At 36.4% G+C, this 68,639-nt stretch overlaps 5 protein-coding genes and 1 pseudogene across 5 annotated transcripts; 2 read left to right on the top strand and 4 right to left on the bottom strand.

The window, feature by feature from the left end:
- Positions 1 to 2,470: 2,470 nt before the first annotated feature.
- LOC125131707 (olfactory receptor 6C75-like) lies at positions 2,471 to 3,468 on the bottom strand. The gene has a single exon (XM_047788475.1). It carries the CDS (start codon positions 3,466 to 3,468, stop codon positions 2,530 to 2,532), a length of 939 nt encoding a protein of 312 aa, XP_047644431.1. The 3' UTR covers positions 2,471 to 2,529.
- Positions 3,469 to 13,994: 10,526 nt separating this feature from the next.
- On the top strand, positions 13,995 to 18,699 carry LOC125130358 (olfactory receptor 6C1-like; annotated as a pseudogene).
- A 5,901-nt stretch (positions 18,700 to 24,600) lies between these two features.
- Positions 24,601 to 25,539, top strand: LOC125131706 (olfactory receptor 6C3-like). The gene has a single exon (XM_047788474.1). It carries the CDS (start codon positions 24,601 to 24,603, stop codon positions 25,537 to 25,539), a length of 939 nt encoding a protein of 312 aa, XP_047644430.1.
- A 3,512-nt stretch (positions 25,540 to 29,051) lies between these two features.
- On the bottom strand, positions 29,052 to 30,181 carry LOC125130357 (olfactory receptor 6C1-like). The gene has a single exon (XM_047785729.1). The coding sequence runs from the start codon at positions 29,982 to 29,984 to the stop codon at positions 29,052 to 29,054; it is 933 nt and encodes a 310-aa protein (XP_047641685.1). The 5' UTR covers positions 29,985 to 30,181.
- Positions 30,182 to 52,223: 22,042 nt separating this feature from the next.
- LOC125131705 (olfactory receptor 6C6-like) lies at positions 52,224 to 53,167 on the bottom strand. Its single transcript, XM_047788473.1, has one exon. It carries the CDS (start codon positions 53,157 to 53,159, stop codon positions 52,224 to 52,226), a length of 936 nt encoding a protein of 311 aa, XP_047644429.1. The 5' UTR covers positions 53,160 to 53,167.
- An 11,868-nt stretch (positions 53,168 to 65,035) lies between these two features.
- LOC125131704 (olfactory receptor 6C6-like) lies at positions 65,036 to 66,213 on the bottom strand. Its single transcript, XM_047788472.1, has one exon. The coding sequence runs from the start codon at positions 66,211 to 66,213 to the stop codon at positions 65,254 to 65,256; it is 960 nt and encodes a 319-aa protein (XP_047644428.1). The 3' UTR covers positions 65,036 to 65,253.
- Between the last annotated feature and the right edge of the window lie 2,426 nt (positions 66,214 to 68,639).

The following is a 68,639-nucleotide window of genomic DNA, read 5'->3' as shown; positions in this document are numbered from 1 at the left end:
CCATTGTCAATATGCTCCATATTATCGATATGTACCAGAGGAGTACATTTGTCACAACTGATGAACCTGCAACAGCATGTAAACTGCCTAAAGTCCTTATTGTTCATTTGCGGTGTTACAGAGGCTGTGGTTTAGACAAATGTAAAATGACATGTATCCATCATTATATATCACACAGGATATTTTTAATATCTTAAACATATTCTGTACTTGACCTATTCATCCCTCTCCCCAACCTCAAACCCTGGCAACCACTGATCTTCTTACCATCCCCATAGTTTTACTATCTCTAGAATGTCATGCAGTTGGAATCATAAAGTATGTGGCATTTTCAGGTTGGCTCCTTTCACTAAAGAATGTGCACTTAATGTTCCTCCATGTTATTTAATATTTTGATAGCTCATCTCTTTTAGCACTATGTAATATTCCATTGTCTGGAAGTACCACAGTCCATTTATCCATTCACCTACTGAAGAATATCTTGGTGGCTTTCCAAATGTCAATTAGGAATAAAATTGTTATAAACATTTGTCTGGACGTTTTCTTTGTGTGTAGATATAAGTTTTCAGCTCCTTTGGGTAAATGCCAAGGACATGATTACTGGACCATATATAAGAAACTAGCGTCCATGATTACACTGATTATGATATGCTTGTGTAAGACTTTTTCATTGTGTAAGAGATTAATTTTTTGATCAGTGTTTTATTTTATCTTATTTTCTTTGTGGTATATGGAAGTTCCCAGGCCAGGAACTGAACCTGCACTGCAGCAGCAACCTAAAAGGCCTCAGTAGCAATACTGGACCCTATAGACCCGCAGTGCCACAAGAGACCTCCTTTGTACTTTAAAGAAATCAGAATCAATGACATAAGAAATCAAGCACTTCTAGAGAAAGGTCTTTGCTCCCTAATAACCTCTTCTCTCTGCTTCCCATTTCCCCCCATTAATTTTGAGATGCATATGCCATTTTATACCAAGTAATTAATATTAATTTAAAGTACTCTTTTTTTTTAGGGCAGCTCAAAAGTTGAATATAATTAATTTATTAAATGTGCAGAGAGGCTGCATGAGATTCCATCTTTACAGAATAATAACTTCAACCCAAGTATGACTAAGAGCTAGGTTTCAAAGAGAGAAATTGATGTATCTCAATTCATTCCACAACATTCCTCACCTGATGTCATAATGTCATTCAAGATGCTTGCACGCAATTTTATTTTTTGTAACTGCCTCATTAACTGTAGGAACTAGGTTTGGGCACATTGTTTCCAGTAATCAAATACTACTTCCCAGTGTCATTTTCTTGGATATGAGTGAAGGAGGTAGACCCTTCTGTGAAAGAGATAGTGGAAAGATAAAGTATTGTAGGAGTTCCCGTCGTGGCGCAGTGGTTAACGAATCCAACTAGGAACCATGAGGTTGAGGGTTCGATCCCTGCCCTTGCTCAGTGGGTTAAGGATCCAGCGTTGCCACGAGCTGTGGTGTAGGTTGCAGACGCTGCTCGGATCCCACGTTGCTGTGGCTCTGGCATAGGCCGGAGGCTACAGCTCCGATTTGACCCCTAGCCTGGGAACCTCCATATGCCACGGGAGCGGCCCAAGAAATGTTTAGCAAAAAGACAAAAAGACAAAAAAAAAAAGAAAGTATTGTAGATTTGCTAAGAAAGGAAAACGAATGCATAAATACTTTCTGTAGCATCATTTCCAAGATACTCTCTAGAGTCTCATTGTCTCACACCGTTTTGGATTCTGTTTGTCATTTTGTCCATGTCTTTTGAAACGCCATTTTTGTATTATTTGAAAGAGTATGGATATAAATATGATTTTTATCAGAAGCTTGATTTGCCTTCATAGACCACGGTTTTCCTTTTCAAATATGACCGGCAGAAAGAGGAAACCTTTAGTCAAATAATTTATCCTTTTACAAAGAAAATATTATCAAAGAAAAAGAGATAAATTAAACCTCCTCTGTTGCATAAAAACTGCTCTTATTTTCTTGGAAAACTAATATAAAAATCTATACAGTCTCATTTCAAATAATAATTCTGACACCACATTTATCTTAAATTTCTTTTAAATTTTTCAACCCCTTTTAATTATATTTTATTGATAAATTAAGGAAATAGTTTAATAATGCTTTAAATTTGTGACATGTTTTCTTGGTGCCACAGGAGAAATTTGAGATGTTAATTAAGATACATATTTTTATTTCCTATGAAATAAATTTTATTTTTGTATGTGGTTGTAGTAAGCTTCTTACAACATACTCTATTTTTGCACGAACCTATAATTTACCTTGCTTTGAAATGAGAAACAGTGGAGATTGCTGACATCTACACTGCTGTTACAAAGTAAACATTGATCTTCTCTATATAACTTTAAATGGTTAAGACCTTGTTTTAGGCTAGTAAGAGTCATTGATGATTCATAACTACATCTAACTGAAAGAGCGAAATGAAGTGTTGAAAGAATTTATGCAGAGAAAGAGTTTTTCATTTCGCTTTGTTTCCAGAGGTGCTTTAACAAAAATTCATTGGTTTGAAGAAAAGGCCCTTCTCTGGACCATGTTCCTGAAGGCTTGCTTCACTTGCTGATTTCGTAGAGTGTATATAAAAGGATTCAAAAGAGGGGCCACTGAGGTATTGAGCACAGCCACTCCTTTGCTTAAAGTCACCCTTTCCCTTGCCGAAGGCTTAATGTACATGAAGATGCAGCTGCCATAAGAGAGGGAGACAACGATCATGTGGGAGGAGCATGTGGAAAAGGCTTTTTTCCTTTGACTTGTGGAAGGAAGTCTCAGAATCGTCCGGACGATATATGTGTAGGAGAGAATAACTAGTGTTAGCGTGACCATGAGTGTGACCACAGCTAAGAAAAATGCCATGAGTTCTAGAAGGCGAGTGCTGGAGCAGGACAGCTGCAGAATTGGAGAAGAATCACAGATGAAATGATCAATTATATTGGAGGCACAGAACTCCAACTGCAGCAGCAGGATGATTGGTGGAAAGATGATCAGGAATCCTGCAAGCCATGAGCTGAAGACAAGAAGTGCACAGACTCTGCTGCTCATGATGATGGTGTAATGGAGAGGTTTGCAGATGGCCATGTAGCGGTCATAGGACATGGCGGCCAGGAGGTAAAATTCTGTCACCCCCAAGAAGATAAGGAAAAACAGCTGAGCCACACAACCATCATAAGAAATGGTTCTGTCCCCCGTCACGAGAGTGACAAGGAATCTGGGCATGCAGGCAGACGTGAAGGATATTTCTAGGAATGCGAAGTTTCGAAGGAAGAAGTACATTGGCGTCTGCAGATGGGGATCTGAAAGGGTGAGGGCGATGATGGTCAGGTTCCCGGTCACACTCAGCATGTAGGTAACAAGCAGGAATGTGAAGAGTACAGCCTGCCACTGTGGATCATCCGTCAATCCAAGAAGAATAAACTCTGTTAGTTCAGTGTAATTTCTCATTATTTTCCTTCTTTGTTTTAGCTGTAAAACAGATGAAGGTGTAAGAAAGTATAACACCGGCAAAGACACACGTACACACATACACACATGATCATGCACACATGAATACACACTGAAAAATATTGCTGCCTGGGCTTTTAGAGAAAAATGATTTTGTAGTACCTAGAAACAAAATACTTAAACTTTGTAATTCTTATGCCATATGTTACTTCACTATCCTACATTTCCTTCATTGCATTCTCACACGTTTCAGTGTAAATCTGTCTGCTTAATATTTCAATATAGTCGAGGAAGAAAAGAGGTTGAAATCTCTGAGATTAAAACCTCAAATAAGACTCTGAGTGCTTACCTCCAGCACACCACAATACTCTTGAAGATTTTTTGTTGTTGTTGCTTTCTTCTTCATATACATTTTTAATTTGTTGATTTTGTGTAAGCATTTCTTTCTCTTTACTCATTTGAACTCTTAAAATCTGTGGAGACAACTCAGTTGTCTGGTAGATTAATGTGTCCCTGATAATAGTATACAGAGGGAGGTATTTAGTGAGTGGAGGGGGGTGAGTTCCCATCTAACTCCAATGTCTGTATTGCAAGACATTCTAGTTTTAGATAGCAGTCTGCTATAAAGATGTATTGCAGGTTGTAAATATATCACTTAATATATTTAATTTACTTCTTATCTACCATGAATCTATGATATATATATATACATATGTATATTACATAACATATGTAAAGAAGTACTTTTACTTAAGTCCTAATTTTATTTTTAGAACTGTCAAGTATTCCTACTTGCTTCCAAAAATCATTTTGGCACTTCTCCACAATATTGCATATTCTTTTCTCTACGGATGATAAAAGGCAATAGTTAACTTTCGAAATAAGTTTTGGAAAGGCAAAGACCATTCCTTCCTTCTTTGCTTTCTTTTTTCTTTCTGCTTTCTTTCTTTTTTCTTTCTTTCTTCTTTTCTTTTTCTTTGTTTTCCTCTAATGTAACTCTTGATATTCTGCAGGATATGTTTGTTTGCTCTACTAATCATCATTAATGGGAAGTTATAATAAAGTTCTCTAAATGCATTTTACTAAGTGGAAGAAACCAATATGAAAAGAGTACATATGTATGATGTCTGCAATATGATATTTGCTGAAGACGTAGTGTAAGACAGTAAAATTTTTGATGAATGTCAGGTGTTTGCAAAGGAGGGGCTGTGAGTACCTTCAATCTAGGGAATTTTCAGGACAATGAAAATAATCTGTGGAAAAGTATAATGGTGGACGCATGACATTTTATGATCATACAAAATCATAAATTTCTCACTCCTAAAAGCAAACTAAGTTAAAATATGGACTTTAAATATTTGTGTCAATGTAGATTCATAACTAGTAACAAATGTAGTACTCTGATGGTGGATGATAATGAGGGAGGCTATGACTCTGTGGGAGGAAGAGGTATATGGGACATTTCTGTATCTTACTCTCAAGTTTGCCCTGAATCTAAACCTTCTATTAAAAAAAAAATCTTTAAAACTTTTTTTAATATATTGGTATTAGTGTATGCATAATTGATATTTCCAAAATTTAGTGGTTCAAATAATATTTGAAAATGGGAAAAAGTTATTATTTTCCCTTAAAGTGTTGGATGTGCTATAATCTAATTTTTTAAATACTTAATGTCTAGAAAGACTGTCTAAGTCTGTAATGCCTCATTTGTTTTCTTATATTTTTTAGAGGTTTCAGAGCTTTTAAAAGAATACTATTTTCTCAGTATCAGCCATTATATTTAATATGTTAATGAACTTACTCAAAATTTTTACCTACAAAATTGCTGGTAGGGACATATTTCCACTTTCAATCATCTGTTTTCTTTGTGGTAATAAAATATGCTTTTTTGGGGTCTTTTGCCACTATATGATGAATGCTAATCTTCATGAATAAAATTCACATTATGCAAAGCTAAAACATAAAGTATATCTGCTCAGTGTTAAAACACATCAAAAAATAGTTTAGAATCTTGTACAAAGTTGATTACATGGTATTATGATATTGCTTATACGAACAATGATAATGAAAAGCCATGTAGGCAAAAACACAAAAAATCATGGAAGTCCTATAAAATTACAAAATATTTATATTATAATAAAATATTGCTTGTAATTGCTGTTTTAGTAGCTTGAAAATTTTCTTTATATCTTTCATATAAATGAAGTGGTTTAATTTTATCTAAACAATGTGTGAATAATTGAGATTAATTGTATAAACATAACTATACACTATTAAAGCAAAAATATATTTCTGAAAGAAACTATGAAAGAAGTACTTACTTTTAGGGTAAATATGACTGGTTTAATCAATATCATTTCTAAAGGCACCTTTAATTTGTTTAAACTAATGATTTGGGAGTTTTCAAAAAGCTTTGCAATCTGTTTCTCCTCTGTCATCGTACATTTGTAATCAAATATCCAAAATACCAATAATAAAGAATAATTCTAAGAGCTCCTCTGCAATGTTTACAAATAGGGTAAATTACAATCCATTGCTAAATACCAGTGCAAATTTCTCCAGGAATCTAAGTTCCCAGGATATCCTACCTATTGTCACTTAGAGAAGTATTATCTTGGTATTTGAAATAAGTTAGAGTTGAAATGAAGTCTGATGGAATGTCATTCCAAGCTTGGTGGGCAAGATGGTACAATCTTTTGTGCAGAAGTAATGTTATGCAGGCCAGTCATAATTTTATCTGCTCTATTACAGGGGACTCAGGGGAACTAGTTGATAAGTAAACAAAAGGCAACCATGGAGATTGGTGTTCTCAAGACACCACACAATAAACAATGGCCTGGATTAGTGTATAATTTAAAATAAAATATTTAGGTGATAGTGGCCTGAAGTCAGGGCACAAAAGATATGTAGAAAGATTTGCGTTTTCATCACAATCCACAACTTCACAAGTAGAAACAATAACCAAGTAGTAGAGATTAGTTTCTGAATGGCAGCAGACTAAGTCGTGAACAAGTGAGTCTTTCTCTAATCTTAAGAAAAATGTGAAGAATTCATTATGATGTTTTAGACTGGGCCTGAGGTCTCCATTACTCAGCAGCATAGGAGATGTCAGGCTTGTCTTTAAGGTTTTCTATCTTTCCACTGAATGATGGCAGAAAATCTGATCATAATTAGAATCACTACCATTTATTCACTCAATAAGTATTTTTGACAGTATGTATTGGGATCAGGTTAGGTTCTGAGAATAGAGATGTCAAAGGCAGCTTTTTGCATAATTTTCACTTCTTACAAGAAAGTGTGAGATTTCTACATTGTTTTTGAAATCTCAGATTCCCTTTTTCTTGTTCAATACAAGCAATATTCTCTCCCAGCATTATCATATTACTTACTGCTTTGGTCTGAAAAGGCATTTATAATACTCACAATAATTATTTGAGACATACTTAGTTGCTATTTAATTCAGGAGTTCCATAAACATATAAATAGTTCAAATTAAATGGAAATTGGTATTATCTAAAGATCTTAAAATAATAGCAACTTTCTGAGGAAAGATTTTAAAATTACTTTTACTGTTGCTTTGGAAGACAAATGAATTTATTTATGGTATATGATGCAGCAATTCTCAAAACATATTGCAGAAAGTGACTATTAAAAAAGAATTTGACTAATGTGCCATAAACATGCTCATCTTTAATTATAAATGTTGCATTTGTATTTATATGGTGTTAATCTGTAAGTGAAAATTTTATTTAAAATAATAAATCATGGACAACCTGTTATTAAATAAGGCTACATGGAAAGTTAATGTACAGGACCTCATCTTAACTTGATTACATCTGCGTAGACCCTATTTCCAAATAAGGTCATATTTACAGATTTCAAGTGGGCGTGAACTTTTTGAAGAGCATGATGCAGACGAGTATAGTACTGAAAACAAATACTTTAAGAACAATTTAAAAAAATAACTTAAATCTCCATTGACCATAGGAATTAATGTACTCTCAGAAATTTTAGTAGAATCTGCTTTTATATCTATTTTCAATAATGGGTTATAGGAGTATACATGCTCTTAAGAAATTAGTGCTTTAGTACTAGGCTTTGAGCACTGTTTAAGCCATAAAGTCACCAATAAAATAACACAAAAATGTAAAAAAATATTGCATTATATAGGCCATGAAAAGGACATTTGTTTAAGGCACAAGGGTTGAAAAAAGAAAGTGGAGAATCACTCTATTTAACCTCAGCTGGGAATGTGTGTAGAAGTTTGTGGGTACAAAGGTCTCATGATTCTAAAACTTAAGGAAGACCTTCGCAGTGATGCTTAGTGGATGCTTCAATAGAAGCATCTTCTACTTTAATCATCCACCCTGCCTTCCCTTTTTCTTAGGTGAAAAAAAAAAAAAAGAAGACATTGCAAAGACATTGTACACATTTCAACCTTGGACATCTTACAGAATAGTTTGCTCTTCAGTTAATGAATAGCTTTGAACATGTTGAATGCATTCCAATCTATATACCTCTTCAATCTACTGATTTAAAACCCTGTTTTTTTATGGTATTTAGCTTTTTATGCTTTTTAAGGAATGTGTGGTATTTCAACTTCTGTTATAGGTTAACTTAAAATTGTCAATTTAATAGCCACCTGAGAACCCTGTGGAACCTCTCCCATATATTCAAGTTGTCATGGCACATCCATGAATTTCTGATAAATACTCTCATTTCAATAAATTCAGCATAATGTCAAATTATGTTTATTTTTCTCTGGATATGTGCCATGAGAATTGATCCAAACATAAGTTTCCCTCGTGATGGTAGAATAAACCAGCAAATTAGTTAAAATAAATTAGCATCATGCAAAGCATGGTGACTATAGCTAATGATTCTGTGTTGCGTATTTGAAAGTTGCTAAAATAGTGGACCTTAAAAGTTCTCATCACAAGAAGGAAATAATTATAACTGTGTGGGATGTAACTAGACTTACTGAAGTGATCATTTTGTGACATAGACAAGTATCGAATCATTATGTTGTACACCTGAAACTAATAGCATATGGTATGTCAAATTTATATATATATATATTATATATATAAATATATATATGTCTTTTTTGCCTTTTCTAGGGCCGCTCCTGCAGCATATGGAGGTTCCCAGGCTAGGGGTCTAATCGGAGCTGTAGCCGCTGGCCTATGCCAGAGCCACAGCAACACCAGATCTGAGCCGCGTCTGCGACCTACACCACAGTTCACGGCAACGCCAGATCCTTAATCCACTGAGCAAGGACAGGAACCGAACCCACAACCTCATGGTTCCTAGTTGGATTCGTTAACCACTGAGCCACGACAGGAACTCCTGTGTGTCAAATATATTTTAAAAAATAAAAATAATTTTAAAAAGAAAACATAAAACAATGAAGATCCTACCCCTCAACTTTTTTACAGCTGTGGAAAAGAAAGCCACTCTATTACTCTGATGCTTAAAAATATGGCCAAAATCCACAGTGGGTTTCCCCAAAGCTCACAGACTTCTGCTGGTTCTCAGCTTGGCTGGCAACGTCCTGAGTCCTTGTTTGCCTGGACCCTTGGCCACCTGCAGCCACAGGAGCAGGCCCCTTAGTGCTGCCTCTAGGAGGAGAACTGAAGGACAAGAGCTCCCCCGTATTACTGTTCTACTCTGTTCCTTCCTGTGACTTTACCCTTTCCCCTGCCAGGGAGAAGCAGGCTTTGTAATGCTTTCCACAGTTTCCTGTCCCTCCCTGCTCCCCGAATACTCCCCAAACTGGTCCATGGGTTCCCCACGTATCTGTTTAGCCCAGGCAGTGAGGCTTTGAAGCTGGACTTGTTTGTAGTGGGAAGAACTTTGAATCCCAGCGCTTCAAGAGGCCAAAGATAATCTTTATGTTTCTTTCTAGTTGCTTTTTATTTGACTTGGTTTGGTTTCATCATCATCATTAAATTAAAAGGAAATTAGCAAAATTTGTAACACTTTACATATAAGGTTTTTTCCTTAGTTTTTCCATGCTTTGTACTTTGGGAAATGTTGTGCATATTTTCAAGTTAAATATTGATCAGGATATTGTATATTATGTAAAGAATTTCTATGTTCTCTGTCATTTTTAGAAAAGGTCTATGAAACTGTTCAAGATACATGCAATAAAGCTATAATACTGCCACTTTTCCTGAACTCAATGATCATATTTATGGCAAATACTTTGAATTCTTTGCCCGGTATATATACATACCTCCATTTCTTTAGGGTTTATTTTTGGAGATTTGTTTATTTGACTGGGCCATTTCCTTGTTCCTCATGTCCCCTGTAACTTGGTGTTGCTTGCTCTACACATTTGAAAACCATCACCTTTCCTAGTCTTTTTACACTGGCCTTGTTCAGGGGAGACTATCACCATTCAGCCCACCTAGAGATTCTGAGGGCCTCTCAAATATTTTCGGAGAATGCGTCTTCTCAGATTGTGTTTAGAGATTCCTAACTAGAAATTTTTGTCCATTTTATTACATAGAGCTCATAATCTCTTGCTCCCTCTGTTTCTGTCTGCTGTCACTCAGCTCCTCGAGGCAAAGGCACACCACCCAGCTCTTCTTTGTTCTCAACAGCCTTTGGGCATCTAGAGTACGTCAGGTCCCAGAGGGGCCCCAAGAGGAGCAAGACAGACCCCGGTCTTCCAACAGACCCTGAAAGGCTCAGGTGTGGGATACATGCTCCCCACCACACACAGCTCTTTCTCCCCTGGGGAAGATCACTGGGTGGAACTGACCTCAGTCTGCTGTAAATGGGTCCTTGGGAGCATAACGTTTCCCAAAGAATCCCCTTATAGTGTCATAAACCATACTTTCTTTAACTTACATCTTTCTAAATTAGTTTGATTTCGCTTAATGGCTTAGAATGTAATCAGAGTTTTCTAAGCATTTCTCGTACACTTGAAAATTATATGTAATGGTAGCTGAGTGCAGGGTTCTATTTGAGTCAGCTAGTCTATTCAAATTCATTAACCACATGATTCAAATCTATAATTTTACTGTTGGTACCATTACTGAATTATTTATATCTCCCCAAACAACTATGGAGCTCTTTCCTTCTGTTTGTAGTTATGTCATATTTTCACTTGTAAAAATATTAACACTGTGTTTTTATACAGACACATATTTGGAATTGTTATATATTCTTGGAAAAAACATTTTATTATTATGAAAAACATCAGTTCCTCTCCAGATAAAGTGCACTTTTTTCTGGAATGTCAGCATTGATTAATATTTGTAACACTATATCAGCATTTAAAAATTATATATATATTGTTTACATGGCATGTATTTTATTAACAATCATTTACTTTTGAGTGGATCCTAGGATATTGTGCAGAATGCCTGTAATCAGCTACCTATTTTTTATATCTTGGTCAGCTAGTTACTAGTTACTCCCAATCGAGGCCAATACATATGGAGAGAGGAAGAGGATGTAATGCAGTAGAAATTTGCTTTGAAGAAGTCTCAGTTCAGAAGCTTTACTGTGCCTTCTGGACCTGCTCAAGCCTGACATCCCAAGCACTATCTCCCTTTGATGAGAGTTTGCTGCCGTAAATGACCAGGTTTATGCATCAGAAGGGCCAGTAACACCCAGTTCATTATGGGAGCTCAAACCACATGGTGAATTGACGCCTTATGATTTGGCCTTTGGTCTCTATTGGGAGCCAGTAGCAAGCAAGGAAGTGTTCAAAGGGAGAGTGTTTATCTGCAAAAGGCTGTTCCATAATCACATTTGCATTATGAATCTCCACTGTGGCAAAGCCTTATAGCATCCCATTTGTCACTGACACTTCATTTCTTGGTGATTTGATCCAAGTGGAAGGGCACTAGTAGTAAAAGCAATTCTAAATTTAACGTGGAAAAACAAGTATACAGTTATAATTAAGAAATCTTGAGAAACAAGAGCAATGTGAGAGGACGAACAATACAAATATTCAAATATAATGTAAGGCTAACATAATGAAAACATACTGACAGGAAAAGAAAGATCATGGAATTTAAATGTAAGTAACACAAATCTGAATATACCTAATTCCATAGTTTTAACTTTTTAAATATTCTTATTTACATATTCCAAAGATAAAATTCAGTGATCAAAAATGGAGTGAGATCTTAAAACCAAATATATGCAAGTGAACATAGCTATAAAACAAATTGTTAACGAAATAGGGAAAAGAACAAAGAATGGATACAAGTAATTTTTTGAAACAGTATTTTGACAATTGGACATCAGTAGGATGGGGACTGCAAAGAAAAATTAAGTTTATATAGTCAGTTTGTTTTTATAATAATTGAGGTGTAACATTCAGAAACTATTTTGTATGTGTTGTAGAATTGAGTAATTGATAGGTTAATGGATTTTTTGTTGGAGCCATCTTTCTCACTGTAGAGAAGGAGAGATACATGTAGTATAAAAGAACTTGAAAAACTCTGTGCTGTTGGACTGGAGTAAGGCATGTCAGTGTGATGCAATATTTTTTGTCTTTTCTAGGGCCACACCCAAGGCATATGGAGGTTCCTAGGCTAGAGGTCTAATCAGAGCTGTAGCCACTGGCCTACGCCAGAGCCACAGCAGCATGGGATCTGAGCCATGTCTGCCACTTACACCACAGCTCAGGACAACACCAGATCTTTAACCCACTGAGCAAGGCCAGGAATTGAACCCGCAACCTCATAGTTCCTAGTCGGATTTGTTAACCACCGAGCCACGACAGGAACTCCTCTGATGCAATGTTTTTCATGTATTTCCTTTCTCCATCATGAAATTTCCAAGGAAAAATGATAACTCAATAACAAGAACTACACAAACCATCCAAATCTTGGACTCTAAGTACTTTAGTATTTCTTACTAAAATAACCTCTGAAAACTGGGGAAATGGGGGACTAAATATTTTAAGGACAAGAAGACCTGGAATATCTTACTGGTCTCTCCCAAAAAAATGCTCAGAAAGTGTAGCAACATGACAAATGATAAAGTGTTCACGTAGAAAGAATTCTAACTGACAATAGGGCAATTGGGATACTGAAATAATTATAAAAATAGATAATAACATGTTAAGGAGAAAAACACTTCAAAATAAATTAGTAAAGTGGTAATAGGATTAGAGAAGATAATGCCATTCTTTATGATAAAATTCCAACTAATAAATGTAGAAGGAATAGTAGATTTAGAAAAATAATCATCAAGTTAATGTTATACTATTATATATTGCCATAATAATTAGATTAGATAATAAATAATAAAGAATGATTATAATAGATAAACATTTGTTAGGGAACATAATATTTATGCGGTCAGAATATCCCTGCACTGCACAAAATATCGCTGTAAAGTAATTTTTAATTAGGAAAGTGAAATACCTTTACAGTAGAGAACTTTATGGTGGAGAACCACATTAACAAGTTTAATAAATATCCATATTATTGACAATATAAAGCTGACATGAAACAGCTCTTAATATGCGGCATCGAGATGTTTCAGTCCTCTTGATTCTTAAAACTAATACAGTCTTAGTTACAGTGTCTTTATCTGCAGTACAGTTACTCAGGTTTCTTCCTCGTCTTCCTATTCAGGATCACCTTGACAGTACTGTCTTTCAATTTTTATTGAAGTTATGTGCATCAATAAAGTACGTAAAATAACTAACAAATTTAATTATGAAAAAAATGTGCACACATTTAACCAACCAACAGAAAGAACAAGAATAGATTATCAGACACATGGAAGCCCTAATCATACTGCCTATACTCACTTGGAATATTTAATGTGAACTCCTTTTTTTAGAACTATTAATATATACTAGTATTAGGACTGATATTGGTTTTTAACTAAATACTTCAGATTTTTTTTTCAATTCTTAGAAATTCTTTAAAATTTTTGATGCTTAGTTTATTTTGAACCAGTTTATGACCCAGAATATGGTTAGCTTTGGAAAATATTACTAGAAAACAAAATAATGTAGGGAAGAGTAGCATCGGCAAGATGGCAGAATAAGGAGGCTTCAGCCTTGGAGTTCCCATTGTGGCACAGTGGTTAACGAATCCAACTAGGAACCATGAGGTTGCGGGTTTGATCCCTGGCCTCGCTCAGTGAGTTAAGGATCCAGCATTGCCGTGAGCTGTGGTGTAGGTGGCAGACATGGCTCAGATCCCTTGTTGCTGTGGCTCTGGTGAAGGTCAGCAACTACAGCTCCAAATTAGACCCTAGCCTGGGAACCTCCTTATGCCGCGGGAGCAGCCCTAGAAAAGGCAAAAGGACAAGAAAAAAAAAAAAAAAAAAGGAGGCTTCAGCCTTATATCCCAATAGAAACATCAACTTAACAACCATCCATAGGAGAAAGTACCTTCAGGAGAGCACTAGCATCCAAGAGAGAGGATATACAACACTGGTGGGGCACAGAAATGAGAAAAGAGACATAACAAAGGTCAGAAGACCATTTTCACATGTTGTGAAGACCTGTTTTTAACTCCCTTGAGTAAATAGCAGGGAGCATGACTGGTGGATTGAAGGGAGAGTATGGTGACTTTGGGAAGAAACTGTCAAAGTGCCTTCCAAAGTGGCTGTCCCATTTTGCATCCCCATTAGTAATAAATGAGAGTTCCTATTGCTCCACATCCTCACCAGCATTTGATATTGTCAGTGTTCCAGATTTGGCCATTCTAATAGGTGTACAGGAAAGTCTTGTTTTAATTTGCATTTCTCTGATGACCTATGATGTGAACATGTTTTCATGCTTATTTACCATCTGTGTATCTTCTTTGGGGAGTGTCTGTTAAGGTCTTTTGCCTGTTTGTTCATTAGGTTGTTTGTTTTCTTATTGCTGAGTTTTAAGGATTCTTTGGCTATTTTGTGTAACACTTGTTTGTCAGGTGTTTCTTTTGCAGATATTTCTTCCAGTCATTGCCTTTTACAGAGACCTTGTATTATTCCTGTATTTTAAATTTTTTGGTGTATTTGATGACCCAAAATGTGGTCTGTCTTGGTAAATGTTCCGTGTGAGCTTGAGAAGAACATGGATTTTCCTGTTATTGGATAAAGTACTTTAGAGATGTCAATTTTAATCAGTTGATTGATGACATTCCTGAGTTCTATGTCCCTATTGATTTTCTGTCTGATGGGCATGTTCATTTCGGATCGATGGGTGTTGATGTCTTCAAATGTGATAGTGTATTCATCTATACATTTGTAATTCTATTAGTTTATGGCTTCCCATAGTTTATCTGTTGTTGGGTGCATAGTCTTTGAGAATTTTTATGTCTTCTTGGAGAACTCGCCCCTTATCAAATGTAACGTTGCCACATAAGAAGTCATCCCAGTATTTTAATCAGCAAAGGGGGGAAAAAAAGGCTTATTCAGAGAAATTTTTATTCAGGAAATTCAGGAAACCTTTTCCAAAACCGTTGCGCATTTAGATATTCTCTCATTTAGAGAGTATGCAAAATATTCCATATGCTGCTGGCCTACTTCTCACACTATTTTGTCTATTTGTATATTATCCTCAAGTTTCCTATTTCAATATTGGTACAAATGTTGATAACATGTTTATAAACTGTAGTGTATTTTCTTCATGTCCCCTGTTGGCACATTTGACTCACTGGGGTATCTCCCATGAGCCCTGGGCATAAATGTAGATAATACGTGTGGCTTATGCAGGTTAAAATCCATATAGATAATGACATCCAGAAAGACCCAAAATAAATCCACATCTTGCTTTGCTTCAATATTTTTGCTCTCATGACTACAAAGGAAAATGTATCAAAAAACTTAGCTACAGAAATGAAGTAATTACAAATGTGTTGAGATAGACTGATTTTTAGAAATGTTGGATTTCTTAACTTAAACCCAAAATAGTTGCCAATATTTTTTATCATTATTTTTACCAACTAATGTGATGCATTTGTATGACAAATAGAGGTAAGATTGTAAAGTTGAAGCCAGTGAAAACTTTCCTTTTCTTAGCACCAATTTATTAATTCTTAGTTCAACTTTTCATCAGGTTCAGTGGAATAATTTGGGGTTGCCGTTTCTTTATATATCAAGGGTTATGAACAATGAGCATAGTTACGTTTCCTGTTCGTCATACTAATTTATTTCTTTAGTGATTTTCAGAAAATCACTCTCTGAGTTTGGGCTTACTCATTGGATATGGGTTTGATAAGTACTACCTGCTTCAGGTTCAGGCAAGAAAAACTTTAGAATTCTAGTTTTATCATTAACCAACTGTATGACCTTGTTTATATTAAACTCTCAATGTCAACTTCTCCACACTCAGCATAGGGTTATTGTAATGAGTGAATGGCAAAGATTGAGCATTGTCCTTCAAATGAGTTTCCTCAAAAATTCTTATTACTATTTTATTGTGAGACTATCTTAATATGATAATTGATCTTACTTTTAGGAATAAAAAGATAGCAATATTTACTGTGTGGCAGTACATGCTATAAAATTTTTAAATAATATAATTTTACTTTTAAATTAGCTCTCACAATAATTCCATGAACTATTATTATTTTCACAGTGGAAAAAAAAAAAACCCTAAAACTCAGAAAGAGTTGTTTTTATAATCCGTTCCTTTTGGAATGGAAAGCCTAGAGGTTGCTCCCAAAACCCCACACGTTATAAGTTAAAATTAAATCCTGATGCCATATTTTTATAAGAACTTCTCCTTTTTAAGTTGAAAATTGTCTTCAAATGTAGATACTAGTTAAACTGAGACAATCAGGAAATAGAACTTCTCAATGAAAACCCACAGATTTTGCAAATGATTTAGATGATTTCAGGCTTTCCTTCATTATTCCTCTTTATACTGCTTTGATCTGACTGATTTGATCTGACTCCCCTTTTCCATGAGGAAAAAGGAAGGCCTTTTTTTTTTTTTTTCAGAGGACTCAGAGAAATGGAATTCTGAACTAATTGTAGGACTATTCAAGGCAGTCTTGAGGTAATAATCTGCAAAGAACCTGAATTAAACCAATAATCTGTTCTCTTTTGTGGCAAATTAACGTAGCATAAAAACCTAACACCAAGAAAAAGAACGTCAAGTCAGAGAGAAAGACAGAGACTCGGAAAACCATGAGGTAATATTGAGGGTGCAAACTGCCTTGAGGATATACATGTTCACAACATTTCTTATGACTTCTTAGGGTCTTAATATAAGAAAAGGGAGTTCAGTACACATAGAAAATGTGGGAAGATAATTTATGTTTCCAATTATGCCATGGAATTTAGGGAGCCTTCCACCCAGCTTCTCATAATTTAAATAAAATTAGGAAAAACAATCTCTTAATCTTTAGTAAACATTTAAATAATGTTGTTTCTTTAAATTAGGCAATGTGGGGGATACCATTGTTCTTTTCTCTAAGAGGACATCCTTACAATTGACTATGGGATGGAGGAAATGTCCTGAAAATCATTTCCAGTTGTTTTATTTTACAAAATGGCAAGCATTTGTTTATTGAATAGGTTATTTCTCACTTTCAATGAATTCAACTGATTCAACAATGACATATTCGAGACATTAGAATGCTTTAAAAGGAAAGATACAGGAAGGAACATAAAGCTTGTTATCATAAGTTCCATAGACGAAGAAAATAATCTGGATGAGTATTTAGGAAGGAAAATATGAAATGATGCCTTAGAGACTTGGATGTATTCTTCATTAATTCACCAAAAACATCCCAGGAATGTCTGACAGATCATATCCCAGAAATGGGATCTTACAGGAGTAGAAGTGTTATCTGTCGACTTAAAAAGCCTCCCCTTTGTCTTTTCTTCAACCCCAGTGAAGGCATCTCATTTCCTGGATTGTGTCACCTAATTTCTTGTATTATTTGCTAGTATAATATAGAAAAGTAAAATATGCCAAGAAAACAGTCACTCAGAAAGATATCCTTCAGGGGAGGCTTTTTAAGTCAACAGGTAGCCCTTCTCCTCCAGTATTTCAAATACTTGGAAAGGCTCCATTAAAATCCCTCCTCTTCCCATTTGAGATATGGGATTTAGATAAGCTTCTTAAACATCTTTTTAGTCTGGTTCCAATCTGTAAAATGGGGGTTTTATTAAAAAAAAAAATTCCATGTGAAACAGAGCCTGTCATATAGTAAAAACTATTTTAAAACGAGTTATCTATTTCCATTAAATTGTTTTTTAAATCTCTTAACTTAGCTTGGCATAATAAGTTTGCTTATGAAGACAACCTCCTTTTCTTTAAGTCTTTTCTTTGTGCCTCCTCTAATAGGTCATACAAGAGAAGAGCAAAAATGGAAAGTACACAGTAATAACTGAGTTTATCCTCCTGGGACTGTCAGATGACCCACAGCTTCAGGTTGTGGTCTCTGTCTTTCTGCTCATCACCTACCTGCTCAGCGTCACTGGGAAACTGACCATCATCACCCTGACCCTGCTGGATCCCCACCTCCAGACCCCCATGTATTTCTGCCTCAGAAACTTCTCCTTACTAGAGGTGTCATTCACAACTGTCACTATACCCAAGTTTCTGGGCACCATTATTTCAGGAGATAAAACTATTTCTTTTAATGACTGCATGGCTCAGTTATTTTTTTTCATTCTTTTAGGAGTCGCTGAATTTTACCTTTTGGCCGCCATGTCCTATGACCGTTATGTCGCCATCTGCAAACCTCTGCATTACTTGGCCATCATGAATCAAAGAGTCTGTGTGCTCCTTGTCTTCTCTTCATGGCTCGTTTCATTCTTAATCATATTCCCATCACTCATGTTGTTCTTAAACCTCGATTACTGCAAGTCTAATATTATTGACCATTTTACCTGTGATTATTTTCCCCTCTTGCACCTTTCCTGTTCAGACACCACATTCCTAGAGATGGTGGGTTTTTCCTTTGCTGTGTTTATTCTGTTGTTCACATTGGCATTAATAATTCTGTCCTACATATATATCATCAGAACGATTGTGAGAATTCCTTCTACTAGTCAGAGGACAAAGGCCTTTTCCACGTGTTCTTCCCACATGATTGTCATCTCCATCTCTTATGGCAGCTGCATGTTCGTGTACATTAATCCATCAGCTAAAGACAGATGCCTCTGAGCAAGGGAGTGGCCGTGCTAAACACCTCTGTAGCCCCCATGCTGAACCCCTTTATTTACAGCCTAAGGAATCAGCAGGTCAAGAGAGCCTTCATGGACTTGGCAAGGAAGGTTGCATTTTTCTCTAGGAAATGAAAAGATAAAAGTACTGTTTCATATTTTAGAGGCATAATGAAGAGCAGTTAAATGAAAATATGGGCTTTCAAAATATATTACTTTCCACACAGCCTCCCTAGAGTTATTTTTCATTGCTTATACTTTATTGCCAGCAGGTTCCCAAGGATATTTGCATATATCTTTTTTTCCCTTTTAAATTCTAATTCTTCTCGTGTAAGTTATTTTTCATTTTTTTTCCATTCAAATTCCCTTCCTTCTCTCATGCACTTTCCTTCCTTCATGCTGTTCTTTCTAGTCTGTAACTATGAGACTGCCCTCATTTCCTTCTTTGAATTTTTTTTTTATGGCAGCACCCAGGGCATATAGAAATTCCTTGGCAAGAGATTAAATTTGAGCCACAGCTGTAGCACCACTGGATCCTTTAACCCATTGCACTAGGACAGGAATCAAACCTGCACCTTCACAGCAACCTGAGCCGCTGCAGTGGGATTCTTAATTCACTCTTCCACAGTGGGAGCTCTAAAATATTTTTTAATTTCATTTTTTTCCACAGAAATTCTTAGAAAATTAAAGAAAGGCAGAAAAAAAATCAGAACAGGAATACACAAGAAAGAACTGTGTTTTATGTTCTCACGGGAATCATTCTTTTGAGAAATTTCAGAAATACTAGGTTATGTTTATCTTTACTACGCAAAGACTGTAAACATTGTCTGACAGTCTTACTACGTTATTACAGATACTGTCTTCTCCACAGTGTGGTCACTTAGTTACTATGTGAAAATCAGTACAACTAAAAGATAATATAACTATATTTTCTTATATGTTTTTCATTACCCATTTTAAAATTTTCTCTGCCACATTATTTATCAATTCAAAAATATATTCTGAATACATAGATGCCTATGGAAAACTATCAAGTAGCACCCCCTCCTTTTCTTCAGAATTCCATAATTAACATATACACTATAACAATTCTTTAAAAACCACGAAGAAATAAATATATTGGATATCAAATATGACTATAATTGTTGTGACTCAGTTGTATTTTAAATAAATGCTTAATGTTAAGTTGGTCTTTTTGATAATCAATAGCTAAGGGTTTTTATAACTTTCTCATTCTTATGGCTATTTTGAGATAATTTACCCATGCAATTCATTTAATCACTTACCTAAAAACAAGCCTGACTAATAGGAATAAAGCAGTTAACAATGGCAAAGTTTTAAGGTATGTACAATTGAGATTCTTTTGTTAGAAAAATCTTGTGTTCACTCTGTTTTAACCCTAAGAGTATGACACTGTATTGTAAAATGTGCTGAGTATTACAATTTATATAATGATCATACAACATCCTGCATTTCTGGCCCTGAACTGTTATTTTTCTGTTTTCCCTGAAGTCAGAAACTGAAATAATGAAGATTACTCGAAAATATACTCAATTTAAAAAATCAGTTTTCTTAAAAAGAAAGACTGTAATCGCGATTAGTTGAGTCAAATTCTTCATAATATTCATGTACTATACTGAAGCGAGAGACTCATTTATAATTTGCTGAAAAGCAAAGATAAGAACTTACAATAAAATGCTGAAGAGATTTCCAGTTTTCAAGAATGTCAGGGAATTACTTCCTTTATGACGAAACTGTAATTTCTAAGCTTAGCTGGAAACATTTGAAAATACTGACGTTTAGCATTAATAATTCTGGTTCTTAATCACTCAATAAAATAGACCAGAAAGTGCAGATAGGTGTAGACCTGGGAATGAAAATAATTGTAAAATTATCACAAAAGCTAATGTGGGAATTTACGCTAATATTATCATATGATTCAGCTCTCTGTGTAATTGTATATACAAACTCCTTAGCGGTTATTGTATGTTCGGAATCTGTGTAAGCATTTTGATTATCAGTATCAGAGGTCCACCAACTTTCTGTAAAGGGCAATATATTAATAATATAGACTTTGCAGACTGTAGTGTTCCTGATGCAATTACTCCTTTCCCTCTGTAGTGTGAATGCAGCTCTAATGTGTAAATGAACGGGCTTAGGTGTATTCAAATAAAGCTTTTAATAAAAATAGGTGGTGAGCCAAATTTGGCCCATGGATCACAGTTCGCCCCCAGACCCCCATCCTAGACTTTTCCGTAAACATTGACCATATGTTCTTTCTCATTTAATATAGGGTAATTTCACTAAAATTTGAAAATTCTACAATAGAGGTAAGATTTTAAAATTTAAGTCCAACTTAAATATTTTTTTATTAGGAATGTGAGTGGGAGCAATCTTATAAAATAGTTCCAGGGAAAAAGTGAGGTAAATATTTCTAACTCATTTTTGGATTTCTATGTTGTCCTTGATATCAAAAGATAACGTGAGAAGTGTAAAAATTCAGCAATTCGATCCATAAATTAGAAGATAATTAGCAAAGAAATTAGAAAAATGACCATTTCTTTTTACATATGATTTTATCTCAAAGGTAATTTATCTTTAGGAAATCTATTTGTGGAATTAAGCACATTTAAATATTACAGAGGAAAAATAAAAAAGGTTATAAAGCTTAAAAAAAAGAAAATCACGTCTGATAAAATGCAATTGTCGAGTCAAGATTTTTGAAAGTCTCTTAGTAAAACAGAACAGAGCAGTTTCAGTATTATAAAAGATCTGAATATATCATCACAACTAGGTATGCTTTTTGCTCCTTGTTTGGCTTTAATTTGAACAAGTCGACAAAAAAAAATGATATTTTAGGACAGTTGGGTATATACGAGAATGTGCAAGGTAATAAAAGATGTCAAAGATTTTTTGTTAAATTTGCTATGAAATTGCACCATGGTTAAGCAAAAAAAAAAAGAAAAAAAACCCCAAACATGTATTTTAGGAATTAATAAAAATATACAGGAGTGAAAAAGTATTCTGCTTATATTCTGGTTTGAAGTATATTAACAAAATTTTAAAAAAAACTTTTAAAAAGACAGGTAAATCAAATATAAAAATATCTCCATATTTATTGAATCTACCTGATCGGTATATAAAACTTATTTCTCCAGTTCTCTGTCCTAGTGTATATTTGAAAATACTCATAATTTTAAAATTATCGCAAACATCACTCTTAATGTTTAAAACAGTAGCAACTGCCTTGTTGAAATCAGTTACAAGATAAAAAAAAGTCTTTGCTTTTATTCAGTTCTCTGCTGGAGGTTCTATCCAGGGTACTAGCACAAGAAAAATATATTTAAAGATATTGGAAAGGGGGAAACAAAAATCTTTCTTTGCAACAACATGAATTTATTTAAAATTATAGTAGCTCCCACTTCTAAGGCTTTTCAGGTTTCTCTTCCTTAAAAAAAATACTTGTTTTTATTACTCAATGAATTTTATTACATTTATGGTTGTACAATCATGGTTGTACAATGTGAAAAATTGTACATTAATAATACTAATGTGAATACTTATTAACATTAATACTTATTAATGTATGGAATACAATAGAATTTTATGAGTCAGGTTCATGCTTACTGTCTATATTCTATCACATTTTCACCCCGTTCAAGCAGGATCTTCGTCTGCTTTGTAGACAAAATGGTGCTGGAGCTGTCTAGACCACATTCCATGAGCCAGTTGTGGATGTGTCTCCTCACCTCTGCCTTCTGCAAGGACACATTGGTAGCTTGAAATCTGCCATGGTGGGAGGCTTTGCCTTTATTTTTGTATACAAATAGAGTTTTTTCATATTTTTATCAAATTCTTTAAGAGTAATGCATGTGGCAGTCAGTTTTTGAGATTTTATTGATTACCAGGAATTAACTGTATACCTAAATTATTTAAACATATTTATTTATTCAAAATATATTTTGAGTACACACCACATAGCAGATACATGTTCTAAATAAGCGAAATGTGGTAAATGTTCAACAACTGCCTCTCAGAGGGTGGAGGTGAGGAGCTGATTTGTAGGGTTTGTCAATTTCTATGATGTTAAGTCAAAATTTAAAGGATATAAGCACACTAACTCTCCTAATGAAAAGTCCAGAATTTCTGGGAGAAAAATGTGAACTCCTTAAATACAATCATAGAAGAGTTAAATCTAAATTGAATTTCCACAGACTCAATATCATATGAATTTGACTCGTTTTGCTTTTTTTTGCTTTCTTATCCATATGTATAAAAAAGATTCACATGTATCTTAATGATGCCTCATTAGCACTCTTAATGAATTCCCCTGAGACAGCAAGAAAGACACAGATAAAATAAGTGCAGCTCCATGTGTGTGACATACACAGAACATTCCTATTTTCTGTTTTTTGAAGCAGTGTTTATAGGAAAATATTACTTAAATTGTATAGATAAATAATCATAGAATTCCAAAATATTCATTTAAACCCTTTGCATTAATACAAAGAAAATGTTTTAATAAATAGTGTTTTGTATTATATGAAAAGGGGCAAATGTAAGAATGCTTTATTCGTCCACCCAAGTGTAGCTGAGTTTGTACAGAAGCCTGGGTGAGAGGGAAAAAGCCAGGATGAGCTGTATTATAGTAAAATAGTGCCCAAATTTTGCATTATCAGGAATCAAGGATGGTGTGGGTCAAATGTATAATGAGAATTATAATCCTTGAGAGCCAATGACAAAGTTAAATCACCATACTTGTTTTGAGGATACAACAGAAACCAAATAAATTGCAAACTCAATTTACCAGCTCTGAAATTATATAAACATGGAGACAAATTAGATAATACACTTTGCAACTAATCATCAAGAGGAACCAGGAAGTAAGTAAAGTTTTTATTCAATTTTAATGTATATTATTCAATCTCATTCACATATTTTGAAGTATGTTTGCATGTGTTTTTGAATTTATGACCTTTTTGATACTGAAAAGTATACTCCCAAGAAGACTATTAATGGACTCCTACAGAAGCAGCACAGCGATGTCTTGGGTTGTTCATTAATTTTTGTCTCAGTTAAATGGTTCTCTGTTACAGAAATAAGACATAAAAAAGACATCCCCTATTTAAAGGAGTATCTGCTTCCTAGTAAATGTTTTGACCCTCTACTTGTTCATTTGCTAAAGCAATGTTTTCTTTTTTTAAAAAAAAACAAAAAAACAAACAAACAAACCAGCAACAACAAAAAAAGACTGTGTGTTGTATGACTGTGTGTTGTATAATTGTTTCTAGGCAATTATTTATTTTAGTAGCAGAAGTTACCTTTTCTTATTCTTCTGGCATTTTCATCCCAAAAAGGAAAACAAAAAAGGATGTGGGAAAGTGATAGCATCAACTAAACCCTTAAAAACATAATTTGGAGAGAATGTCAACAAAACATTCCCATGGATAAACACATATGTTCTAAAGTGAGGTAGGTGCTATGTTGACTAGCGGTTTAAACTTGTGAAAGTTTCTTAAATTATGTGCGCCTCAGTTTCTCAAAATAAACAATGTGGAGGGATGCCTGCATAGCCTCTGTTAAGCTTTCAAACTCTGTTATTTAGATTATCTACAATTCTACAGGTCTTTATAATACTGAAAGAAAGGAGAAGAATCAATTAAAATATTTTCATATTTTTTATGAGAAGCTAAATATCATAAAGAATAATTCGAAGCTTAATTTTAAAGAAACTTTAGAAGAATAGCTCTATTTAAATGTGATCACAAGATTTTTATTTTGTCCATGGCCTGTGATGATGTGTTTTTAAAGAAGAGAGGTCAATATTGAACTTGAGATAATATTCATTATTCAAATGAAAGGTCAAATGGAACTTAGAGTTACTGGAGAGGATCATATGTTTTTAAATTTCATGCATTATCATCATCATAGATATTTTAAAAAGGTTATATGCTTTCCTCAAACCTATGTAAACTTTTTTATGTTCTATAAAGGGAATGCACATTTTCTGTTCTCAAGGGGGAAACAGGATTGGCAATGAAAAACCACACAGTACCCACAGAATTCATTCTTCTTGGCCTCTCAGATGACCCAGAGCTTCAGACTGTGATTTTTCTCTTTTTAATTATCACATATATCTTAAGTGTCATGGGAAATTTGGCCATCATCACTCTCACCCTGGTGGACTCCCATCTACACACCCCTATGTATTTTTTCCTCAGGAACTTCTCTGTATTAGAAATTTCCTTCACAACTGTCTGCATTCCTAGATTTTTGGGCACAATTGTCACCAGGGACAAAACTATTTCATACAGTAATTGTATAGCTCAGTTGTTTTTCTTCATCTTCATGGGAATCACTGAATTTTATCTTCTAACTGCCATGTCCTATGATCGCTATGTCGCAATCTGCAAACCCCTGCATTATACAACCATCATGAGCAAAAGAGTCTGCACACTGCTTGTCTTTTTCGCTTGGCTGGCAGGATTCTTAAATATCTTCCCGCCAGTTATTCTTTTTCTCCGGTTAGATTATTGCGGCTCTAATATCATTGATCACTTTGCTTGTGACTATTTCCCCCTCCTGCAACTATCCTGCTCTGACACATGGCTCCTGGAAGTGATTGGTTTCTACTCTGCCATAGTGATTCTGCTTTTCACCCTGGCATTAATCCTTCTATCCTACGTGTTCATCATGAAGACAATCCTGAAACTGCCTTCTGCCAGTCAGAGAAAAAAGGCATTTTCTACATGCTCCTCTCACATGATTGTCATTTCCATCTCTTATGGGAGCTGCATATTCATGTATGCCAACCCTTCAGCAAAAGAAAAGGCGTCCTTGACCAAAGGAGTAGCTATTCTGAACACTTCTGTTCCTCCCATGATGAATCCATTTATATACACCCTGAGGAACCAGCAAGTGAAGCAAGCCTTTAAAGATACTATCCAAAAGATTATGTTTTTTTCAAATAAATGAAAATATTTGTGGCATTAAAAGAATAAAGTTCTTGTCAATGCTTCTATTATTCATACTTTCTCAAAACTCTTGCTTTCACAATAGCTATATATTTTTCCCTGTGTCCATTCCCATATTAAAATTTCCCCCACTTTGAACCCAGTACCTTGGATAAAGTTGAATATTGCTTCAGAATTTCTATAATTTGTTTTATTCAAATGTATTCAGATGGCATATAAAACACAGGTTAATGTTATGATTTTGAGAAGAGATTTGTTTTTGAAGAGACATAGGCTATTTAGTTTGATGAAAAGGGTGTGAGGATAGATGTGAATTTCTGAAGTTTTCCTTCTTACCTGAAGGAAAGAAATGAGACCAGAAATGAATATTAGCAGGAAATTTTTATTCTCTATGACATTTTTGTGAAATCAGATAACCACAATTACCAGGGAGTTGGAAATACAATGTAAATATCTACTTAAATATTTTAAAAAGATTAGAAACATATATATTCAAATTCTTTATACTAATAATAATGCTTTTAATGATAATGAGGAAGATGAGCAAAAAGGAAAATAGAAGATAAAATTTTATTCAGCAATTACTAGATTCCAGACCTATTTTAATTCTTTTCTCCTTATTGGCTCATTGAATCCTGCCAACAACTTTATGAGGTACTGTAATTGTTATTCTTCTGCAGAAATGTTTACCTTATCCTTTTCTCTGGAAATATAAGCTTGCTCTCATTCATGTTCATTATAAAAAATAAAGGTTGGAATTAAATTTTAAAATCTTACATCTATATCACAACATTTGTAAATCACCTGTATTTCAATAAAACTCTAAAAAATCTTACATCTATTATTAAATTTTCACATTTTATTCAAATTATTTTATATTAAATAAGAAATACTATATGGGTCAATGTTTATGGAAAATCTAAGATGGGGGGAGCACTAAGATCCATGGTCCAAATTTGGACCAAAACCTACTTTTATTAAAAGTTTCATTAGAACACACCTCAGTCCATTCATTTACAGATTGTCTACAGATGCAGTCACACTATAAGGGAAGAGTTGAGTAGTTGCATCAGGGACAATATAACCTGCAAAGTCTAAATCGTTAATATATTGCCCTTTATAGAAAAGGTGTGTTAAACTCTGATATTGATAATGAAAATGCCCATATATATTCCAAAGATTTAAAATAACTATTAAGGAGTTTGTATATAGAGTTATTGAAAGCTGAATCATCTGATAACACCAGCATAAACTTCCTCATAACTTTTGTAATAATTTATAGTTCTTTTAGTTCTCCTCTCTATACCTATCAACAGTGTGTGGTATATATTTATTGAGTGATTAAGAACTTACAATCAGCAATCAAGTCTAAACTTCAGTATATTCAAATGTCTCTAATTAAGAATTTATAGTTGCAGCATGAAGGAAGCAAATAATAATGTCAAGACCTCCCTGCAAACTGGAAATCTCCTTTTGTAAGTTGTTTTGTTTTTCAGCAAATCATGGATATGCATCTCTCAACTGAACATAGTACATGAATATCATGAAGAATCTGGCTCAATGAATTGATTACAATCTCACCAAAAAATGGTTTAAAAATGTAGGATGAACCTTATTATTATTTTAGTATTAGACTCCATGGAAAACAGAAAAAAAAGTTCACATCCAGAATTGCATGATCTTGTGTGATTGACATATAAATACTCTTAAGTTGATTTTCCAAGAAGATGCCCTACTCTAATGCGTAAAATAGAATGAACATAAGATTTTTCTGACAAAAAGATGTGTATTTTACATAAGAACGTTGCCATTATTAACTTCTTTATTCCTATTAAGAAGACGTAATTTAAGTGGGAAATTAAAGAAATTGTATGTGTAAGTGATTATTTCAAAACAGCCGCAAATATGAGAAAGTTACAAAAGCCCTTAGCTATTGATGATCAAAAAGCCAACTTAGGAGTTCCCATCGTGGCGCAATGGGTAATGAATCTGACTGGTAACATGAGGTTGCGGGTTCTATCCCTGGCCTTGCTTAGTGGGTTAAGGATCCTGTGTTGCTGTGGGCTGTGGTGTAGGTTGCAGATGCGGCTCGGATCCTGCATTGCTGTGGCTCTGGCACAGGCTGGCGGCTACAGATCTGACTAGACCTCTAGCCTGGGAACCTCCATATGCTGTGAGTGTGACCCTAGAAAAGGCAAAAAGACAAAAAAAAATAAGCCAACTTAACATCAAACATTTATTTACATATACAACTGACCACAGCAAATATAGTCATATTTGGTATCCAGTGATATTTATTTCTTCAGGATTTTTCAACAATTTTATGGCATATAAGTTAATTATGGAGTTCCCAAAAAGGAGGGGAAGCTGTTTAATAGTTTTTTATAAGCAATTACATATTCATAATAGATTTTCTTTTGGCCATACCCACGCACGTGGAAGTTCCTGGGCCAAGGACTGAACCTGCACCACAGCAGCAACCTAAGCCATTGTAGTGACAACGCTGGATCCTTAACCTGCTGTGCCATAAGGGAACTCCAATAATAGACTTTTGAACTGATAAATTACATGGCACAGAAAATTTAAAAATTGGTAATGAGAAATATTTTTTGACTTCTCAAGATTATATCCTTACTTTATTCTAGTTATAACTGTTTTTCACATAGTGACTAAGTGGCATCACCATGGAGTGAGTAGTACTAGTAATATTCTAATATAATGATCAGATTGCATTTTATGGTCTTTGTATATTAAACTAAAAGTAATGTTAAACATGATTTACTAATTCCTTCATTTCTAGAGTGTTTGCTGATGAAATCATAAAACACAGCTCTCTCTTATGTGCTCTTGCTCTGCCACTTTCTGTCTTTCTAAATTTTTTTTTAGAATTATTGTGAAAAAAATTGGAATTAAAAAAAAGTTTCAGGATTGCCCATCGTGGCTCAGTGGTTAACGAATCCAACTAGGAACAATGAGGTTGCGGGTTCGATCCCTGGCCTCGCTCAGTGAGTTAAGGATCCAGCACTGCCGAGAGCTGTGGTATAGGTTGCTGATGCGGCTTGGATCCTGCATTGCTGTGGCTCTGGCATAGGCCAGCAGCAATAGCTCCAACTTGACCCCTAGCCCGGGAACCTCCATGTGCCACAGGTGCAGCCCTAGAAAAGACAAAAAGACAAAAAAAAAAGTTTCAAAAAAGGAAATGATACCAGTGTCATAGGTACAGACTGGAAAGACCAACACAAAGGAAAGAAAGTGCATGAGAAAAGGAAGGGAATTTGAATGGGGAAAAAATTGAAAAATAACTTTCATGAGAAGAATTAGAATTTAAAAGGAAAAGTAAAAAAATGTATATGCAAATCCTTGGGAACCTGCTGGCAACATAAGTATAAGCAATGAAAAATAACTCTAGGGAGGCTGTGTGGAAAGTAATATATTTTGAAAGCCCATATTTTCATTTAACTGCTCTTCATTATGCCTCTAAAATATGAAACAGTACTTTTCTTTCTTCATTTTCTAGAGAAAAATGCAAACCTTCCTTGCCAAGTCCATGAAGGCTCTCTTGACCTGCTGATTCCTTAGGCTGTAAATAAAGGGGTTCAGCATGGGGGCTACGGAGGTGTTTAGCACAGCCACTCTCTTGCTCAAAGACACCCTGTCTTTTGCTGAGGGTTTAATATACATAAAAATGCAGCTGCCATAAGAGATGGAGATGACAATCATGTGGGAAGAACACGTGGAAAACGCCTTTGTCCTCTGACTAGTAGAAGGAATTCTCACAATCGTTCTGATGATATATATGTAGGACAGAATTATTAATGCCAATGTGAACAACAGAATAAACACAGCACAGGAAAAACCCACCATCTCTAGGAATGTGGTGTCTGAACAGGAAAGGTGCAAGAGGGGAAAATAATCACAGGTAAAATGGTCAATAATATTAGACTTGCAGTAATCGAGGTTTAAGAACAACATGAGTGATGGGAATATGATTAAGAATGAAACGAGCCATGAAGAGAAGACAAGGAGCACACAGACTCTTTGATTCATGATGGCCAAGTAATGCAGAGGTTTGCAGATGGCGACATAACGGTCATAGGACATGGCGGCCAAAAGGTAAAATTCAGCGACTCCTAAAAGAATGAAAAAAAATAACTGAGCCATGCAATCATTAAAGGAAATGGTTTTATCTCCTGAAATAATGGTGCTCAGGAACTTGGGGGTAGTGACAGTTGTGAATGACACCTCTAGTAAGGAGAAGTTTCTGAGGAAGAAATACATGGGGGTCTGGAGGTGGGGATCCAGCAGGGTGAGGGTGATGATGGTCAGGTTCCCAGTGACGCTGAGCAGGTAGGTGATGAGCAGAAAGACAGAGACCACAACCTGAAGCTGTGGGTCATCTGACAGTCCCAGGAGGAGAAACTCAGTTATTTCTGTATGGTTTTTCATTCTTCAGTTGCTTGTCTGTTTTTCTTCTGCCACTCCTACAGGAGAAAGTGCAAAGAACTAACTGGAAGAGTGGATTACCAAATATTCAATTGTGGAGCTAGGATTTGACAAAATAGTATGTCATTTCACTCAGGGGAAATTTAACACAAACTGATAATGACAATATTACTTTCATTTCCTCTCTTTTATAGGTGAAAACTTTGCTGAAGGCAGGTTTAAAAATTTAAATATCCTGGCTTTTGAAGTGGTAGGGCAAGGATTTGCTCCAAGGCCTTTCTGACTCCAAATATTATCTTTCCATTTTCATCAGGTTTCTTGAGAACAATCTTTGTGCTATGGTGTTAGTCCCTACACAAGTTTTCCCATACTGTGTAGCTTTAACATTTAATCATATTGAGAATCCTCAAAAATGGGAAAGATACCATATTTTTTTTAATAAAAAGTGAATGTTTTGTCCTTAGCTACCTATCACCTTTTGCTAACACTCAGCTTTTCCAACCCCTTCTCCTACCTCATTGGAAGTCAGAAATGCTAAAGTCATTGCCACCAGCAATTGCAGATATTCAGGACAGAGGGGAGTAGGAGGTAGAAAATAACATAAGCTGAAGGTTGATTACATCTGAGTCCCTGGCAGCACTTTATAATGTTTCAGCCTAACCATGTATCATCATTATGGACTTTATTCTTATATGATGCATTTGCTTTTCTATTTAGAATACTACTTAAAATATTTTTTTAAAAAATTAATGTATATTTGATCTACAATGCTAGTGCCAATTTCACATATACACATTCCTTTTCTCTTATTATCTTCCTCATGTTCTATCCCAAGAGATTGGATATGGTTCCCTGGCTATTATGAAAATTATCATTATTATTTTGCTAAAATTATTATTGTGAAGGAGTTAGATAAGTGCCCTTCCAGAAAGCAGGGGTAAAAGTATGCTTATTTGTATGTTTTTGAAATTGTGACTCTTAGTTTTTCTTTTTTAAAAAATAAAATTAAATGATTTACTAGATATTTCCATAAGCAAGTGAGGATCTGTAGATATGAATCCAAGCCACTTATTAGGTGTGGCACTTACTTCAGTGCTTCACCTATAAATACATACTTTATCCACTGTGTATAACTCTATCTCATAAAGTTATTGTGAGCATTAAATGTATGAATGTATGTGAAGCATTTAGAAAAATGCTTAGCATCTAATAAGAGCCATATAAGGCTCTGTTCAATGGGGAAAACATTCCCCAGCCACAGAGCTGAAAACCTGTGGATTTAGATATTGCTCTCTATAAAAAGTAATGTCTACGATAAGTAGTAATGAATAAATTTAGCACCAGGAGAATCACATTGAAACAGTAAAAACCACCACAACGAAAATGAAGTAGAATCACCTGATCGTACAGGACCTGTCAGGTACTCCGGAGAATACCTTCTTCTTCCTCTCTGTGTACGTGATGACCTCTCCCACCACTGTGTGTCTGCCTTCTCCACCCATCAGCACTCCCCCACTTTCCACAAACAATCTGCTTCTCTCCTCTTCTGCTAGGATTTGATCACCACCTTAAGGAGTCTTAGGTATTTACAGCCCATTAACATTGCTACCAGGGGCCACTTCCCTTCTCTGCTCCCCAGTTAGGTAGTAACCTTCCTGAGAAAGATTGTGAAGCTTGTATTAAACAAAATATATTATGTGACTCGCATTGTTGGTAGCAGTTTTCAATGATGTGCAAATCACCTTCTTCCTTATTCCCAAAACACCAGGTGTGGTACTCATTGTATGAGTTCTATAGGAATCTCATCATCATCCTTTCAAACCCAATGCACATACTATAAATCTCCTTAAATCTCCTGTGCACACCTCTCTATTCTGTGTAGGATAGCCTTACCTTCCAAGCTGTTGCTACACAATGCAGTGCCTAATATAGTGACATCAGCTTTAAAACAAACACTTGTCTAATTAAGTAATTAATGTTGAGTTTGTCGTTGAATCACACACTGCCCTCAGTTACAGTTCTCCATTTTATGCCAAATTCTAAGGTATATGTCACATTGATTCTACTTTTTAAGAAAAAAACCGTGTTTTCTTACTTTATCTGCATTCACGATACATTATCTGCTTTCATAAATTCCCTGTATTGAGTAAATTTATAACAAAGAACTTGTAAAGGAAGCTAAAGTTCTTTTTTTTTGTCTCTTGTCTCTTATCTTTTTTTTTTTTTTTTTTAGGGCTGCACCCACAGCATATGGAAGTTCCCAACCTAGGGGTCTAATTGGAGCTGTAGCCGCTGGCCTATGCCACAGCCATAGCAATGCCAGATGAGAGCCACATCTGCGACCTACACCACAGCTCATGGCAATGCTGGATCCGCAACCCACTGAGCGAGGCCAGGGATCGAACCCGAAACCTCATGGTTCCTAGTCGGATTCGTTTCTGCTGTGCCACGAAGGGAACTCCTAAAAGTTCCTGATAAACAATTTAAAAGAAAATTTTGTAAGATGTTATTTCAAAATTAATGTCCTTAAGTTCTTTACAAGTCAGCTTTTTAACTTTACTCTTGCTTGGTAACGTTGCTCTTCCTGCATCAGGAATTGGCTTTCCAATGAAAACACTAGTTTTTCATAACACCTCGAAGTCACAAAACACATTTGCATCAAAAAAATGAGATAAAATTTCTGTAGTAACTTACCGGCTTTGGAGATCCAGGTTTCTCTTTAATTACATTACTACTATTACATGGTGAACAGTGTGCCATTGCACTGTATTTTTATTTTCATTTTTGTCTTTTTAGGGCCTCACCTGCAGTCTATGGAAGTTCCCAGGCGAGGGGTCAAATCAGAGCTGTAGCTGCTAGCCTGTGCCACGGCCACAACCACCACAATGCCAGATCCAAGCCGCATCTGTGACTTATACTACAGCTCATGGCAACACTGGATCCTTAACCCACTGAGGAAGGCCAGGGATTGAACCCTCATCCTCATGGATCCAAGTCCTAGTTGGGTTCTGTAGTGCTGAGCCACAACAGGAACCCCTGCAATCTATTTTTAATGTTACTTCGACTTTTGTACATATTCGAGTTTCCTCTTAAGTTTCCTGTTAATTTTAACGCTTTTGTGAATAATAATAGAATGATTTACACCTGTTCTATTAACTAAACTTGTGAAGGAATGTATGAAGAGCTGTGGGAGAGTTCATGTGAGCATCAGTGGAAAGCATTTATGTGGCCAGTCTTCCAGGACCAGGGAAAGCAGGCTTACGGAAACTCTAGCAAGAGATGATGTCATGTCACAAAACTGGGAGTGGTATTTATAATTTTTGGGAAAATGTTTATGAAAATTCAATGGATTGTATTCATTTACCAACATCAAATAAGCCTGATAAAAATTATCAGTATTTATTCCTTCATTCGCCAGTCTTTTGAGAGAAATATACTTCAATATTTAATGATTTCTAGAGCCTAAAGACACCAGAGGTTGTATTCGTGCAGAGCATGAAAGATAGCTCCAAGCATTAACCCATCTCTACAGCTGGCCTGCCTTCCTCCCTCCCTCCCTCTCTCCCTTCCTTTCTTCCTGTCTTTTTCTTGCAAAACCCACAGCATATGGAAGCGATTAAATCCAAGCCACAGCTGGAACCTATGCCATAGCTGTGGCAACACCAGATCCTTTAACCCACTGGGCCAGGCTGGCCAGGGATTGAACCCATGCTTCCACAGCAACCCAAGCTGCTACAGTTGGATCCCTATCCCACTGCACCACAGTGGGAACTCCTTCAGCTTTTATTTCTGAATGCAAGTTCACATTTCCGCCTGGAAGAACATGGTGAAGTTTATTAAGCTTTATCTTTCCTTTCACCTATTTCATCAAAACTAATTCTAACTTGCTTTCTAAGAATTCCTGAGACAGATTCTGAGTTATTCAAAATAAAAGTTGACAGTAATACTTCACCTTTGTTAAATAAGGTGATTACAAATATCTTCAAGATTTCATTCTAAAACACTGCTATGTCTTGTCCTTCCTAAATCCCTACCATCAAGTTAACATTGATAATGACCCTTTAGATAAACTTACAATTTCTTTGACACCCAAGGTGAGAAAGAGACTCTATATTAAAAGATACAGGAGTTCGCGTTGTGGCTTAGCGGAAACGATCTGACTAGAAACCATGAGGTTGCAGGTTTGATCCCTGGCTTCGTTTAGTGGGTTAAGGATCCAGCATTGCCGTGAGCTGCCATATAGGTTCAGATGCGGCTCAGATCTGGCTTTGCTGTGGCTGTGGCATTGGCTGGCGGCAACAGCTCTGATTAGACCCCTAGTCTGGGAACCTCCATATGCCGTGGGTGCGACTCTAAAATACAAAAAGATAAAAATAAATAAATAAACAAAAGATAGATTGTGTTCAAAGGTCCAGAAGATATGAGCTAAGAGACTTAGATTGGTTCCATGTTATTTCTGGTATGTTTTATTGTTTTTGTTTTTAATAACAAAATAAATAATCTTGTTTTGTTTTCTGCTACACTGGGACGAAAAATATCTTAGTAATGCAATGATTTTGAAAGTCTAATTGTTTCATAAACTTTTCTCTGTCTACTAGTTCTCTTCCTCAGTTAAACCTCATTACAGGTCATTGAAAACTTCACAAATACTGCTTTGCTGGTATGATTTGTGAAATTTTTAGCAGTATGCTTTATTCATCATATCATTTTTTCTATCTACTTTGTTAATTTAAAGAATTTTTGTTTTTCTGTTTGTTTTTTCTTTTCATGGCTGCATATCTGTGGCATATGGAAGTTCCTGGCTAGGGGTTGAACTGGAGCTGCAACTGCAGGCCTATGCCATGGCCATGGCAACACTGAATTCAAGCCACATCTGTGATCTACACTGCAAAGTGTAGCAAAGCCAGATCCTTAACCCACTGAGTGAGACCAGAGATGGAATCCACATCTTTATGGATACTACGTTGGGTTCTTAACCTGTTGAGCCACAATGGGAACTCCCTAAAGAGGTTTTTTTTTTTTTTTTCAGGTTTAGGTTAATATAATAAGAAATGGGAAATTGTTTAATTCTGTGTTGAGAATAACATGTAGTTTGGCTTCATAATTACCCTAAATTTACCTTGGGCACTGCTTAATCATACTGGGCTTTGGGACATGACACTAGGTTCATTTAAGAATTTCTCTTGTCTTGGGAGTTCCTGTCGTGGCTCAGTGGTTAACGAATCCAACTAGGAACCATGAGGTTGCAGGCTCAATCCCTGGCCTTGCTCAGTGGGTTAAGGATCCTGCCTTATCGTGAGCTGTGGTGTAGGTTGCAGACGCGGCTTGGATCCCCCGTTGCTGTGCTCTGGTGTAGGCCGGTGGCTACAGATCCGATTGGACCCCTAGCCTGGGAACCTCTATATGCCGCAGGAGCGGCCCTAGAAAAGGCAAAAAGACAAAAAAAAAAAGAGAATTTCTCTTGTCTTGAATGAAGTCAGGACTCCTCAGGAGAACCCTTCAAGTTGTTGGAGGGATTGTTTTATTAGATATTTTTTATTTTTTCATAATTATTTTAGATGACTACTTCCCTGGAAAAATATGAATAAGTTATATTTCTTTATTTCAATAGTGATGGGCAGATTCAATTCTCAGCACACATACTAGTGTCAACAGAGACAAAACAAGAGATAAGAGAGATTATCAAATCACATTTAATAATAATTTCAGAAATAGTAACATTCCTGTCTGTTGGGATTTTTGGTGAACATCAACTCATAACCACTCACTTTCAGTTCATTAGCTAGCCATCTATAATTAAAAAAAAAGAAGGAAAAGTGAATAAACTAATAAAAATATGGTATCAAAATGCTACTAATATCTTAATTTATTACATGCTAGGATAAATTATTATCACAGGAAGTATATACTTTGTTTACAGTTAGAGAAACCTGGATTAAAAATACAAGTGGGCCACTTAATGGATTTATGACTTTAGATGAGTTATTTAATATCTTTAGCTTCAATATTCTCTGTTTAAGTGGAGTTGAAATTTCAAGGGTGTCTTTTAGAACTAATTGCAATAATATAAGTGAAAATCCTCTCAAAAATCATGTGGCACTTAATATGCTTTAAGAAGACCTATTTTGTTTACTTTCTTTTTTTCTAGTTGTAATTGATTCCCGACTCTGGGAAGGATATTCATAATAATTGTGACTTAGCAAAGGCATTGTTTGTTATAATGGAAAACTAAGAACTTCTGTATTTCACCTTATTTAGCCATTATAACACACCTACAAAACTTTTATCTTTGTTCCCAAATGAAGAACTAGGCTCAGTGAGGTTATGTACCTTAGATATATTAAAATAGTTAACCAACAGTCTACCTGAAATTAAAGTCTCTTCTTTTAAACAAATTACTACAAAGCCTGTACTCAATTAGAAACACACAGAGGTAGTAATTACCTGCCCCTTATTTAATAGAGGATTAATAAATTGATATGATAAAATAAAATAAAATAAATGAAGCTCTTTTTACATTGTTTAGCATATCCAAGTGCAAAATATAACTCGAATCTCTTGCTTTTAATTTGATTAAAAGTTGAACTGATAGGTAAGGATTCATTGACAAAGTTTGTGAAACTGTCATCTATATGTTCAACTTACCTCTGATTCTCATGTAGGCTCACTAACACTCAGAATGGCAGGAATGAAAAGAATATTAGCGATTGCCATTGTTGCAATCCAGGGAAAACAGCATTTCCAAAAACATTTCCTCTCTTTAGACAAATTTGCTTTCCACTGTCAATGCTCTTATCCTAAATTACTCATTTTATCCAGCCAGGCATATGTTTCTTTGACTATAGAGAAAGAAAGGAGAATATACATAAAAGAGAATAATAGAACATGTTTTACAACTCTATGGTATGGGCTCTACATAGATTTTAAGTAGCACAAGCTATTTAATGTTGTATCTATTCTCTCTCCCGCTGGGCTCAAAGGGGACTAATTCAGTGAATCAGAATTGCCAGAACAAGAATGTTCACAAAACACTAAGGAATAGAATCCATACTACACATTACTATTGAAATTAGAAAAGGAAGTTTGGGAGATAGTGTCCAAGGAGACAGAAAAAAATGATAACAAGCAAACAATGACATTGTGTGAGGTCTGTTTCCCTTGACATTGTTTTTCAGAGATTAGCAACCAATTATCTTAATTCATAATGCAGATCTCTACCCAATGCTCCATGCAATTTCTTTTAAACTGGTAATCTACCACATTGTACGAAGTACATTCATAAATTTTAATATGTATATTTTCCATTATTTTTAATCTGCCTTCTAATCAGAATTTTTGGTACCATAATACTGATAATACTTCATACATTTTTCCTTCTCCTTCTCTTGCTCACCACCAAAGGAAGCTGTAGTATATCTTGTTTTGATTACTTAATGTTGTAATGTATATGCCAAGTATAATAAATATTGAGTTAGTACCTTCTATGACTAGACCATAGCTAATCTAGTCTAACAGTCATGCCCAAATGAAATGACGTGCCTGAGAAAATATCAGTAGAATTGTGCAGGTCCTTAGTAAATCTACGTAAACTTTGAAAGTCCTTACAGAGTTTAAATAAGTATAAAATCAAGCATAGGCAAGTTTTTTGTTCACTTTTTTTTTTTTTAAATCCAGCTATCATATTCCCTCTATAGCTCAAGAGTTTAGATTCAACTTTTCTGAGCACAAATTTACACATTTTAATAAGGGAGATAATCATGTCTCGTTTTCCATGCAGCCATGAAGATTAAAGATATGGTATAGATATACCTGGTTCAGGATATTGTACAGAATAAAGGTTCCCAATAGAAAAGAGATTATTTATGAAATTCTTATCATACATTCAGGTCACATGGGAGTACTGGTGGCTGCTTAAATATTCCTCTTTTATATATTTTTTAAAAAATACAGATAGGAGTTCCCATCGTGGTAAAGCGGAAACGAATCCGCTGCACCACGATGGGAACCATGAGGTTGCAGGTTCAATTCCTGGCCTTACTCAGTGGGTTAAGAATCCGGCATTGCCCTGAGCTGTGGTGTAGGTCCCAGATGCGGCTCAGTTTCCACGTTGCTGTGGCTGTGGTCTAGGCCAGCGCCTACAGCTCCGATTAGACCCCTAGCCTGGGAACCTCCCTATGTTGCAGGAATGTCCCTTAAAAAAAAAAAATACGGATAAACAAGGAGAGTATATAAAATAGGACATAATACTTGCCTTCAGCATAACTAAGAATTATGAGATATTATAAACTTCAAATTATTTGTAAGTAGGAAAATAAATATTCAGCTGTATCAGAGGAGTGGGACGAATTAGACAGACACTGCAGATAGTGTGCAAAAAATATAGTTGTTGCAGATATTTAATTTGTTTCATATTTCATAAATTTTAAGAAAGAAACATTGGAAACAAAATTTAAGAGTAAGCTGTAAAACAATGTTTATTCCTTTTAGACTGCGGTATAAAATATTTTTATCATTCAGAATAAACAGTGAAATAATTTATGTGCTACAGCCACTGGTTTTTTTTTTTTTAATTCTAAATTGCAAATCAATGATTACATGGAAGCTACAGATAGTTTCAAAGGAAGACACAACATAGTCGCTTGCAGGTTAAAAAGGAAGCGTAAGCAAATAAACTCAGCATTGCATGGATCTGAGATGCATATTGGAGGATTTTGTGGAAGTTAAAATTTCATCCTTCATCAAATAGGATCTTCATAATGACATTCAATCATCTTAATACATTCTTTCACTGGTTTCTAGATAACATGACTTTATGCACCAAGTTTTTTTAAAAATTTTATTTATTTATTTATTATTATTTTTTTCCCGCTGTACAGCATGGGGATCAGGTTACTCTTACATGTATACATTTTTCCCCCACCCTTTGTTCTATTGCAATATGAGTATCTAGACATAGTTCTCAATGCTACTCAGCAGGATCTCCTTGTAAATCTATTCTAAGTTGTATCTGATAACCCCAAGCTCCCGATCCCTCCCACTCCCTCCCTCTCCCCCCAGGCAGCCACAAGTCTATTCTCCAAGTCCATGATTTTCTTTTCTGTGGAGATGTTCATTTGTGATGGATATTAGATTCCAGTTATAAATGATATCATATGGTATTTGCCTTTGTCTTTTTGACTCATTTCACTCAGTATGAGATCTCTAGTTCCATCCATGTTGCTGCAAATGGCATTATGTCGTTCATTTTTATGGCTGAGTAGTATTCCATTGTGTATATATACCATGTCTTCCTAATCCAATCCTCTGTCGATGGACATTTGGGTTGTTTCCATGTCTTGGCTATTGTGAATAGTGCTGCAATGAACATGCGGGTGCACGTGTCTCTTTTAAGTAGAGTTTTGTGCGGATAGATGCCCAAGAGTGGGATTGCGGGGTCATATGGAAGTTCTGTGTATAGATTTCTAAGGTATCTCCAAACTGTTCTCCGTAGTGGCTGTACCATTTGACATTCCCACCAGCAGTGCAGGAGGGTTCCCTTTTCTCCACAACCCCTCCAGCACTTGTTATTTGTGGACTTATTAGTGATGGCCATTCTGACTGGTGTGAGGTGGTATCTCATGGTAGTTTTGATTTGCATTTCTCTTATAATCAACGATGTTGAGCATTTTTTCATGTGTTTGCTGGCCATCTGTATATCTTCTTTGGAGAAATGTCTATTCAGGTCTTTTGCCCATTTTTCCATTGATTGATTGGCTTTTTTGCTGTTTGGTTGTATAAGTTGTTTATATCTTCTAGAGATTAAGCCCTTGTCGGTTGCATCATTTGAAACTATTTTCTCCCATTCTGAAAGTTGTCTCTTTGTTTTCTTTTGGGTTTCCTTTGCTGTGTAAAAGCTTGTCAGTTTGATTAGGTCCCATGGGTTTACTCTAATTTCGATTGCTTTGAGGGACTGACCTGAGAAAATATTCATGATGTTGATGTCAGAGAGTGTTTTGCCTATGTTTTCTTCTAGGAGTTTGATGGTGTCCTGTCTTACATTTAAGTCTTTCAGCCATTTTGAGTTTATTTTGGTGCATGGTGTGAGGGTGTGTTCTAGTTTCATTGCTTTGCATGCAGCTGTCCAGGTTTCCCAGCAATGCTTGCTCAATAGACTTTCTTTTTCCCATTTTCTGTTCTTGCCTCCCTTGTCAAAGATTAATTGACCATAGGTGTCAGGGTTTATTTCTGGGTTCTCTGTTCTGTTTTATTTCTCTGTCTGTCTGTTTTGATACCAGTACCACACTGTCTTGATGACTGGCTTTGTAATATGCCTGAAGTCTGGGAGAGTTATGCCTGCTGCTGGGTTTTTGTTTCTCAGGATTGCTTTGGCAATTCTGGGTCTTTTGTGGTTCCATATAAATTTTTGGATGGTTTTTCCTAGTTCTGTGAAAAATGTCATGGGTACTTTGATAGGGATTGCATTGAGTCTGTAGATTGCTTTGGGTAGTATGGCCATTTTTACAATATTGATTTTTCCAGTCCATGAACATGCAGCATCCTTCCCTTTCTTCATGTCTTCTTTGATTTCTTTGATTAAAGTTTTACAGTTCTTGGCATATAGGTCCTTTCCCTCCTTGGTCAGGTGTATTCCGAGGTATTTGATTTTGTGAGGTGCAATTTTAAAAGGTATTGTATTTTTGTGTTCCTTTTCTAATATTTCATTGTTGGTATACAGAAATGTGACTGATTTCTGAATGTTAATCTTATAATCGTGCTACTTTGCTGCATTTATTAATCAGTTCAAGTAGTTTTTGGGTTGAGTCCTTAGGGTTTTCTATGTATAGTATCATGTCGTCTGCATACAGTGACAGTTTTATCTCTTTTTCTATTTGGATGCCTTTTATTTCTTTTGTTTGTGTAATTGCTATGGCTAGGACTTCCAAAACTCTGTTGAATAGCAGTGGTGAGAGTGGTCATCCCTGTCTTGTTCCAGATTTGAGTGAGAAGGCTTTCAGTTTTTCCCCATTGAGTATTATATTTGCTGTGGGTTTGTCATAAATGGCTTTGATTATGTTCAGGAATGTTCCCTCTATACAACACTTTGGCGAGTCTTGATCATGAATGGATGTTGGACTTTGTCAAATGCTTCTTCTGCATCTATTGAGATGATCATATGATTTTTGACTTTTCTTTTGTTAATGTGGTGTATGATGTTGATTGAATTGCACATGTTGAACCATCCTTGTGAACCTGGGATGAACCCTACCTGGTCATCATGTATGATCTTTTTGATATGTTGTTGGATTCGATATAGTAATCGGTTGGCTAAGAGTTTGTTGAAAATTTTTATATCTATATTCATCAAGGATGTTGGCCGATAGTTTTCTTTTTTGGTGGTATCTCTGTGTGGTTTTGGAATGAGGGTGATGGTGGCATCATAGAATGTCTTTGGGAGTGTTCCTTCTTCTTCAACCTTTTGAAAGAGTTTAAGGAGAATGGGCACCAATTCCTCTTTATATGTTTGGTAGAATTCGCCTGTGAAGCCATCTGGTCCTGGACTTGTATTTGTAGGGAGTGATTTTATGACCTCTTCAATTTCATTTCTAGTGATCGGTCTGTTCAGTTGGTCTGTTTCTTCTTGATTCAGTTTTGGCAGGCTGTAAGATTCTAGAAAACTGTCCATTTCTTCCAGATTGTCAAGTTTGTTGGCATATAGTTGTTCATAGTATTCTCTTATGGTTTTTTTGTATTTCTGCTGTATCTGTTGTGATTTCTCCTTTTTCATTTCTAATTTTGGTTACTTGGGTTGTTTCTCTCCTCTTTTTAGTGAGTCTGGCCAGGGGTTTGTCAATTTTGTTTACCTTTTCAAAGAACCAGCTCTTGGTTTTATTAATTTTCTCTATTGTTTTTTGAGTATCTATTTTATTGATTTCCTCTTTGATCTTTATAATTTCCTTCCTTCTGCTGACTTTAGGTCTTTTCTGTTCTTCTTTTTCGAATTCATTTAAGTGGAGGGTTAAGTTGTCAATTTGAGATCTTTCTTCTTTTTTGAGAAAGGCCTGCATTAGTATGAATTTCCCTCTGAGCACTGCTTTTGCAGTGTTCCATAGATTTTGAGCGGTTGTGTCTTCATTATCATTTGTCTCCAGGTATTTTTTAATTTCCTTCTTGATTTCCTCATTGACCCATTGGTTTTTAGTAGCATGTTGTTTAGTCTCCATGCAGTAGGTTTTTTCTCATTTCTTTTCCCATGGTTGATTTCTAGTTTCACGCCATTGTGGTCAGAGAAGATACTTGAAATAATTTCTATGCTCCTAAATCTGTTGAGGTTAGCTTTGTGTCCCAAGATGTGGTCGATTCTTGAGAATGTTCCATGAGCATTTGAGAAGAATGTGTATTCTGCTTTTTTTGGACGTAGTGTCCTGAAGATATCAATGAAGTCTAACTTTTCTATTGTTTCCTTTAGGATCTCTGTTGCTTTATTGGTTTTCTGTCTAGAGGATCTGTCCATTGGTGTGAGTGGAGTATTAAAGTCTCCTACTATGATTGTATTCCCATCAATTTCTCCCTTTATGTCTGTTAATATTTGTTGTATGTATCTGGGTGCTCCTGTATTTGGGGCATATATGTTGATGATAGTAACATCCTCTCCTAGAATGGATCCCTTAATCATTAAGTAGTGTCCTTCTTTGTCTTTCTTTATGTCTTTTGTTTTAAAGTCTATTTTGTCTGATATGAGTATTGCAACTCCTGCTTTCCTGTCATGTCTATTGGCATGAAATATTTTTTCCCACCCCTTCACTTTCAAGCTATATGTATCTTTTGTCCTAAGGTGAGTTTCTTGTAGGCAGCATTTTGAAGGTTTTTGCCTTTTTATCCACTCAACCAATCTGTGTCTTTTGATTGGAGTATTCAGTCCATTGACATTTAAGGTGATAATTGATAGATGATCATTTATTGCCATTTTGAACCTCGTGTTCCAGTTGATTCTATGGTTCTCCATTCTTTCTTTTTTTGTTGGTTGGTCTCCGTTTATTATCTGCTTGAGTGTTTTTTTTTTGTTGTTGTTGTTTTGTTTTTTTCATTTTTTGCTAAAGCAGTGTTTGGGTTTGGCTTGTGGTTGCCCTGTTTTTTAAGTATGCTAACCCCTTCCTATAATTGTGTGTTTTAGCCTGATGGTCCTGAGGGTTCAAACACTTCATTACTATACTAAAATTAAGAAGAGAAACAAACAAACAAACGAAAAAAAGGGGTCTATTTATTTCCTAACATTCCCTTGCCCACATTTTATGATTTTGATGACTCTTTTTTTTCTTTTTAATTTTATTTTGTTTGAAACATGTTCATGATTAAATCTGTATGCTGGCTTATTTGAGTAACTGCTCTCTGATTGTGGTTTCCTCAGTCCTAGTCCCCCCCCCTTTTTTTTCCTCCCTTTCTTTCCTTCCTTTATTTTTGGTTTAGAGAAGCCCTTTCAGTATTTCTTTTAGCCTGGGTTTTGTATTGCTATATTCTTTTAGCTTTTGTTTGTTGGAAAAAATTTTTATTTCCCCTTCTATTTTAAATGATATTCTTGCTGGATAGATTATTCTAGGTTGCATATTTTTTCCTTTTAGCACTTTATGTATCTCTTTCCATTCCCTCCTGGCATGTAGATTTTCTGTAGAGAAATCAGCTGATTACCTTATGGGGGTTCCCTTGTAGGTAACATTCTGCTTTTCTCTTGCTGCCTTTAGGATCCTCTATCACTAACTTTTGCCATTTTTAGTATAATGTGTCTTGGTGAGGGTCTATTTGGGTTCACCTTGTTTGGGGCCCTCTGTGCTTCCTGTATCTTGAACTCAGTATCCTTTAGATTTGGGAAGTTTCCAGTGATAATTCCTTCAAATATATGTTCCATCCCCTTATCTTTTTCTGCTCCTTCTGGAATTCCTATTATGTGTAGATTGGCCTGCTTTATATTATCCCATAGGTCTCTTATACTGCTTTCATGTTTTTTCATTTGGTTTTCTGTGTGCTGTCCTGTTTGGGTGATTTACATTATTCTATCTTCCACATCACTATTTCATTCTTCTTCATTATTCATTCTGGTTTTTACTGCCCTTAGTTCAGTTTGTATCTCTGCAAATGAATGTTCTAGTTTTTCTTGGCTCCTCCTTATATTTTCTAGTTCCTTTCTGAGGGCATCTGCATTACTATTCATATCTTCTCTTAATTCCTTCAGTATTTTAACTGTCTCCCTTTTGAACTCCAGGTCTGTCAGACTGCAGAGATATGTTTCATTGTTCACTGCTTTAGGTGAGATCTCTTGTTGGTTTAACTGGGGGTGGTTTCTCAGCTTCTTCATCTTGCTTGTTGTTTTCTTTTTCCTGGTGGCGTTGTACTCACTAAAAGTGGCTGGGCAGTGTTTACCTTGTCACTGCTGTGGAATGTTTCCTGAGGGCTGGTGTTGTTTGCCAGTCTTCTTTGAGGCAGTGTGGCTTTTCTGGAGGGTAGGCAGGGCTGACAGGGTCTCTCTGAAGCAAAGGAGGACTTTCTGAGGGCAGACAGTACTGGGAGGTCCGCACCGCGATGGAAGCAGATCACTTGGCTGGGCAGAGCTTGCTCTGATGTTTTTGGGTTGTGGGGCTCTTGCAGGGGGCTGGTGGTGCTGGGCAGCTGTTCTGCAGGGGTATAGCACCCCCTGAGGGATGGAACAGATAGCTGGGCCACTGAGAACCCAAGAGGCTCTTCCCCCGGGCAGCCCGACTAGGACAGACCGCCTGAGAATGTAGGCAGACTTTTCATGGCCTGGCTGAGCTTGTTCTAGCTTTTTTGGGCAGTGGGGGCTCTTGCAGGGGGCTGGCATGCACCAAGTTTTTGAAGGCTTGTTTTACTTGCTGGTTCCTCAGGGTATAAATAAAAGGGTTTAACATGGCGGCAACTGAAATGTTGAGAATAGCTACACCTTGGGGCAATGAAGCTCTTTCTTTTGCTGACGGCTTAACATACATGAATGTACAGCTTCCATAAGAGATGGAAATGCCCATCATGTGAGAGGAACATGGGGAGAAAGCCTTTTTCCTCTGACTAGTGGATGGGATTCTCAGAATGGTGCTAATAAGGCACATATAGGACAGAATCACTAAAGCCAATGTGAAGAGCAAAGTAACAAAAGCACAGTAAATGCCAATCATCTCTAAAAGCCATGGATCTGGGCATGAGAGTTGTAAAATGAGGAGTCACAAGAGAAGTGATCAGTTACACTAGAAGCACAGAAATCTAACGGGAGGATACCCATCCTCCTTAAACTTTTTCAAAAAGTTGAAGAAGAACACTCCCAAAGACATTCTATGATGCCGCTATCACCCTCATTCCAAAACCAGACAAAGATACCACCAAAAAAGAAAACTATCGGCCAACATCCTTGATGAATATAGACACAAAAATTCTCAACAAAGTCTTAGCCAACCAAATCCAACAACATATCAAAGAAATTATACACCATGACCAGGTAGGGTTCATCCCAGGTTCACAAGGATGGTTCAACATGTGCAAATCAATCAACATCATACACCACATTAACAAAAGAAAAGTCAAAAACCACATGATCATCTCAATAGATGCAGATAGAGCATTTGACAAAGTCCAACATCCATTCATGATAAAAACTCCTATCAAAGTGGGTATAAAGGGAATATTATCAAACCATAACATTAACATAATAAAAGCCACTTATGACAAACCCACAGCCAGTATAATACTCAATGGAGAAAAGCTGAAAGTCTTCCCACAAAAATCTGGAACAAGACAAGGATGCCCACTCTCACCACTGCTATTCAACATAGTACTGGAAGTCCTAGCCACAGCAGTCAGACAAACAAAAGAAATAAAAGGCGTCCAAATAGGAAGATAAGAGGTAAAAGTGTCACTTTATGCAGATGACATGATACTATATGTATAAAACCCTAAGGACTTTACCCAAAAACTACTTGAACTGATCAACAAATTCAGCAAAGTAGCAGGATATAAGATTAACATTCAGAAATCAGTTGTGTTTCTGTATACTAAAAATGAAATATTAGAAAAGGAATACAAAAATACAAAACCATATAAAATCACACCCCAAAAAACCAAGCATCTAGGAATACACCTGACCAAGGAGGTAAAGGACTTATATGCCAAGAAGTATAAAACATTAATCAAGGGAAATAAAAGAAGGTGGGAAGAAATGGAAAGATATTCCATGCACCTGGGTTGGAAAAATTAATATTGTATAAATGGCCATACTACCCAAAGCGATCTACAGATTCAATGCAATCCCTATCAAATTACCCATGATATTTTTCACAGAACTAGGAAAAACCATCCAAAAATTTATATGGAACCACAAAAGACCCAGAATTGCCAAAGCAATCCTGAGGAACAAAAACCAAGCAGCAGGCAGAACTCTCCCAGACTTCAAGCAATATTACAAAGCCACAGTCATCAAGACAGTGTGGTACTGGTATTAAAACAGATAGACAGACCAATGGAACAGAAAAGAGAAGCCAGAAATGAACCCAGACACATATGGACATTTAATCTTTGACACAGGAGGCAAGAATATAAAATGGGAAAAGACAGTCTTTTCAGCAAGTATTGCTGGGAAACCTGGACAGCTGCATGCAAAGCAATGAAACTAGAACACACCCTCACACTGTGCACAAAAATAAACTCAAAATGGCTGAAAGACTTAAATATAAGGCAAGACACCATCAAACTTCTGGAAGATAATATAGGCAAAACATTCCCTGACATCAACCTTATGAATGTCTTCTCAGGTCAATTTCCCAAAGCAATAGAAATAAAAGCAAAAATCGACCAATGGGACTTAATCAAACTCACAGGCTGTGGCACAGCAAAGGAAACCCAAAAGAAAACAAAGAGACAACTTATAGAATGGGAGAAAATAGTTTCAAATGATGCAACTGACAAGGGCTTAATCTCTAGAATATACAAGCAACTTATACAACAAAAAAGCCAACAACCCAATGGAAAAATGGGCAAAAGACCTGAATAGACATTTCTCCAAGGAAGATGTACAGATGGCCAACAAGCAAATAAAAAATGCTCAATAACCCTGATTACTAGAGAAATGCAAGTCAAAACTACCATGAGATACCACCTCACACCAGTCAGAATGGCCATCACTAATAAGTCCACAAATAACAAGTGCTGGAGGGGCTGTGGAGAAAAGGGAACCCTCCTGCACTGTTGGTGGGAATGTAAACTTGTCCAACCACTAAGGAGAACAGTGTGGAGGTACCTTAGAATACTATACATAGAACTACTATATGACCCAGCAACCCTACTCTTGGGCATATATCTGAACCAAACTCTACTTAAAAGACACACATGCACCCGCATATACATTGCAGCACTATTCGCAATAGCCAAGACATGGAAACAACCCAAATGTCCATCAACAGATGATTGGATTAGGAAGACGTGGTATATATACCCAATGGAATACTTCTCAGCCATAAAAAGGACAAAATAATGCCATTTGCAGCAACATGGATGGAACTAGAGACTTGCATACTGAGTGAAGTAAGTCAGAAAGAGAAAGACAAATACCATATGATGTCACTTATATCTGGAATCTAAAATATGGCACAAATGAACCTTTCCACAGGAAAAAAAAATTATGGACTTGGAGAATAGACTTGTGGTTGCTAAGGGGGAGGGAGTGGGGTGGATGGGGAGCTAGGGGTTAATAGATACAAACTATTGCTTTTGGAATGGATTAGCAATGAGATCCTGCTGTGTAGCACTGGGAACTTTGTCTAGTCACTTATGATGGAGCATGATAATGTGTGAAAATAGAATGTATACATGCATGTGTGACTGGGTCACCTTGTGCAGTAGAAAAAAAATTGTATTGGGGAAATAACTAAAAACAAAGAAAAATGGCTGTGATGTACTGTCCAGATATACATATATATATGAATTACTAATCAAATTATGTTAAGAGTTTTGGCATCAGTGTCCATGGGAGATATTGATTGAGCTGTAGTAATTTCAATTTTTCTGGTTTCAAATTTGGGTAATATTAAAAGAGTTACTGGAGTTCCCACTGTGGTTCGGCAGTTAAGAACCTGACTAGTATCCATGTGAATATGGGTTCTATCCCTGGCCTTCGTTAGTGGGTTAAAGATCTGGCATTATCTTAAGCTGTGGCATAGGTCACAGGCATGGCTGGGATCCTGCATTCCTGTGGCTTTTGGCATAGGCTGGCAGCTGCAGCTCTGATTTAACCCCTAGCCTGGGAAGTTCCATATGCTTAAAACAAACAAACAAAAAAAGAGTTAAATTTTCTTATTCACATTCTGAAATAGAAATAGGGATATTCATGCCTTCTTCTGTGAGTTTTGGGGTTTGGATTTTTCAGGAACTGTCTGTCTCATTTCATTTAAGCTATCAGATCTTGTTTTCTATTCTTTTATTTATTTATTTATTTTAAGGCTGCATCTGCAACATATGGAAGTTTTCAGGGTAGGGGTCGAAACAGCCCTGAAGGTGCTGGCCTACACCACAGCTACAGCCACGCCAGATCCAAGCGTCATCTGGAACTACACCACATCTTATGGCAATGCCAGATCCCCAACCCTCTGAGTGAGGCCAGGGATGGAACCTGCATCTTCATGGATACTAGTTGGATTCATTGATGCTGCACAACAGGAACACCTAAAAGTAGAATTTTGAATCATATGTCAACTTGACATTTAACTTTAAATGAAAGTGCCAAAGTATTTTACAATCAACTGCACCATTTTACATTTGTAGGAACAATGTATGCAGGTTCCAATTTCTGAGCATCATAAATAACACTAATTACATTTATGTATCTATATATCCTCGTGGCTGTGGAGTGGTATTTCACTGTGGTTTTGATTTGTATTTCTCTAATGACTACTGACAACTGTACAGATCTTGAGCATTTTTTCATCTGCTTTTTCTCATTTGTCTTTGGAAAAATGTCTAGTCAAGTCTTTTGCTTATATTTGTTGAAGTTTTGGTCTTTCTATTGTTCAGTGGTAGGAGTAATTTTATATATATTTAACAAAGTAAGTGCAAAAATTGTGTGAAGAAAATAATACTCTGAGTTCATAGATTATAGAAAATATTGTTAATTCAGATGGCAGTACTTCCTAAGCTGATTTACAGTTTCAGTGTAAGGCTAATGAAAATTTCAACCACTCTTTCCACATAAATGGCAATCTTATCCTAAAATATACATGGAATTGCAAGGGAATTGAAAAGGACCCAGGATAGCCAAAATACTGAAAAAGAGGAACAAAGTTGCAGGAGTAATATCTTCCAATTTGAAAACTTACTATACAGCTACAGTAATCAAGAGAGTGTGATACTGACATAACAGTTGACATATAGATCAAGGGAACAGAACAAAGAGTCCTATAGTAGAACCAAACATTTATGATCAACTGATTTTTTTTTTATCTTTTTGCCATTTCCTGGGCTGCTCTTGTGGCATATGGAGGTTCCCAGGCTAGGGGTAGAATCAGAGCTGTAGCCACCCATGCCACAGCCACAGCAACGCGGGATCCAAGCCACGTCTGCAACCTACACCACAGCTCACGGCAACGCCGGATCCTCAACCCACTGAGCAAGGCCAGGGATCGAACCTGCAACCTCATGGTTCCTAGTCAGATTCGTTAACCACTGCACCATGATGGGAACTCCCTGATCAACCGATTTTTAACAAAGGTACCAAGGTTATTCAATGCTGAAATAATTGTCTTCTCAACAATTCATGAATATAACTGGGTACCTACATGCAAACAAAAAAATTTATCACTGTCTCACACCATATCAAAAATCAACTCAAAAGAATAGAAAGACCTAAATATAGGAATGAAAATGATAAATTTCTTATAGGAAACTGTAGGTCATAACTCTCTATAACTTTGATTAGGCAATGTTTTCTTAAATATGATGCCAAAAGCACAAACCACAAAATAAAAAATAGCTAAATTTAACTTAAAATTAAAGCTGTAGTGATCAAAGGACACAATGAAGAAAGTGAAAATACAACCCGAAGAAGCCAAGAAATATTTACAAATCAAGTATCTAATAAGGGTTTAGTGTTTTATTAAGAACTTATTGGAGGAGTTCCCGTCATGGCGCAGTGGTTAACGAATCCGACTAGGAACCATGAGGTTGTGGGTTCGATCCCTGCCCTTGCTCAGTGGGTTAATGATCCGGCGTTGCCGTGAGCTGTGGTGTAGGTTCCAGACGCGGCTTGGATCCCGCGTTGCTGTGGGTCTGGCGTAGGCCGGCGGCTACACCTCCGATTCGACCCCTAGCCTGGGAACCTCCATATGTCGCAGAAGTGGCCGAAAGAAATAGCAAAAAAAAAAACAAAAAAAAAAACAAAAAAAAACTTACTGGAAAGTAAACTCTAGGTCGATGAGCTTTCAAGACTGAATACAGTAACATGGACTCACTCCCTTATTTTCGACATAGAAAACCAGATTGATAACTATGCTGGCTTAAAAATAGTAAAATGATCTAAAACACAACTCTCAAATTTTTTCTACCAGGAACACGTGGATAATAGGTGTACCATCAAATAAATACCTTAGTGATTTTTTTCACTTATTTTTCCCTGATGGAATATTAAATGCAGGATGGACATCTATATATTTGGGGGATTTTTTTGTAGGCTTCTTTTTATCTGACAGTATATCAATAATACTTCTTTCTTAAAAGGCATTAAACACATAAGTGAGTATGTGTAGGAGTGAGCAGAGGGAATGCCCCAAGAAAACTCAACTCATTTTTTTTAAATTTCCCTTAATTTATTCCAGAGATCCAAAGGTTTAACACCTTCCTTCAGCTTGTTCCTCTAAATATCTCTAGAGATATCACAGTGAGCTTTGGATTCATGGGCCATTATTGCATTTTAACTCACAAATAACTCATGTAGTTAAAACATTAGCTCTTGTCTTCCTGACTCCAATATCTGAAAAACCTATCCTTAATACAGTTAACAGAGGAATCTTTCTAAAAGAAATTCCTGATTACAGAGGTTCTTAGATTTTAAAAGTAAGCCACCGGCCTCAGACTCACCTACAGACTGTGTTTCTATGTTGTATTCCAGGTAAGTTGAAAATATATTTTAGGGATGAGAATATGGACTTTGCATTTAAATACGCTAAGCTGGTGGGTGATTCGTATTCATTCCACATATTCAGGACTTTAAACTTACCAAGTAGGGATCTAGTTAAGTTTTGGACATACAAGTCTCTTACAATTTGTAAGTTGCCTTTTTTTTTTTTTTTTCTTGTCTTGCTGATTAACTCAAATGAAGCAACAACTTCAGCCAAGAGCAGCTAACACTTATTGAGGGTACAGTCTAGACCCGGAGCAGATCTTGAGTTACTTGATATAGAGGTATCATTTCATTGTCAATGAACCTTATAAAATAAGAATTATCATTATTACATGTATTTCACAACTAGACAAATTTAGCAACAAAGAATTTGAGAGACTTGGGAGTTCCCATCGTGGCACAGTGGAAACAAATTCAACTAGAAGCCATGATGTTACGGATTCAATCCCTGGCCTCGTGGGTTGGGGATCTGGCATTGCCATGAGCTGTGGTGTAGCTCGCAGAAAAGGCTGGGATCTGGCATTGCTGTGGCTGTGGTGTAGGCTGGCAGTTGTAGCTCCAATTCGACCCCTAGCCTGGGAACTTCTATATGCTGTAGGATCGGCCCTAAAAAGGCAAAAAAAAAAAAAAAAAAATTATAATTTGAGAGACTTGATTAAGCTCACATATACATCTAAATTTCAATCTTGGATGACTGGCCAAAAGTATAACACTTTGAATTATCAGGTTTGTGATCCCAGGAAGTTAATTTTAAATTATTTCTCAGATCCCAGTGGTAGTATATGCTATTATACATATGTCTATAAAATGTTCTTACGATTAATATATAATTATTAACTTTTTATTTAGGTCAGTAGTATGCATTACAGATAAAGTTTAATAACTATGTAGATAACTTGAAGATAGGACTCATTGTAATATGGAAAAGAATGCTAATAATAAACTGTATTAGGAAGAAAAAGGTCATTGTATTAAAAGGCTTGGTTAAAATGTTTTGAGAAGGCTAAATAATTGAAGGACACATTTAAGGAAATTTTAAAATGAGTAACAATTTTAAACAATTTTTATTTGTTTTTTTTCTTTACATTTTAAACTTAATTTTTCCCTCATTTATTGAAATAAACAACCTTTTGGAGTGTATCCTTGAAAGCCTGTTTCACTTGCTGGTTCCTTAGAGTGTAAATGAAGGGGTTTAATAAAGGGGCAACTGAGGTATAGATAACCGCTACTCCTTTGGATAACGTCACCCTTTCCTTTGCTGATGGCTTCATGTAAATAAAGATACAGCTGCCATAAGTAAGGGAGACTACAATCATGTGAGAAGAGCAAGTGGAGAAAGCCTTTGACCTTTTCTGGGCAGAGGGGATTTTTAGAATGGTTTTGATTATATATGTGTAGGAAAAAATCACTGACAGCAACGTGACCATGAGATTTATAGCAGATGAGAAAAATGAAATCAATTCTAGGATGTGAGTGTCTGTGCAAGAAATCTGCAGCACAGGGGAAGTGTCACATATGAAGTGATCAATTACTTTGGAAGCACAGAATTCCAGTTTCAATCCCAAGACCACTGGTGGAAAGGTAAGCAGAAAGCCAGCTGCCCATGAACTGAGCACAAGTTGGTAGCACACTTTTTTGCTCATAATGATTGGGTAATGTAGGGGTTTGCAGATTGCTACATAACGATCAAAAGACATGGCAGCTAGCAGGTAAAATTCTGTAATAGCTAATACGAGGAAAAAGAATAACTGAGATGCACAACCATTGTAGGAAATTATTTTGTTTTTAGTTACGATGCTTATTAAGAATCTGGGAATGCAGACTGTGGTTAATGAAACTTCCAAGAAGGAGAAGTTTTGGAGGAAAAAATACATGGGAGTCTTGAGGCGGGGATCCAGCAAGATAAGAAGGATGATGGATAAGTTCCCCATCACACTCAACATATAGTTTAGAAAGAGAAATATAAAAATCACAGTTTGTAACTGTGGGTCATCAGTCAGTCCTAGGAGAATGAACTCTATTTCTCTTGACTGGTTCTTCATTTCAGTTTTGAGTCCTATTAAATAGACGTAAAGAAACAATTAAAAAAGCTGATGTAACGGGACTTCGTAAGAACTACAGACATAGAAAAAAAACATACTCAGAAATGTAAATAAGCTTAAAAGTTTGATCCAACTTCACAAGACAAAGGATACCTAAAATTACATCATTTGTTAGCATAAACATCCTCAAATTGGCTGCTCCTTTATAACTACACTAAATTCTTTCTTTCTCCCCATTTTAATGTGAAAGATAATTTAAATTTTACTTGATAATTTCCCAATGAGCTGAATTCTATTTAAATATTCTAAACAGAACATAAGTATTGCTAGAAATGAATTTTCTATGTATATGTCATCAAGTACTGAAAAATTTCTTACAACATCTTGACAATTATACCAGAATCAATTTGCAGTATTTGTTTAAAAAACCCGTAGCTCATCAAAACACTTATTAAAGATAGGGAACATATAGCAATATTAGTAGTTACATATTTTCTCTATCATGGAAATATTCTAATATATGCCATTAACTATTGTCTCCCAATGTTATATTTTTCCATTTTTCCTTTATCTCATTTCCTTAAATTATTTTTTCCTTTGGTTTTAAATATATCAATTTTCTCATAATCAGCTGCATGTACTCAGGAATAATTGAATATTGCATCTGTATAAAAATGAAAAAAAATATGACAATTCAAGTGTCAGAGAAAATTACCTGACTTGTACTTATAGAATGGCTTTTTTTTTACTTAGACATATGTATGTTAAATTATATGTGACTTACCACTTCCAGGTTATATTAATATAATTCCTTCTATGAGACTATTATAGGAAAAAGTACCAAAATATAAATGTAAACTTTACCCCCCTTATAATATTATAAACTATTCAGTTGTTTTAAAAATAAATTTAATTCCAGTTCTTTTCTGGAAAAGGAATCAAAGAAGAGATATAATCTTGAAATTATGTGCATCTGCTAATATCCTCCACTTTTAATCACACACATAAAAATCACCAGACCTAGATAGTACAGATAATTCAATTAGAATACTATTTGATGTCAGATAAGATTCATTTTCTATTTTTTAAAAAATATAAAAAATATTTCATAAAAATTCTAATTGAAAATGTTGTACTCTAAATGAAAAGATGTTTTAGGAAATCTCCCAATGAAAGGAACCTAAAATTTGCCACAAAGAACTATCGCTTCAAATCGTACACTAACAAAAGGTGCAGTTTTATCATTTTGCCCATAAGAGGCACAAGGGGATTAATTGAAATTAAGAGGAAAGAAAAAGAAATATTCTCTGGAGAATGCTTTCAGGAAGGAAATACCAATTAAGTTTAAAAAAACATAGGAAAAAAGTAAAGAAAGGAAAAAGAAGAAGAAACAGAACACAAAGAATGAAAGAAAAATCAAGCAAAGAATCCTGTGAAATGTTTTAACTACAAAACTGATGGGATGTTCTCTCAAAAGAGAACAAGAAATGGTTTAAACTTGACATATTTCAAATATTTAATGCCAACAAGAATTTCAGATATTCCAATGCCATGGGACAAAGTGATGAATTCTCCTGGTGAGAAAGTTTACTCAAAACGGAAACCCCTCGCTTGTTTCCATTAGGCAATAGGCTACAATTTCATTAACTTTATTATGTCTCTTATTTACTTTTATTTTGAAACAATATAAAAGATAAAGAAAAATACACAACAAGGATCTTTTATTCCTGAGTCACTTGATGCTCCATCTGCTATTCAGTACAACAATGTGTATTTACAAAAAAGAATATACTACTAGATAAGCACAATAAGAACATTCTTATCAAGATATTAATAATGACATGGTATTAACATCAAATCCTCCAGTATTATTCAAATGTCACCAATTGTTGAAAAATTTCCCTTTATAGTAAAAAAGAATATAGTTTAATTTAGAACATGCATGAAAAATATGCATTTCTTCAGATCATGTTTTTCTACCACATTGCTTATTTCATGGAGGTTTTCTTTTTTTTTTTCATGGAGGAGGTTTTCTTGAAGAATCTCATAGCTCAGATCTCCATTTACTTTTTATTTTTCCCAATAACTACATTTCACCCTGCTGCAATAACTTACTCCCTCAACCCATATTTCACTTTTTAAATAATAACTCCTTGTTGCACCTCAGTTTCTAGAAACGATGATTTGAATAAAATATGACTTGCATAAGTATACTTTGCTGTCAGTAATTTGTTAACTAACGAAATATATATTTATTGTGTATTTATCTTATTCCAGACATTGTGAAGGGCCCAGCACTTACTTTAAGAAGCTTCATTGAACAGAAGAAAGGGTGGGGGAAAAAATGTAATTGTAATGTATACATGTAAGGATAACCTGACCCCCTTGCTGTACAGTGGGAAAATAAAAAAAAATATTAAAAAAAAAGAAGCTTCATTGCCTAAATAAATCATAATCATAACCGCAGCATTGCTGTACAGTATCTAATGAGTGTTACGGTGAAGATCAACAAAAATATCCTGGGGCATATAGGATGGCTTCTCAGTGATTGTGGAGATCAGGGAGAGGCATTCAAAGCTTCAGTGCACACTCTGGAACACTGCACAGAATATCTAAATTTTATGCCTCCGTTTCATCGCATGTAAAATAGGAGAAATATAACCCACACCTTAAAGTTCGGTAAATATATGCTATTAGAAATCCTTAGCATCAGTAAGAGAAAATTCTTAATGTGAACTGTTCAAAAACATGTTGAAACTAATACTTGATATGCTTTTAGGGAGAGTAGTAATATGGAGGGACCTCTGTGCCAGAGGACTATTTTGGACTCATATTTAATATATCAGTAATTTTGAGAGATGTTGTGGATAACTAATCCTTTAGGAGTCTGATAAATGTAATTTTAAGTTACCATTCCTAATGTGCCCAAGTCATTATGTCTTGGAAATCATTCATTTATTCTATGTTAATATACACCCAGATTATTTTGAGGTACTTCTCTTTATTTGACACTTTCAAAAAAAAAAAAAAAAGAGAATCATTGAAAGTATATAAGTACATATTACGTATAAACTTTAACATTCAAGTTTCCAGGGAAGCAGATTTTTTTTTTTATTTTCCCACTGTACAGCAAGGGGGTCAGGTTATCCTTACATGTATACATTACAATTACATTTTTCTCCCACCCTTTCTTCTGTTGCAACATGAGTATCTAGACAAAGTTCTCAATGCTATTCAGCAGGATCTCCTTGTAAATCTATTCTAAGTTGTGTCTGATAAGCCCAAGCTCCCGATCCCTCCCACTCCCTCCCCCTCCCCCTCCCATCAGGCAGCCACAAGTCTCTTCTCCAAGTCCATGATTTTCTTTTCTAAGGAGATGTTCATTTGTGCTGGATATTAGATTCCAGTTATAAGTGATATCATATGGTATTTGTCTTTGTCTTTCTGGCTCATTTCACTCAGTAAGAGGTTCTCTAGCTCCATCCATGTTGGTGCAAATGGCATTATGTCATTCTTTTTTACGGCTGAGTAGTATTCCATTGTGTATATATACCATGTCTTCCTAATCCAATCCTCTGTCGATGGACATTTGGGTTGTTTATATGTCTTGGCTATTGTGAAGATTGCTGCAATGAACATGCGGGTGCACGTGTCTCTTTTAAGTAGAGTTTTGTCCGGATAGATGCCCAAGAGTGGGATTGCGGGGTCATATGGAAGTTCTGTGTATAGATTTCTAAGGTATCTCCACACTGTTCTCCAAAGTGGCTGTACCAGTTGACATTCCCACCAACAGTGCAGGAGGGTTCCCTTTTCTCTTCAGCCCCTCCAGCACTTGTTATTTGTGGATTTATTAATGATGGCCATTCTGACTGGTGTGAGGTGGTATCTCATGGTAGTTTTGATTTGCATTTCTCTTATAATCAACGATGTTGAGCATTTTTTCATGTGTTTGCTGGCCATCTGTATATCTTCTTTGGAGAAATGTCTATTCAGGTCTTTTGCCCATTTTTCCATTGATTGATTGGCTTTTTTGCTGTTGGATTGTATAAGTTGTTTATATCTTCTAGAGATTAAGCCCTTGTCGGTTGCATCATTTGAAACTATTTTCTCCCATTCTGTAAGTTGTCTTTTTGTTTTCTTTTGGGTTTCCTTTGCTGTGCAAAAGCTTTTCAGTTTGATTAGGTCCCATGGGTTTATTTTTGCTCTAATTTCGATTGCTTTGAGAGACTGACCTGAGAAAATATTCATGATGTTGATGTCAGAGAGTGTTTTGCCTATGTTTTCTTCCAGGAGTTTGATGGTGTCCTGTCGTATATTTAAGTCTTTCAGCCATTTTGAGTTTATTTTGGTGCATGGTGTGAGGGAGTGTTCTAATCGCATTGCTTTGCATGCAGCTGTCCAGGTTTCCCAGCAATGCTTGCTCAATAGACTTTCTTTTTCCCATTTTATGTTCTTGCCTCCCTTGTCAAAGATTAAATGACCATAGGTGTCAGGGTTTATTTCCGGGTTCTCTGTTCTGTTCCATTGGTCTGTCTGTCTGTTTTGATACCAGTACCACACTGTCTTGATGACTGTGGCTTTGTAGTATTGCTTGAAGTCTGGGAGAGTTATGCCTCCTGCTTGGTTTTTGTTTCTCAGGATTGCTTTGGCGATTCGGGGTCTTTTGTGGTTCCATATAGATGTTTGGATTGTTTGTTCTGTTTCTGTGAAAAATGTCATGGGTAATTTGATAGGGATTGCATTGAATCTGTAGATCGCTTTGGGTAGTATGGCCATTTTTACAATATTGATTTTCCCAATCCAGGAACATGGAATATCTTTCCATTTCTTTACATCTTCTTTGATTTCTTTGATTAAAGTTTTATAGTTCTCGGCATATAGGTCCTTTACCTCCTTGGTCAGGTGTATTCCAAGGTATTTGATTTTGTGAGGTGCAATTTTAAAAGGTATTGTATTTCTGTATTCCTTTTCTAATATTTCATTGCTGGTATACAGAAATGCAACTGACTTCTGAATGTGAATGTACTATCCTGCTACTTTGCTGAATTTATCAATCAGTTCAAGTAGTTTTTGGGTTGAGTCCTTAGGGTTTTCTATGTATAGTATCATGTCGTCTGCATACAGTGACAGTTTTATCTCTTCTCTTCCTATTTGGATGCCTTTTATTTCTTTTGTTTGTCTAATTGCTGTGGCTAGCTCTTCCAAAACTATGTTGAAGAGCAGTGGTGAGAGTGGGCATCCCTGTCTTGTTCCAGATTTGAGTGAGAAGGCTTTCAGTTTTTCCCCATTGAGTATGATATTTGCTGTGGGTTTCTCATAAGTGGCTTTGATTATGTTCAGGAATGTTCCCTCTATACCCACTTTGGCGAGGGTCTTGATCATGAATGGATGTTGGACTTTGTCAAATGCTTTTTCTGCGTCTATTGAGATGATCATATGATTTTTGACTTTTTTTTTGTTAATGTGGTGTATGATGCTGATTGATTTGCATGTGTTGAACCATCCTTGTGAACCTGGGATGAACCCCACCTGGTCATGGTGTATAATTTTTTTGGTATGTTGTTGGATTCGGTCGGCTAAGTTTTTGTTGAGAATTTTTGCATCTATATTCATCAATGATATTGGGCGATAGTTTTCTTTTTTGGTGGTATCTCTGTCTGGTTTTGGAATGAGGGTGATGGTGGCATCATAGAATGTCTTTGGGAGTGTTCCTTCTTCTTCAACCTTTTGAAAGAGTTTAAGGAGGATGGGCACCAATTCCTCTTTATATGTTTGATAAAATTCACCTGTGAAGCCATCTGGTCCTGGACTTGTATTTGTAGGGAGTGATTTTATGACCTCTTCAATTTCATTTCTAGGGATCGGTCTGTTCAGTTGGTCTGTTTCTTCTTGATTCAGTTTTGGCAGGCTGTAAGAGTCTAGAAAACTGTCCATTTCTTCCAGATTGTCAAACTTGTTGCCGTATAGTTGTTCATAGTATTCTCTTATGGATTTTTGTATTTCTGCTGTATCTGTTGTGATTTCTCCTTTTTCATTTCTAATTTTGGTTACTTGGGTTGTTTCTCTCCTCTTTTGAGTGAGTCTGGCCAGGGGGTTGTCAATTTTGCTCACCTTTTCAAAGAACCAGCTCTTGGTTTTATTAATTTTCTCTCTTGTTTTTTGAATCTCTATTTTATTGATTTCTTCTTTGATCTTTATAATTTCCTTCCTTCTGCTGACTTTAGGCCTTTTTTGTTCTTTTTTTTCTAATTCATTTACGTGGAGGGTTAAGTTGTCCATTTGGGATCTTTCTTCTTTTTTGAGAAAGGCCTGTGTTGCTATAAATTTCCCTGTGAGCACTGCTTTTGCAGCATCCCATAGATTTTGAGCGGTTGTGTCTTCATTATCGTTTGTTTCAAGGTAGTTTTTAATTTCCTTCTTGATTTCCTCATTGACCCATTGGTTTTTTAGTAGCATGTTGTTTAGTCTCCATGCAGTAGGTTTTTTTCTCTTTCCTCTTCCCAGGGTTGATTTCTAATTTCATGGCATTGTGGTCAGAGAAGATACTTGAGATAATTTCTATGCTCCTAAATTTATTGAGATTAGCTTTGTGTCCCAAGATGTGGTCGATTCTTGAGAATGTTCCATGAACATTTGAGAAGAATGTGTATTCTGCTCTTTTTGGAGGTAGTGTCCTGAAGATATCAATGAAGTCTAACTTTTCTATTGTTTCCTTTAGGCTCTCTGTTGCTTTATTGGTTTTCTGTCTAGAGGATCTGTCCATTGATGTGAGGGGGGTATTAACGTCTCCTACTATGATTGTACTGTCATCAATATCTCCCTTTATGTCTGTTAATATTTGTTGTATGTATCTGGGTGCTCCTGAATTTGGGGCATATATGTTGATGATAGTACCATCCTCTCCTTGGATGGATCCCTTAATCATTAAGTAGTGTCCTTCTTTGTCTTTCTTTATGTCTTTTGTTTTAAAGTCTATTTTGCCTGATATGAGCGTTGCGACTCCTCCTTTTCTGTCATGTCTATTGGCGTGAAATATTTTTCCCACCCTTTCACTTTCAATCTATGTGTATCTTTTGTCCTAAGGTGAGTTTCTTGTAGGCAGCATATTGAAGGTTTTTGCCTTTTTATCCCCTCAGCCACTCTGTGTCTTTTGATTGGGGCATTCAGCCCATTGACATTTAAGGTGATAAGTGATAGATGATTATTTATTGCCATTTGAACCTCGTGTTCCAGTTGATTCTATGGTTCTCCATTCTTCCTTTTTTTTTTTTTTTGGTTGGATGGTCTCCTGTTATTATCTGCTTGAGTGTATTTGTTTTTTCCTTTTTTGCAAATGCAATATTTGGTTTTGGCTTGTGGTTGCCCTGTTTTTTAAGTATGCTAACCCCCTCCCATAATTGTGTGTTTTAGCCTGATGGTCCTGTAAGTTCAAACACTTCATTACTATATTAAAATTAAGAAGAGAAACATACAAACTAACAAACAAAAAGGGTTATTTACTTCCTAACATCCCTTGCCCACATGTTATGGTTTTGATGACTCTTTTTTATTTTTTTCTTTTTAATTTTATTTTGTTTGAGGCCTGTTCATGATTAAATCTGTATGCTGGCTTATTTGAGTGACTGCTCTCTGATTGCGGTTTCCTCAGTCCTAGCTCTTCCTCTTCTTCTTCTTTTTTTTTTCTTTTCTTTTTTCTTCCCTTTCCTTCCTTTCTTTTTGGTTTAGAGAAGCCCTTTCAATATTTCCTTTAACCTGGGTTTTGTGTTGCAGTATTCTTTAAGTTTTTGTTTGTTGGAAAACATTTTTATTTCCCCTTCTATTTTAAATGATATTCTTGCTGGATAGAGTATTCTAGGTTGCATATTTTTTCCTTTTAGCACTTTAAATATCTCTTGCCATTCCCTCCTGGCCTGTAGTGTTTCTGTAGAGAAGTCAGCTGATATTCTTATGGGGGTTCCCTTGTAGGTAACATTCTGTTTTTCTCTTGCTGCCTTTAGGATCCTCTCTTTATCACTAACTTTTGCCATTTTTATTATGATGTGTCTTCCTGTGGGTGTATTTGGGTTCAGTTGGTGTGGGGCCCTCTGTGCTTCTTGTATCTTGAACCCAGCATCCTTTAGATTTGGGAAGTTTCCAGCGATAATTTCTTCAAATATATTTTCCATCCCCTTATCTTTCTCTACTCCTTCTGGAATTCCTCGTATGCGTAGATTGGCCCACTTTATATTATCCCATAGGTCTCTTATATTGCTTTCCAGCTTTTGGATTCGGTTTTCTGTCTGTTGACCGGATTGAGTGATTTCCATTATTCTATCTTCCATATCACTGATTCGTTCTTCTGCATTATTCATTCTGGTTTTTACTGCCCTTAGTTCAGTTTGCATCTCTGCAAATGAATGTTCTAGTTTTTCTTGGCTCCTCCTTATATGTTCTAGTTCCTTTCTGAGGGTATCTGCATTACTGTTCATATCTTCTCTTAATTCCTTCAGTATTTTCACTATTTCTCTTTTGAACTCCAGGTCTGTCAGACTGCAGAGATCTGTTTCATTGTTGACTCTTTTAGGTGAGTTCTCCTGTTGGTTTGACTGGGGGTGGTTTCTCAGCTTCTTCATCTTGCTTGTTGTTTTCTTTCTCCTGAGGGAGTTGTACTCTCCGTTATCGGGCAGTGTTTGCCTTGTCACTGCCGTGGAATATTTCCTGAGGGCTGGCATTGTTGGTCAATCTTTTTTGAGGCAGTGTGGCTTTTCTGGAGTGTTGATGGGGCTAACAGTGTTTCTTTGAAGCAAAGGAGGGCTTCCTGAGGGCAGACAGGACTGGAAGGTCCACACCACGATGGTAGCAGATTTCACTTGGTCATGCAGAGCTTGCTCTGGTGTTTATAGGCTGTGGGGTCCTTGCAGGGGGTTGGCGGTGTTGGGCAGCTGTTCCTCAGGAGTGCAGCCCCCCCCTGGGGGCTGAAGTAGCTATCTGGGTCACTGAGTTGGGGCAGCCCAACTCAGAAGGATGGCCTGAGAATGTAGGCAGATCTTTTCACAGTCTGGCCAAGCTTGTTGCAGCTTTTCTGGGCTGCAGGGGCTCTTCCAGGGGGCTGGTGGTGCTGAGCAGCTATTCCGTGGGAGTGGGGCACCCCCTGGGGGCTTGGGCGGGTAGCAGGGCCACTGGAAACCCAAGTGGCTCTTCCCCAGGGCAGCCCGACTCAGATAGACCGTCTGAGATCTTTTCCCGGCTTGGCCAGGCTTGTTGCAGCTTTTCTGGGCTGCAGGGGGCCCTGCCTGGAGCTGGCAGTCCTATGCATCTGATCTACTAGGGCACCCCCTGGGGGCTTGGGTGGGTAGCAGGGCCGTTGGAAATCCAAGAGGCTCTTCCCCCGGGCAGCCTGACTCAGAAAAACCGTCTGAGAATTAGGCAGATCTGTTCACTGCCTGGCTAGGCTTTTTCTAGCTTTTCTGGGCTGCAGGCCTTTTTTCAGGGGCTGGTGGTGTTTGGTGCTGCTCTGAGGAAGTGTAGCCCCTCCAAAGGCCAAGCAGGCCTGTGCAGGGACAGCCCCTGTGCTGGTAGGCTTCAGGCAATTGTTGAGGCCAGCCCTCCTGGATGGCAGGCAGCCCCAGGTACGGCGAGAGCGCAGGGGGTGGTGGCGGTGGGGGGAGGGGATGCACTGGGAAGCACAGCTTTCAGCTAGCTAGCGGGCCTGTAAGCTTGCTGTGGTGTGGGGGGTATTCTATGGGGACCCACCCCTTCTTCTCTCCCCTCCCCAGCACGGGCGCAGACCAGGCTCTTCTCCCAGGTTCCCTCTGATGCGGCTTTCCACTTCCCCGCCCCTAGAGTATTCCCTTCCTCTGCGACAGCTTTGTTTTCTAGTCTCCCAGGCAGTCTCTGCCCCGTCAAATGGTTTCTAGACCTCCCAAGCAGTTTCCGCTCTGCCCCGCCCCCCCAGCCCGGGGATTATCCTCTGGAGCCTAGGTCTCGGTGCCCAGACCCCATACAGGGGTCCCCCGGCCCTTTCTCGGAGACCAACCCTCGGAGGCAAAGTCTCGGTGCCCAGCCCCCACCCAGGCGCCCCCCGGCCCTCTCTAGGGGACCAAGCTTCAGAGGCGAGGTCTCGGTGCCCAGCCCCCACCCAGGCATCCCCCGGCCCTTTCCCAGGGACTAACCTCTGGAGCCGAGGATTTGGTGACCAGCCCCCACCCAGGCGTCTCAATTTTTGGTGACTGTGCCCGTAGTTCAGATGGTCCGTTCAGTTCTCGATCGGCTTTTCCGTATTCCAACTTACTGCTACACTCTTGTCTGCATCTGGAGATTCCTCCGGTTCGTTTGATCTTTCCCCTGTTTAGGTGACTTTCCAGGGTGCAGGATCCCTTTCTCCTCCGCAGTTCCCTTTCGGGAGCGCCCGTCCTGCTGGGATTCACCTTCTCTCACTCTCCTCTTTTCTCCCGTTCTGCCCCGTAATGTCACGAACTTCTTGCCGTTATTGGAGTTTAGGTTCTTCTGGCAGCGATTGGTTGCTGTTCTGTGCGAGTCATTTATTCTGTAGCTGTGCTTTTTTTTGTTGTGTTTGTGGGAGAGGGCGAGCGTGTGCCTCTACTCCTCCAACATCTTGTCCTCTCCTGATTCTTTTTTTTTGTTTTGTTCTGTTTTGTTTTGTTTTTGTTTTTTTTTTTTGCTTCTTAGGTCTGCACCTAGGGCACATGGAGGGTCCCAGGCTTGGGGTGTAATTCGAGCTACATTTGCTGCCCACAGCCACAGTTACAACCATAGCAACATGGGATCCGAGCCACATCTGCGACCTACACCACAACTCATGGCAATGCTTGATCCTTAACCCACTGAGTGCGACCCAGATACAAACCTCCACCTTCTGGTTACTAGTCGGATTCATTTCCACTGTGCCGAAACGGGAACTCACATGGGAAGGTTATTCTTGAACTGAATACGAATAATCTTAGAGTCAAGGATATAAATGAGGGAGGCTTTGCTTTCAACCCTTGGGACATTTTGAAGTTTAGTATATAAATGTAACAGTGGGCCTCCAATACATATAATAGAGATCTTTAGGGAAAAAAAGGAATGAGAGGTTTATTAAAGCTTTAGATTGTGAGGATAGAGGTGTGGGGGGGAGTATTTCTCCTCCGTATCCATTCCCTGTTTCCACACTTAACACATGTATACCGAATGCATTTCCAATGAATGGAGGAGGCTACTATATGATGTGTTTTCCTTCATAAATCAATTTGCTAAAGTAAAAGAAAAAATAAATAAAATAATGAAAATAAAATACTCAGTTCCTCAGTCACACTAGCCACATTTCAGATGCTTAAGAGCTATAGATAGCCAGGAATTACCATAGCGAACAGCACTGACTGAGAGAATGATTTTTGAATGTTGTATTTCCTAAAGCATGATGTTAGTTATACAACTTTCTCACAAATAGACATTTAGGTATCTCATAATTTTAATGCTACATATTCTAATCACATGGTTCAAAAATTTCTCTAATTCCTCTCTGATTCCTTTCTTAAAACTTATTTAATAGAGTCTAAGTTCCTTTGCACATTTTATACTTCTGAAACACTTGACTTCCTTTTATTTCTTTATTCAACATGCAAAATACCACATAAATTGTAATTTCACTTGGAAGGCAACATTGATCTTACCAATAGCATACATATATTGATATAATTAATGATGCATAGCTCACAAGATTTATTTTAGAAAATAGTATATGAAACTCTCATTTATGAGAAGAGACATTTGTAGACAAATACTGGCTCAATATTTTGCACTGAAGAAGGTGGTTGTGGGAGTTCCCTGGTGGCCTAAGAAGTTAAGGATTAAGTATTGTCACTGGTGTGGCTCTGGTTCAATCCCTGGTCTGGGAACTTCCACGTACCATGGGCATGCCCCCCCCCCACAAAGGGGTCATTTCCTATGAAAGAGTAAAATGGTCTATTCGGAAAGAACAGAAAAAAGAGCTGAGCTCAGGAAGTCTGAGTAAATCCAATACAATAAGCATCATTTTGAGGGAAGAAATGGGGTAGATATAAAGTAACAAATGGAAACTTGTACTCAATTCCTCCATTCATGTTTCAAGGATACCTTATCGATGTCTACATTTCATCTCACTGTTTTGAAACTGACACAACCTTTGAAGCACATCCTTGAGAGCATCCTTCACCTGCTGATTCCTTAGGGTATAAATGAAGGGGTTTAGTAAAGGAGCAATGGAGGTATTGAGCAGTGCTACACCTTTAGTTAAGGCCACCCTTTCCTTTGCTGATGGTTTCATATACATAAAAATACAACCCCCATAAGTAATGGAGACAACAACCATGTGTGAGGAACAGGTGGAAAAGGCCTTTGTTCTTTGTTGAGCAGAAGGGAATTTTAGAATGGTTTTGATGATGTATGTGTAGGAGAGGACCACTAACAGCAAAGTGATGACAAGTGTCACCACAGCTAAGACAAAAGCCATCAATTCTATGAAGCTTGTATCTGTGCAAGAGAGCTGCAAGACAGGAGAACTGTCACAGAGGAAGTGATCATTTATCTTGGAAGCACAGAAATCCAGCTGAAGTCCCAAGACCAAAGGAGGAAATATAATTAGGAAGCCAGCTACCCAAGAGCTGAGGACAAGCTGATGGCACACTCTGCTGTTCAAAATGACTGGGTAATGCAAAGGTTTGCAGATGGCAACATAGCGGTCATAGGACATGGCCGCCAAAAGGTAAAACTCTGTAACTCCTAATAAAAGAAAAAAGAATAGCTGTGTTACACAACCATTGTAGGAAATTCTTTTGTCTCCAGTGAGAATGCTTATCAAGTATCGTGGAATGCAGACTGTTGTGAATGAAACCTCTAAGAAGGAGAAATTTCGAAGGAAGAAATACATTGGGGTCTTGAGATGGGGATCCAGGAGGGTGAGAAGAAGGATGATTAAGTTTGCTATCAGGCTCAAGATGTAGCTGAAAAATAGAAACAGGAAAGTCACAATTTGCAATTGTGGATCATCTGTCAGTCCTAGGAGAATGAATTCTATTTCCATTGATTGATTCTTCATAACTCTTTTGTGAGCCTTATCAAAACTTTACAGGAAAAGAAGACAAAAAATTGAACACATATAGGCATAGAACTTATATTAATATCTAGATAAACATATATAAGCTTAAATATATAGATAAGTCTAAATGTACGTAAATGACCCAACTATATAAATACAAAATGCACATTAGCTAAATACACACAGTAACCTAAATATACATATAAATGTACATATAAATATGGTAACTTAAAGCAGAAACAAGTATATATCATCTTACATTTGTAAGTGGGTTCTCCTGGGTGAATTGCCAATAACATAATTACATGCTACAGTCAATTCTAAATTCTTTACATTACTTCTCTTCTTCATAATTTTTCCTCTAGAACTTGATTTTTTTTGGTTAATGTGCTTTTACAAGCACCCCTACCAAGTAGAGTCTACTCTGCATGTATAATTTAAATAACATAATACCAATATGTTAATTGTATATTTTTTATCACTTTTATTTAAACTGTGCAATGCAGTAAGTTTGTTTTTCTTTGTAGAATTGAGTATCAAGGATCTGTCTCCTAAAGCAAAGAAACAAATGTAAAATAATCAAATTGGACTGAATTAAACTTAAAAGGAAAACATCAACAAAACAAGACAACCACTGAATGGGAGAAAACATTTGCCAATGATATAACCAATAAGAGGTTAATATCCAAAATATATTAGCTACTCATACAATTTAACATCCAAAAAACAATCTGGAATTCCCTCATGCTTCATGAGGTTAAGGATCTGGCATTGTCATTGCTGTGGCTATGGTTACATCTGTGGAGTGAGTTTGATTCCCTGGCCTGGTAACTTCTGCCTGCTGATGTCATGGCCATAAAAGAAACAACCAATCAAAACCAAAAAAAAGAAAAAAATCTGATTAAAAAATTGACAGAAGACCTGAATAAAAATGTTTCCAAAGAAGACATACAAATGGACAACAGACACATGCAAAGATGTTCAACATCATTAATCATCAGAGAAATGCAGATGAAAACCACAATGTGGTATCACTTCACACCTGTTAAAATGGCTATCATCAAAAAGACCATAAATAACAAATGCTGGTGAGACTGTGGAGATAATGAAACCCTTATACAATTTTGGTGGAAATGTAAATTGTCACAGCCATTAAAATTTAGAAATAAAACTACCTTGTGATGCAGCAATTTCATCCTAGGTAAATATCTGGAAAAAAAGCTCTAACTACAAAAGATTTATGTATGCCAATGTTCATAACAACATTATTTACAGTAGCCAAGATATGGAAGCAACCTAAGTGTCTGTCAACACTATGCAGTGGAATACTACTTAAAAAGAATGAAATTTTGCCATTTGCCACAGCATGAATGGATTTGGACGGTATTATGCTAAGTGAAATAAGTCAGACAGAGAAAGCCAAATGCTATATGATATCTTTTATATGTGGAATCTAAAAAAATAAAACAAGCTAGGGAATATAATAAAAAAGAAACAGCATAGATATATGGAACATAATAATGGTTATCAGTGGAGAGAGGGAAGAGGGGGTGCAAGACAGAGAAAGGGTATTAAGAGACCTAAATGACTGTGTGTAAACTAAATAAGCTACTAGATACAGTACATCTAATATGTCTAATATTTTATAACTATAAATGTAGTCTTTAAAAATTGTGTCACCTTTAAAAATTGTTGTACACCTGAAATTTAAATACTATTGTACATCAACTGTACTTCACTAACTTTTTAAAAAGTTGAACAAAAAAAATGAGTATCAAGATGGTTTTCCAAAATCAGTATTTAGAGTTATATTACATTTCCCATGATGGTAATGAATAAGGTAATATTGATTTTAGTTATTACACATTCCACTTATAATAGTTTTGACATCTTCTCTGAACTGAGAGTCAACACATACTATCAATTTTTTTGACTGGGTTTGCTCTACAGAAATGGACAGTTGCTTTCCATTATGTAAGTCATAAAAAGAAAAACATGTCAAAACAAACATTTTAATAAAAATATTGTATTTTTTTCAATTAACTTTTTTGAGATGTATTCCTCTAAGTGTCTGCAGAATTTCAGGGACTAGTTTCTTTTTTTTTTTTTTACTTCCTCCATATTGAATACCACAAAATTATATTACTCCCTATGCCCTCTATTATAAGAATTCCATTTATCATTAGAATGAACTATCCCACTTATATTAAACATGTTAGTTTATTCCATTATATAAATTACCTATGGACTTATAAAAGAAGTGAATTACTCAAGCACTGCTTGTTAACTTTACTCTTTTGCATTTGTCTTGTTAATATTTTAATTTTATTATATTTTAAAAATAAAATTAAACTAACATTGCATGTTTAATGTGATTTTCCAAAGCAGCATTAGTAAATAGCTTTAATGTTTTTAATGGCAACTGA

Source organism: Phacochoerus africanus, chromosome 7 (genome assembly GCF_016906955.1).
Source record: "Phacochoerus africanus isolate WHEZ1 chromosome 7, ROS_Pafr_v1, whole genome shotgun sequence".
Lineage (NCBI taxonomy): Eukaryota > Metazoa > Chordata > Mammalia > Artiodactyla > Suidae > Phacochoerus > Phacochoerus africanus.
The sequence above is the reverse complement of the archived record's forward strand: the minus strand, read 5'-3'. Positions and strand labels throughout refer to the sequence as shown.

Bases quoted from the DNA above. Each gene is read 5' to 3' on its own strand.
- LOC125131707 (XM_047788475.1), bottom strand. From the start codon at position 3,468: ATGAGAAATTACACTGAACTAACAGAGTTTATTCTTCTTGGATTGACG.
- LOC125130357 (XM_047785729.1), bottom strand. From the start codon at position 29,984: ATGAAAAACCATACAGAAATAACTGAGTTTCTCCTCCTGGGACTGTCA.
- LOC125131706 (XM_047788474.1), top strand. From the start codon at position 24,601: ATGAAAAACCACACAGTACCCACAGAATTCATTCTTCTTGGCCTCTCA.
- LOC125131705 (XM_047788473.1), bottom strand. From the start codon at position 53,159: ATGAAGAACCAGTCAAGAGAAATAGAGTTCATTCTCCTAGGACTGACT.
- LOC125131704 (XM_047788472.1), bottom strand. From the start codon at position 66,213: ATGAAGAATCAATCAATGGAAATAGAATTCATTCTCCTAGGACTGACA.